Source organism: Benincasa hispida, chromosome 10 (assembly GCF_027475165.1).
Source record: "Benincasa hispida cultivar pf3 chromosome 10, pf3_genome.v1.1, whole genome shotgun sequence".
Taxonomy (NCBI): domain Eukaryota; kingdom Viridiplantae; phylum Streptophyta; class Magnoliopsida; order Cucurbitales; family Cucurbitaceae; genus Benincasa; species Benincasa hispida.
Genome location: NC_143487.1, coordinates 12,710,474 through 12,782,562, shown reverse-complemented (window position 1 = coordinate 12,782,562; position 72,089 = coordinate 12,710,474). Strand labels below are relative to the sequence as shown.

Here is a 72,089-nt window from a genome sequence, read left to right as displayed (position 1 = left end):
GGAGATGATTTGAATTTTTGGATTTTAAATGGATCCTGGAATTTAATTTAAGTGATAAGTGTTAGTAGTTGGAATTTTAAAAGGAATTAAATGAGATTTGGTTTTGATCATTTGTTTTGGAGAGAGAAAAAGGACGGGTTGCGCAGAAAAAAAAAGGCATCGAATGGTTTCGAAACCTTACTTGCCAAAACGCTTCAAATCTTGTTAGGTCATGACCTTAAACACCTTGGAATGCAATCAAAATCCAAATGATCCAGCGAGCAAAGGAGATTGACGGCACACAGACAGGCGGTGGCTAGAACGTGAGTTATCTCAGTAAGCATGAAAAGTAAAGAAAAAAAAAAAATCCTTCCCCCTTCGCATTTTTCTTCTCGGTCAGTCGAGGGCCGCCACCGCTGGATCTCTCCCTCCCTCTTCATTTGCTCACCTAGCTGTCGCCCAACTACCGTTAGCCTTCGCCGTTCACGTCAGATTCCAGTCGTACGCATGATAAAGGTCGTCGTCGCTCCAATCCGTGGACGTCGCGCCACCTATCGCCGTTCTTGCAAGTCGTTGTGGAGTGTCCCACCGCGTCAGGCCATCGTCCATGCTGTCTAGCCACCGTCAGTCTGTGCGCCGTCAGCCTCCTTTGCTCGCCGGATCATTTGGATTTTGATTGAATTCCAAGGTGTTTAAGATCGCCTAACAAGATTTGAAGCATTTTGGCACGTTCTAGGTAAGTAGTAAGGTTTCGAAACCATTCTGTCAATAATTGCTGAAATTTGGAGATTCTGATTCTTACTTTTAAGGGTAATTTTGGCAAGATTTGGATAAGTTATTTGGAGATTGTGAGAACAAATTTTGTGTGTTCTGGAATTTGTCCCAAAAGTGAAATTTAATGTTGTATTTTGCATTGGGGACCTTGATCCAAGATTTCCAAGCCAAGAAGGGGATTATTTTGTCTGTATTTGAGCTTAATGCTTTCGTGCTAGGTGCCCTAGTTCAGAATTTCCATGTTATTTATTGAATTATTGGTAGCGTCAATTGGACTTTGTGTTACTCATTTAATGCATAAAATTGATGTGGATTATGAGCATATTGCATTATGTACTATATCACGGACCTCCTATGAGATTTTATAAATTAAGCATGATGCATGTTAGACCAGAGTGACATATCGCCTCTCCTTGAGGATTTCGAGAGGGTTTCAAATTTTACAAAATTCTTGTAGGAGTTCTAAATGCTTGCTCATGATTCACCCCACTCTAATTTATAAAGCTTTCATCATGTAATCTCAAAGCTTACATGAAGGTCACTCCTTCATGAATTGAGTGGAATTGGATGAATAAGGTGCTTGCACCCATAGTGGAGATTTCTATTTTGTGTTTTCAAAATTGATTTCTAAAATCAATTTACAAATAAACTAATTTATTTGTTTATTAGTTTTATAAAAAAAATTAATTCAATTAATTAATTTTAAATAAAACTAATTAATTAATTTTGTTAATTTAATATCTAATTAAATTAATAAAATACCAATTTCAATACAATGAATTTAATTTCATAATTTAAACATTAATTGATTCTCCAAATTTGTTTAATTTTATAAAAATTAAACATTTCAATTGTATTGAATACAATTAATAGAAACCCTAATTGAATTTGAACATTTCAAATTCTAAACCCTAATTTCAAATTTCTACTCAATTTACTAATCCAAAATATGAGTTAGTAGAGGGACCTTATGGACCTACAAATCTACAGCAAAAACCAGCTTTAAAGATCTTCTGGACTGCTCGAACCACCTTGAATCGGGCCTCCAATGTGAAAAATGGGCTAAACCGGGAAAAACCCATCGATAAGATTCAGACAATGAATACCGTCAAGCATACCACCCAGTATCGAGTATGCTAGTGTGCATCAAGTATGGCATCAAGCATCATCGAACATCGAGTAAACACTATCGACCATCAAGTAAGGCATCATGCATCGAGCAACGAGTATTTTATGAAATATCATCAAGTAAACACATCGAGTACTATCGAGTATGGCATTGTGCATCGAGTATTTCATGAAATATCATTGAGTAAATGCATCGAGCACCATCGAGTATGGAATCATGCATAGAGTATTTCATGAAATACCATCGAGTATGTCATCAAGTATTCCTTTGAGCATTGAGTGTATGACAATAATTTGAATTTTCAGTTCCTGCTGCTCGACCTTCTTCATTTCTTTCTTCAATTACATCCTAATTATAACTCTAATGACTCAAAACGAATTACAGATACTTAAACACACATTAAGGCCCATCAAACAAGAGCCAATTACAAGAGTTACAACATAATTGAAAAGATTTAAATGTCAAAACTCATAAAAAACCATATCAGTTCACTGATAACTTGTAGAAATACAAGTTATTTATATCGCCTTACTTAGAATATGTGGCAATAGGAAGGAAAAGTTATGTCGAACGTAGTAAAATTGGCTTAGAAACGTGAAGATTGTAAAAGTATCGCAAACACACCCGCTGACCGCATTGCGAGGGCAAAAAGAATGTCCAAACCTTTGTTTTGCAGGTAGCAGGTATCACTGCATGCAACGATTGCTCATGGACAAAAAGATCAACGTATTCTCGGGGATTTTTGAAATCGTACAACTTTTTTCTGATGTATAGCCTGACAAATGGAACATGGAACAAAGCGGACATTCCCACCAACCGCGACAAGAAAAACTAACTTTTCAGAGCGAGACGACTGAGGCAAGAGGTGCTAAAATCTATAAATAACAACACTCAGCATAAGGAGAAGACGCGGAAAAGAGACAAAAAAGAAGAGGGAAAATAGCAAAAAGAAGTTCTGTGCAAGGAACACTCTTCTCCCAAGAACTCTCCTAAGAAGGAAGTTCTCCACCTCATTCATCCACTCATCCAACGCACTAGCAAGTAAACAGCTCCGATCGGGATCCGTGCCAAGACATTTACACGCAGCTCTCGACTATTCTTACTTTTTGTTCATCATTGTTGTTCATTTTTTGTCTATCATTCATATCTTTGTAACAAACGCTTTATCTTTACAAATTAATATCACTACCATGTTCATCTTCATCTCTCTGTTCACCATTAAGCATTCATGCTTCATTTCTTTGACCATGAGTCACAAAACTTCTAGGATGTAGGGGAATGATTGAATGAGTGAGTCAATCCATGTTGAAGATGTCAGCTAAGTTTATTTAACGTATGCTCAATGACATCTTTACCTGCGAGAGCAGAAGTGAAGATGTTAATCCACCTCTCGAAAGAAGGTTGATAGAATACGTAACTAAATCAAGAAGTATTTCTAGAGATGGAAACAACCTTACGTTTGGAAACGTCCATCCTTGATCATCATTGAAATATGGTGACACAGGCGATCACCGAGAAGTGTAAGCCAAGGGAAGACGGAACCTTAGTTGCACCCTTAACAGGATTGACAAACTTGCAATAATCTTTTCCCCTAACCCGTTTCACTATGCATTTCTATCCACAAGACTTGCCATCACATTCACTCACGCAACCTTGCATAATTTCAACTTTATTTGTTATCTATTTGTTCATTTACCATCGCATTTTACTCTCTAGCACTTCACAATCATAATTTGTTTACGATCGCATATATCACCTCATTGTTGCACAAACATCGCAAATCCCCATGTTCGACCTCGAATCATTCTGAGAAACTCGCGGTGGAATTATACTTGGTTTCATCGCAAGAAAACTTCTGACACACATAAAACTATCTGAACGCATCAATTGGTATTTTACAACAAACTCTGTAACATCGCATATATCATCTGTTAGCGTGATTAAGACATCACATATCACTTTTGCATTGGCATATCCATTAAAGAGCATTCACCATTTTCATACAGTTTATGAAAAACACCCATCAAACTCAAATTAACAATAATTGAGTGCTTAAATCATGCTCTGATACCAATTGAAGGAGTAAATTAACATACAACGAAGAAAATCAGAATCAATAAGCACTCTAATCACACTTAATTTGAGTTTAAAACATACTTTAGAATAACTAATACATAAGAGGGTTTGTTGAACACAATACCTTTGATGAAACTTCTTCACAACCAACTGAGCTCTATAAAAAGATGCTTCAATCTACCAGTAGACCACCACGAAGATCTTCTCTACTATTCTCTTGCAAGGAATGTGTGATGGAAATACTAAATTGAGCTGGTTTTGATTAAGAATGAAGAGGGTTTCGAGAGGGTTTCGAATTTTGTAGAATTCTTGTAGGAGTTCTAAATGCTTGCTCATGATTCAGCCCAACACTCTAATTTATAAAGCTTTCATCATGCAATCTCAAAGCTTGCATGAAGGCCAACTCCTTCTTCGTGAATTGAGTGGAATTGGATGAATAAAGTGCTTGCACCCATAGTGGAGATTTCCAACTTTTGGAAATTTCTATTTTGTGTTTTCAAAATTGATTTTTAAAATCAATTTACAAATAAACTAATTTATTTGTTTATTAGTTTTATAAAAATTAATTCAATTAATTAATTTAAATAAAACTAGTTAATTAAACCTTTTAATCAATTTTGTTAATTTAATATCTAATATTAAATTAATAAAATACCAATTTCACTACAATGAATTTAATTTCATATAAGTAATATTTAAATTATAATTTAAACATTAATTATTCTCCAAATTTGTTTAATTTTAATAAAATTAAATATTTCACTTGTATTGAATACAATTAATAGAAACCCTAATTGAATTTGAACATTTCAAATTCTAAACCATAATTTCAAATCTCATCAAGATTACTCAATTTACTAATCCAAATTACGAGCTAGTAGAGGGACCTTATGGACCTACAGATCATGAGCTCCAACGATTTGCAATTAATTGGTTATACTCCTTAAAATAAATTAAACACTATTCGTTAACTACCAAGACATTCCACTATAACTCGATAGTTGCACTCTTCTCATTGTAAATATATTTTCGTCCATTTTAACCATAATCGATAAGTCAATTCTTTACAGGTCGTTCGTATTTACAGCTGGGTCAAAGATTACCATTTTACCCCTATAAATACATCTTGCTTCTTAAGCTCCCACTGATCCTCCATTGAAAAATTGATTTATAATCCAACTTATAAATCATAACTCTCTCTTCCATGAGAGGACGGGCTCCGTTGTTTAAGACAAGGCATCAACGCTTAAGATAGTAACCCATTTGCTAACCCTAAATTGGGTAGAAGCGAATTCCATATTGCAAAGCTATGTCCCCAGCTATCTATCTGATCCTATCCCCAAAATGGGAGACTTATTGAGCAGTGTTGTTGGACTACTCTCACTTATGCAAATCAAAGGATAATTTCGAATAAACAGGAGTTCACAGTTAGTTTAGGATTAAGATCGAGTTACCCTAGGTCATGAGTTTGAGATACCCTACGTCACTAAGTTTGAGATAGTCAATTTTAACAGTAAATGGTTGTTATAAAGAAAAATGACTATTTTGAGGTCCAGTCTTATGTAAACTCATTACACAGGATGTCTCCACTCACATGTCTCCACATGAATGATTTTTAGATCACATCATTTATATCAGTATACAAAATGGGCCACATCCAATAGTGTCACCAGAATGAGGTACCCAATCTCATCCGTATACTTATAGACCATTTTGGCTACATACTAAAACTTGATCATCTTTTATGTCGCCACATAAAGTTAAAGTATTTATGTTATAGCCATGGATTTGTTTATTGGATTTTCATAAAAGAATGCAATATCAATAATAATTAAATAAAATACTCAACAACATTTTTATTGATAAATAGAATATGTTAACAACATTTACGAATTGCGAGTTTAGGAAATTCCCAAAATCTTCCACTTGGACTAACACTCTAATGAGAAAAACATATAAATATATAACGTTTACAATGTTGAGAAATAAAGAGAATAATACAATAAATTAGGGAATCTAAAATACCCTCTAACATTCTCCTACTTACTTTAGATTATGATGCTCGTAATCCTAGTCCAACCAAGTGGCCCTTGAATACTTTAGCTGAGAGGGCCTTTGTAAAAGGATCAGCAAGGTTGTCTTCTGAGGCTATCTGCATGACTATCACGTCTCCTCAGTGTACGATCCCTCTGATGAGATGGTGTTTTCTTTTGATATGTTTTCCATGTTTGTGACTCCTTGTTTCCTTGGAATTAGCAACTGCACCACTCTTGTCACAATACAGAGTAATGGGCAGGTGCATATTTGGAACTACTTCCAAATCTGTTAGGAACTTGCGCAACCGCAGTGCTTCTTTGGTTGCTTCGTATGCAGCTATGTATTCTGTTTCCATCATGGAGTTAGCTATACAACTTTATTTAATGCTTCTCCATATTATACCTCCTTCGTTAAGAGTGAAAACTAATCTTGAAGTAGATTTTCTAGAATCTACGTCAGTCTGAAAATCCGAATTAATGTATCCTGTAAGGATCCAATCCTTAGGTCCATACACAAGCATATAGTTCCTCGTTCTCCTGAGATACTTGAGGATGTTTTTTACAATTGTCCAATGGCTGTGTCTTGGGTTAGATTGGAATCTGCTGACAATTCCAACTGCAAAGCATATGTCAAGACGTGTACACAACATAGCATACATCAGACTCCCAACTGCCAATGCATATGGAATTCTTTTCATTTCCTCAATTTCTTGAGGTATCTTAGGATACTGTTCCTTTGACAGATGAATTCCATGTCTAAAAGGTAACATACCCTTTTTGAAATTTTGTATATTATATCTCAATAACATTTTGTCAATATAAGATGCCTGAGATAGGTTAGGGTTCTGTTCTTTCAATTTCGAAAAATCTGAATCCCAAGAACATATTGAGCATTTCCCAAATATTTCATTTGGAACTGGACCACAAAATGAGTAGTCTTATTATATAACACCGTTCTTAATAGAGATTTCCATTTCATCGGGACGACCATAGGTAATACAACCTAAATCCTGAGTGAGTTGTGAACTCCTGCCTATGAAGGCGGTCCTTTGATTTGTATGGATGAAAGTAGTTAGATCGTTGACTCAACATGCCTACCATTTTGGGGATTCATCTGATTGAGTAGTTGGGAACAAAGCTATACAAGAAGGAATTCACTCATTCCCCAATGTTGGGAAAGTAGATAAATTGCTCCCTTAAGGGCTACTTCTGGGGCTTGAACATTGTGGTGCCACACCTTCTCCAAGCCCGAGAGGGGTTAGTCATAGTGAGACTATATTTATTGTTCATTACAGGAATCAATGAGACTTAAGGAGTTAGATGTAACTACAGGGGCACACCAATATTTTGGCCCAACTGTACTTATGAACAATTTTTGAAGGGTCATCGTACAGTGGATTGGTTATATCCAATGGACACGGAAATATATCTATAGTGTGAAAAGTGCAGTTGTCGGACTTTAGTGGAGTGACCGACAGTTAACAGATGGTGGATAATTTAATTAAAGAGTTTAATTAATTATTTACGAACCATTGGCGCTTCAAGCTACAGGTCCATGAGGTCCCTTCGATAACTCATTGGATTTTATGAGAATCAAGTTTTAGATTAATTTGAATTCTTCAAATTAATTTAGGGAATTAATTATATATAATATAATTAATTCTATGTAATTATATATGTATTTGATACATTATAATATAAAGAATTTATGAGAGGAATTAAATGTTTGAATATGATTCAAATGTTAATTATATGAATTAGATTCATATAATTAGAATTTAATGTAAATATGATTTATATTAAATACCATAAGAGATAGAAAATAAACTATATGTTATATGTTATATATGATATAACATATGATTGCATAATATATAGTAAGTTGGTTATTATATATTTTTGTTATACTTTTAATTGTGAATTAAAATTATTTATTAATTATTTTATTATTAAATAATTTTCTAATTATTTGATTTCCACATTTTTCTCTCCACCATTGAGAAGGGGTGGAGGTCTCTCTTTGATATACCTGCAAAAAGACAGAGATAATAAACACAGAACATTGTTCTCTGTAAAATTATTTTTGGCTTCCCAAGGTTTTTCCTCTAAAAAATTTCTTCATTCTCCCTCAATCCCACAACACTCTAGAGCCCACACCTCCTAGATTCTCACCAAAGAATACCAAGGACTCCTTCTTGGTAGTGTTCGACTAATTCTATTGAAGAAGGTCTTCAAGGGTAAGGTTTCCTAAACCTTCTGGTTTATTTTTGGGCCTGTTGTATAATTTATTTTTCCCTAATGCATGTGCTGTAAAAACATTTTTAAAAAACGATTGGGAATTGGGAAGATTCACTTCTGTTGCAGTCCCCTTCACAGGGGTTCTTTCAGTTACATCAAGTGGTTACTATTTTCTAGTCAAGTATTATGCAAACTCATTAGATAGGACACTCCCACTCGCACGTCACCTATACGAATGCGTTGGATAATTACGTTTGTATCAAATACAAAGTGGGTCGTATCCATAGACCAGGATAAGGTACCCACCGTTATCCCTATACTATAGACTCTTTAGGCTGTATCTTGAACCTTGATCCCTGTATGTCTCCAAATACAGTTCAAGACTCATAAGGCAACCTTGGATGTTAGTTTATTGGGACTAGGGTTATTAAGAAAAATAGACAAGAATACAAACAATAATATTTATTGAATTAACATCTATAACTCTTTATTGATGACGGTCAATTAATAACATTTACTATCTACAAGTTTTAGGGCATAAAACCCAACACGATTAACATTTGGTTCCAACAACCACCGCCAGTTTAAACCCCAATTTTTTACATTTTTGTATTGATTTTTGTTGATCCACTTTATATGTAGCTTCTGGAAATTATTTTTAATACTAGTGAAAGTACTATATTTCTCTTGTTTACATTAAAAATTTACCTTCATAAGTATTTATGGACGCTACATTAAGTCTCACTCTATTTTTAAAAGTTGTTGATATGGCACACATTAAGTGGAGGTAGTATGAAAAATTGTTAATTTTCATTTTAAAAAAATTGTGTTGTTACTTGTGTGTCAACGTGCGAGGCCCAATAACAAAAAAGGAAATTAGGGGTTTTATAAAAAAACACTACCTAACCTAATTTCCTCCACATTACTCAATAAACAAATATATATATAATTCATGAATTTCATTGAATCGAAAGTTACAAATTCTCTTAAGCCATCATCAAAAGATCATTGTTACTTCTTTTTTAGTATAAATTGGAGATGGGGGATTTGAACGGACCTTTAATATTAATATTGTTGTTTTCAAAGCTTAGTAGAGAAATATTGTTGTTTTGGGAATTCGAGGTTAGAGGTCGAATGTTGAGAACTCGACTAATGTGGAGGTCGAACGTTGAGAACTCGACGAACAAAGAAAAACTTGGAAACAATACATAAGTAGAAACTTCAACCCTCGACAAGGAAAATCTTGCGAATCTCGCTTAGGTTGTCGAAGGTTGAAGTTTCGACACACATCCACCCTCGAGATTGCAGGTTTATTATTTTTCTTTTTCCCTCATAAAGGAAACAAAGTAATGAGATGGTATACTATATGTATCTGTGTACTCAAGCTTCTTCTAACAACTTATGTATTTTGTTATCATTTCAAATTAGACGGAAGCTTGTGGGATTGACGTGAAGGGGTGGAGATGGCTATATTTCTGGGAGCGAACTCCAGGCGAATATGAAGCGCATGGATACAAGTTATGCCTTGGAATGAAAGACAATTCCGAATTAGCTTTGTCTACGAACAAAAAAGTAGATTCATAATCAAAAAAGTGTTTGTGATTGTTCCAGAAGAAATGAAAGCTAGTAATCATTAATGAAAAAATAACAAGAGAGAACGAGATATTGAGAGAGAGTGAGAGTGAGATCTTAGGAGAGAACGATACTGAGAGCGCGAGATCTTAGGAGAGAGCAAGAGTGAGAGAGCAAGATCTTAGGAGAGAGCAAGATCTTAAGAGAGAGCGAGAGTCTTCACTTTATTTGAACTTTCCATAGAAATATATATATAAAAAAAAAAAAGAGAAAAAAGAGCTAATAATCATGCTATAATTGAATAATCATTAGACTATAATTGAATATATTAAATTATTATACTATAATTGAATAATCATTAGACAATAAATTGAATATATTAGATTATTATACTATAATTGAATAATCATTAGACAACAAATTGAATATATTAGATTATTATACTATAATTGAATAACCATTAGATAATAAATTGAATGAATTCAATTTATAGTATAACAATCTAATAAATTGAATAAATTGAATATATGAGATTATTATACTATAATTGAATAATCATTAGATAATAAATTGAATATATTAGATTGTTATACTATAAATTAAATATATATTAGATTATTATAATGTAAAACTTTATTGATTACAAAAATAAATAAATAAATAAATATACAGTAGATTATTATAAAAAAATTGAATATACAATAAATTATAATTAAAAAATTGAATATACAATAAAATGAATATATAATAAAAAAAAATTATTTATTATTCAATCCCTAACTATCTGGAGCCCGTTTGAGTAACGAAGGACACTTCCTTCGATTATGTCCTAACTGGTTACAAAATCCACATCGTTGTCGAGTAGTTGGTTCTGTCCAATCCATCTCGTTGTGATAACGTGAACTTTTCGGGTGTCAGTTTCAAATTCAAAAGTTCAAAAAAGCGATTGAAGATATCAAAGGAATAAAACAGAGCTGTCTAAGTTTTTTTGACAACATTAGTTTAAAGCAGTGGACTTGCACATGATGGAGGATTCAGATATGGGTGGATGACGATAAATCTATCAGAGTGCATAAATGGAGTCCTCAAAGGAGCTCGAATGTTGCCTATAAATGCTCTTGCTCAGATAACATTCTTCAAATGCGTGAACTATTTCGAGAAAAGAAGAGCAGAAGTAAGGGATGCATTGGAGTGTCAAGATAAACCCAGGACCTGTTGATCCCGATGTTTTGTACGACCAGTCCATTCATCGATCATATGTTGTATGACGACATCGTACTACTGGAGAAATATCTTGCAGACGTCGAGAGGCAGGATTTATTCCGTTGGACTGGCATCTGATCACAACCTTGGACGAGAGATGGAGGCCCGAGACGCATACATTCCATATGTCTATTAGAGAGAGCAGTATCACTCTACAAGACATAGAAGTGTTGTTGGGGTTACCTGTTGACGGTGAGCCGGTCACCAGAGTGATGTACGATGACTAGTTAGAAGTTTTTCAACTGTACCTCGGTGCGACCCCACCTGCCGACAGGATTAAAGGATCGAGGTTATGTTTAATATGGTTAGGAACACAATTTTATGAGCTCACATATGATGCAGACGAGAAAACCGTCATAAGATATGCGCGAGCATATATACTACAAATGATGGGTGGAAGTCTGTTTTCAGATAAATCAAGTCATTTTGTTCACTTGATGTTCCTGCCACTGTTAACTAACCTCTATGATGCGGGGCGGTATTCGTGGGGTGGAGCATGCTTGGCATGGTTGTATAGACAACTATGCAAAGAACAAGACCTAAATTTCGAGAGATAGCTGGGCCTCTCATACTTTTGCAACTATGGGCTTGGGTGCGATTTCCAACAATGGCTCCACAACTACATCATGTTAATGATACTTAATTAGTTGGACGAGCCTACGGTTCTCGGTATGTTGTTTTAATTCAATTCAATTTTTATATCACTGATCTAGTTAATTTAAATTCTAAATTATCAATTTAAAAATTTAGGTGGAAAGACAAAATTTGTGTGACTAGGACAACCACACATGTAGTCAACCAGTATAGATACATGTTTGATCTGTTTCAACTTGAACAGGTACATTACACTAAACCTAATTGATTATTTTATTCACATTTTTATTGTATTTGTCTTTAATATTCTCTAATATAATATTTTGTGTTTCAGGTTATATGGGATCCGTACAAAATTATTGTGCATACTTTGCCTAATTTTTGTACTAATGGTCAAACATATGGCGGACGATGAGTCCTCTCATATGTTTTCACATTGGTGAATGACATCTTTCTGAAAGGGTGATGAGACAATTCGGTTTTCAGCAGGATATCCCATCGCCTTGTAATACTGAACCCGTACTGCATGATATTGAGCTAAGGACTGGAGATTGGTCCGAAAAAGTTACACATTTGGTAGTGCGATGGCATTATCGTGCAAGGTTTATTGCAGTGAGGGTTTCTCTTGAACAGTTTGACACAGATGTCACTCTAGAATATATTCATTGGTATAATAATATCACAATGTGCTACGTCACTTGTCCGGGAGCAGCTGTGGGTTATCTGGTAAATGAATGAATATTATCTAATTTTTTTAATTTAAATTAATTTTAAATATTGTCTAATTATTTTATAATTCACAGAGATCGAACAACAGTAGACTCCGTGAGGTTACGAATGATCCGAACTAGGTTCTTGCTATATGTACTGACAACCAAAGCTATATGGAGGAAATTCATTATATGTACGATATACCTATTGTTCCTCCACCAGCTCTTAGACGTAGAGGACCTGTTCGGGAAGAGGATGACTTTGATGAGGTTGCATATAATGTGGAAGAGTTGCCCTCTATGACGCAGACGCAGAGTCAAACTGATTATGTTAGTCCGATGATGATGATGCCAACATTTGGTTCAAGACAATATGACTCAGAGGCTGGTCCTTCGTCTTCATACGTGCATGGACATGGTCGGGATCGTGGAGAGCATAATGAATATTTATATTATGAAGCGCCTGCAGAGGTACCAGAGCAACATCAAGAAGAACCCGAGCAACCTCAAGTTCGAAGTCGACGACGACAACCAGCTCGAAATCGACGACGTCCGCCTTGTGGGACACATTGATTTTTGTAATTATTTTTATATAAATGAGATATTTAATTTATATTTTTTTATTTTTATGAGTTATTATTTTTTTAATTTATTCTTTTTAGAGTTTAAATAAAATAATAAATATTTTTAGAATTTTTTTTATAAAATGGAAAATTAAAAAAAAAGGGTTAGAAAGAAGAAGGTGGAATGTGTAATAATTAAAAAGGAAAAAAAAAAGGAAATTTGTACGGTATTCTCGCTCTTTATCAAACTCTCGCTCTTGCTCTCGCTCTCGCTCTCGCTCTCTCAAACTCTCGCTGCTCTCGCTGTCTCTCATAATCTCGCTCTCGAATTTGATTGGGAAGTTCAGTGGCAAAAAGAAGGGGATTCATTAGCTCGTTATTTAGTCAGACTTGCTGAGATGACAAAATCCGTTTGAAAACAACAACATTTTCCTAAAAAAAAAAAAAGGAAGGTCGAGGGTTCAAAATTCGACCTATCTAGGTCGAATTTTCAACCCTGACTTATTTAAAACAACAATATTTTATAAATAGTTTGAAAACAACAATATTTTCCTAAATAGTTTCTAAAAGTACAATATCCTTTTAATTTTCCCGGATTTGAACCACAAACCTCTTAATGCTAAGCATATACAGATCAGTTGAGCTAAGCTCTTGTTAACGATCATATATATTACTGTAGAACTTTGAACTTTCTCATTCACATTTTTTTTTCTTTTCATTGTTATGATAAACTCATTTATCAAATTCCTTTTTCAATTTCAAAAGTACTGACTTATATTTTAGATTTCTTAGCTCAATCTTTATAAAAATAGGAACTTTTGTACCTTTAATAGTGTCAGTGATGTCATTTCTTCTTAAAATATCAATCAATCCAAAAACTTAAGGTGATAGTTTATAGTAAATTTAATTTATCATATCAATACTTCAATACTCTTTCTTACTTCTTTTCCCTAGAAGGATAAGAATAAATTAATATTAGGCTGCTAAATATAGGTTTCGATAAAAATTATGAATCACTTTTGTCAAAACTAGTAGAAAATACAAGGCTCTCAGGAAGATGATGAAATCAGAAGAAAAAAGATGATTTTCATCAAGAAACTGCAAATTGTTGCACTAATGAACCAATCCATTTAATTGGATCTTGAAAAAGGCAGGTTGATATGTTTTAATTTTTTTTATGAAACAGTTACATAGTACTTAAAAAAAGATGTAACATTTTGTAAAGAACTACGGACCTTCACATATCTTCATAATGGTTTGATATTATTCACTTTGGGCATAAATTCTCATTCACTACAAGAAATTTGACTTTTTCTGACGAAAGTTTTTTTTTATGACAATTTTAACAGTGTTGGGAAAAATATGTTCTCCCAATGCCCTTTTTTGGACCGTCGATATAAAAAATGTTGGCAAAAAAATTTGATGACCTTTTTCGATGCTATGATTGCAACGTTGGGAGATAATACTTATCCGGATGGTACAGATGAGACGTCGAGATTAAAACAAAAATTGAAAAAAAAAATTAATTAAAGGATCTCCCGACGAAAGTTAAAACTACTGTCAGGAGAACTAGTTTTTCCAACACTATTTAAAGCGTCGAGAGATGGTGAATTAAAACCCTATCTTTTCCCTCTTCTTCTTCCCCTTTTTCTTCTCCCTCTTCTTCTTCACCTTTTTCTTCTCCCTCTTCTTTTTTTTCTCCTTTGTACCATGTCATCCCCCTTTTCTTCTCCCTCTTGTTTTCTCTCTTTTTTCTCTTTGCACCACACCATCCCTCACTTCACCCACGACAACACCCACAACACCACGCCATCCACCCATGGCACCATGTCATCAGTCGTCCGATGCTGCTATCGAGCCCATGACTGGTGGATTGCTGCACTTTCATTGTTGCACAATTCAGGTAAGTCTTTGTTTCTTTTTTTTTTTTTTTCTGGAAGAGATTTACAATAAAAAGGCCCATAACTTTCCTTTTGAATTTGACATACATTTGGCATGAGAATTCTTCATCCGTTTAACTGTTGTCCTCTAGGTTAGTTCTTGATTTTCTGGATTATTCTCTTGTGGTGCACCATTCGAACCTATAGATTCTCTTATGGTGCTCCATGTAGACCTTGATTTTATAGGTTAGTCCTTTTAGTTTCTGAAGTTCAAGTAAAGAATTTGAATTTTGGTTCAACCTATATTGGGGTTCATTGAACGGTCTTGATTTACATTTTTGCTTAGTTTTGACATGCCTTAGATCCTAAAAGATCTACGACCTTTGAGCGGAAGCGGATCTCCCAAATCCCAATTATTCAAAATTGAAAAAATTTTACAGAGAAAAAGAAAAAATTATGCATTTAAATTTAAACAAACATATAGCATGCTAAAAATAAATTAGGGTTATAATAAACCTCACTTTTGAAGACAATCTTCACGAATTCCTCCTCTGTGAAATTTACGAACCAAAATAAAATTGGCCAATTGGGCACCACCGCAAGGAAACCTTGGTATCTAAGAAGCACAGACACAGATATGGATACATGATACAGATAGGATACGATACAGCGATATGCTAATTTCTAAAAAACTAAAACATAGATAGGTTGAAGATACGTATTATATATACTAACTTAAAATATGTATTATAGAAATTAATTAGTACACAAGAAGAAGGAGTTACCAACCAGTTTTCCCACTTCCACAATTAGGAGAGAGAAAAGAGAAGAGAGTTACAACTCCCTTCCTTAATTAATTTAGAATAATTAAATATTAATAAATATGTTTAATTGCCAACATGAGCATAGCTCAACTGACATAGTGCTTGTACTATTAACCTCAAGGTCAGACATCGACATATGAAAACAAGTACTTAGGTGTGTATGTAAACAAATCAGGATTCTGGATTTAACCCAAGTAATTAACTTTCTTACAACTCTTGGAAGACTTTGAATCCACCCTATAACATACATTACAAATATTAATTTAGCACCCTTAGTCCAAAAATAATAAATCTAAAGTTTTAAACTCATCCTTGGGGTCTAAATCCAATTAACCAAATTAAATCAAATGACCACAAATTTAACTTACCGAAGTCGCGGCTTGGTTCGAGGCCAGTTCCAAAGTTCTATTTATTTGTCCAAACTGAACTTAAATCAAAACCAAAGTATAATAACTAAATTTTCAACAATTACCCTTAATCAAAAAGGGAACCAAACCAACGACTCACCCAAAACTTACCAAAATTGACGGAACTCATAATCTTGTCGGTAGCACCCAAAAGACTTTAAAATGCCTCCAAACTTTGTTTCTAAAATCCAAAATCACAATTAATCCAGTAATTAGGCCCATAATTGGTTGGTTATTCAAAACTTGAACCAAAAATCCTCAAATTCCCAACAAAACTCACCCAAACTAGTAGATCCAGCGAGTGGCGACGACATCCTGGTTGACGGTGGTGTCAGAGTGGAGTCGCACAACCTAGGCAGCAGCAACTCGCAACTAGAGGCGGCAAGCTACAGATTCGTGGGTCAGAGAGAGAGAGGCGGGCGTTTGAAGCTCGTCGTCGAGTGGCGCATCGTTGGTGGGAGTCGGATCCAACCGACTGAGAAAAGGCGATGCCGGGTCGCAAACGGAGAGGCGACGCTTCAGATCTGGATTTTCCGGCGGAGTCGACACGAAGGTAGAGGGCAAGTGGCTGGATCTGGGACTGAGACAGCTAGGACGTGCACCTCAGATCTATGACTCGGTGTCGACTTTAGCGGCTGGGAGGAAGCGCCGGTGCGACGAGCAGTGCGAAGAAGGGCGAGCGGCGCGAAAGGCAAGCGGTGCGGAGGCTGGGTCGATGGTGTGACTGGGAGAGTTTCGACTCAGATCTGGCGACTGACGAGGCTGGGTGACTGAGGTGGCGGTGGAGCGATGGAGGTTGGGGAGGGGGGTCTCGGTGGCTGTTAGAAGAAAGGGGGAGAGAAGGGAAAGAAAATGAGAAAGAAAAAAAAGAAAAAAAAAAGAAACAAAAGGGAAGGATTAAATAAAATAAAAATAAAATAATATATTTTATTTTATTTATTTTATTCTTCTCCTAATCCCCATTATTTTCTTAAATTCCCTCATTTTCTAATTTGGAATTAATTCCTGCCATCAATTTCCAACATAAATTTCCAACTTCAATAATCAAATTCCAGTAATTACTCTTAAATGTCCAAAATTCCAAAAATTTTCCCAATTAATATAAATTAATGAAATTACACTACAACAAAATTTTGAGGTGTTACATTTTTCCCCACTTACAGAAATTTCGTCCTCAAAAGTTACTACTGGAACAGCTCTGGGTACTAAGTTCTCATCTCATCCTCTCGCTCCCAGGTGGCTTCCTTGAACTGACGACTCTGCCATAACACTTTTACAAAAGTTATCTCCCTATGGTGCAATGTCTTTACCTTGATGGCAAGAATTTCTACAGGCTTCTTCTCGTAGCTCAAGTTGTCATTCAACTGAAAAGGCTCAAAATTCACTATATAGAACGGATCTGTCACATACTTTCTCAGCATCGAAGCATGGAAGACATTATGAAATGAAGACAGTGCTGGAGGTAATGCTAATCGATAAGCTACGGGGCCAATTTGCTCTAAGACCTCGAAAGGCCTAATGAACCTCGGACTCAACTTCCCTTTCCTGCCAAACCTCAGAATACCTTTCATAGGTGTCACCTTTAAGAACAGTTTATCATCAGTCACAAATCCCAAGTCCTTACGTCTCAAATCAGCATAGCTCTTCTGTCTGCTTTGAGTTGTTTGCATACGAGCCCTGATCTTCTACATTGCCCTCTTCGTGGTTTGTACTAGCTCATGTCCTAGCAACTTCCTCTTGCCAACCTCATCCCAGCATACTGAAGACCTGCACTTCCATATAGGGCCTCAATGGCGAAGTGCTAGTGGCAGTCTGATAGCTATTATTATATGCGAATTCCATTAAATGTAAGTGAGAGTCCCAACTCCCTGAAAACTCTAGTGCTCAAGCGCACGAACATATCTCCCAATATCTGGTTCAGACATTCTATTCGGCCATCAGTCTATGGGTGAAAATTTTACCAAAATCCAATCGAGTACCCAATGCTAAATGGAGACTCATAAAAAAAACTAGATGCAAAACGAGGGTCATCGTTTGACATAGCTAAAACTAGTACCAAAAGTGGTGTAACAACCCCTTCCATAAATAACTATGAAACTTGAGATGTTGAAAATCAGCAACATTTCTACACGTCCGAGTTGAGAACTGTGAAAACGGTCATGAAGTTAAGAAAGTCTTATATACTAAAAACATATATTTGAGCCTACCATGTCACAGGGAAAACTTCATACGAGCAGTGAAGAAACTGGTCATGCTATATAATGTGTCATCTGAAGATATGTACCAGTACAAATCTAGTCAAATGAAAACTGCTTCTACTCTAGAAGCGCCGACTGTGATGTCTTTCTTAGGATCTACATGTCTGAGAATAACTATGTCTAATTAAGTCTCACATTCAGCAAAAACTCATCATGAGGCTCTATACTGCCATGGGCTATAAAACTTACTTTAGCCAATCCTCATATTATTCCTCAGTCTTAAAACAATCATATATCATTGCTTAGACCCTGCTGCAGATGAGTCTAAAATTCCCTCTGAAAACGAGGTTTTAAAGTCCCTGGATGCTAAAGCATTAGTCAATTGATAAAAAAAAAAAAAAAATTCTATAACCTCGTAATAGCCGAAATTGTCCCCTGAAGTTCGTTTTTTTTTTAACGATAAAACCTTCTTGACTCATAAGTCGTAGCTTGAATTACTCATACTCCCCAGAGCTAGTTAACTCATTGTCAATGTAAGGGAAAACATATTATCTGGTACTGCTCCAAACCCACCTATAGCAACTTCTTGCTATCAACTCAACTTTATTACCAGTCTATCCCTTATGTCAACGGTGATATTGGAAGATCTAACTTACTTCCTTTTCTGCATATACCACTTTTGCCTATCTTGAGCTGGATTAATTTACTTTTTCAATCAAGTTAATGGTCTTGCTAGTTCATGTTTCCAACTTGCACATAAAGTCAAAATCCCTTAAATCCTACTAATGCCCTCAATGATTTATCTCTTAACTAATGAAGCCTCAACATACCATATCAATAGTTCTTGATCATTTACTGTTACTAGTGACTCCATTTAGTTTATCCCTTCTCGACCTTCTATTTCGACAACAGATTCTTGTGTTAAAACAAAGTTCCATACCAAATCATCTATGTAAGCTAGCTCTTTCCATCTAATACATATTGTCTCAAAGTTTCACATGATCATTAGATATTTTTTCTTTTACACCAAAACAAATACCTTGTAACCCCTCTTATAAGCCTTCAAACCATACTTAACTAGGAGTTTTGAACACATTAAATTTCTTTCTCTTTCCAAAAGAGTAAACTTTCTTGGATACTTTTCTCTCATTCACACTTATCTCTGATAAAACCACTAAATTCAAGACAACTTTTTTTTTTTTTTTCACTTTCCATGTGGAACATGATCTCTTTACTAAATTATATTTTACTTAACTCCTCCATAAATCTTATCTCTCTCACTAAGAATTTCCATCTTGTAGAATTCTTCTTTGCAAATTTGTATATTTTTAAACTCCAAAAGACTTTTGTTTCTTCAAATTTTCCTAACTTAGATCTCCTCATCACAATAAGGCTCTGGTTTTTGTCTAGGTATACTAGAATAATCCTTCAACCTAAACAAATAACACCTTACTTTATCCCCTTTAAGTCCAAGGTCATGTCCAACTATTTTAGCTTCCTTTAATGAGATCAACTTAGCTAAATATTCCAAAATATCATCACATATACATTATCTACTCCATAAAGTCGTAGTATTATCCAAGTGATTATGACTTATGAATCCTTTCTAAATTTCTTCTCAAAATGCTGGGTTTTTAATATCTTAAAACCTTTAATAAATCCATCGTCTCTTCTTCTTGTCCTTCATATCCATAAAACAATTTTTAACCTTATTTTCGAGAAGGTGCCATGTGAAGGAATTTATTTATACTGTCTCCAATTGCACCACAAAACATAACACTAGTCCTTAATGAATTCTTGTCAAGACAATTTTATTCCTAGGCTTAAACATATACATACCTTTATTTCTAAACTGTCATAACTCTACTTAGTTTCATCAAACTTTAAGATCTCTGAACTGAGGTATATGTATTTATTCGTTTCTAACATAATTTCCATGAGATAAACTAGTGCCAAGTGACCTCATAATTTATTTTATTTTATTTTTCTCCTTTTGTAGTGTCATACCTGATAGTCCTCTTATAATAACTTCTAACAAGTCACTGACCTAGCATTAGAACATGGTGCACTTAAGCTAAACAAATATTTTAATGCATAACTATCATAAAACTTGTAATTGATAGGACATACCTGGCGATAACGAGGAATCCGTTCATGGGCCACAGGGACAATCTAGACTTACATAGTAAGTCAGTCTACAGAACCCAAAACATGGGCTCTGATACCAACTGTAACAAACCGACCCCTTTGGACTTAGGTTAGGTCGTTACTAAAATAAATACATGCATAGGATTTGAAACGACGCTCAGTAATTTTGAAATAAATGCTAAATAGACAAGAGAAGTTCAAAAGAAATTTATTAAATGCAATTTTTAAAACAATAATAGGGCACCCATAATTCATAAAGACTATTAAAATATAAAAGTAACAATCCTTCATAATAAGTTTCAAACAGTAAAACTAGAAATTGAGGGTAAAATAAGGATTCTAAATTTCATGATGCGGAAGCGTAAAAACTAGTCCCAGTGGCTCGATCATGAATTCCGCTGTGCCATCACTGGTGCATCTCTATCCTTACTTGAAACATCAACATAAGAAAGAATGAGTATGAAATACTCAATAAGTAGCCTCACCATTGGGGTCAAGCTAGGCATCTATGTCCTCTAGATACCCGCATATGGCACATAAATACATGTAATAAACAAGAGACTGAGTCCTATTCTATTGTAATTAAGTATGCCCATAAAACTGGTGAATCCCGAAGGAAACACAAAACTGGTAAATCCCGAAGGAAACACAAAATTAGTGAATTCCGAAGGAACCACAAACTGGTGAATCCCGAAGGAACCACAAAACTGGTGAATCCCGAAGGAAACACAAACTGGTGAATCTCGAAGGAAACACAAATTGGTGAATCCCGAAGGAAACACAAATTGGTGAATCCTGAAGGAAACACAAATTGGTGAATCCCGAAGGAAACACAAACTGGTGAGCATCTAACTAATCAATGAAGATATTCACATAGTCTTAACGTGCTAAGATTCAACATTGTACAGTTCTAAAACATACATAAAAATCCTTGATTCTATGGCTTCATCACATACACATAATTCTTAATAACATATTATACATCATCCATGTATAACTTACATCATAAATCCACAACATGCAAGTATGCCTCAACACCAGCAGATCAGACATCGACATATGAAAACACATACTATCACATACTAACGATCAAGTACTTAGGTGTGTATGTAAACAAATCAGAATTCGTGCCAGAACATACTTTGATTCAGGTCATACTGTCAATCAACATGCTAACATTTACCATAACATACACTTATCATGCTAGCATACAACTAAAGCCTGGCCCGTGGGCAGTTCCAGTGGTAAGATTACTTACCTCAAATTTGGTCCCAAATTAACCCAAGTAATTAACCTTCTTACAACTCTTGGAAGACTTTGAATCCACCCTATAACATACATTACAAATATTAATTTAACACCCCCAGTCCAAAAATAATAAATCCAAAGTTTTAAACTCATCTTTGGGGTCTAAATCCAATTAACCAAATTAAATCAAATGACCACAAATTTAACTTACCGAAGTCGCGGCTTGGTTCGAGGCCAGTTCCAAAGTTCTATTTATTTGTCCAAACTGAACCTAAATCAAAACCAAAGTATAATAACTAAATTTTCAACGATTACCCTTAATAAAAAAGGGAACCAAACCAACTACTCACCCAAAACTTACCAAAATTGATGGAACTCATAATCTTGTCGGTAGCACCCAAAAGACTTTAAAATGCCTCCAAATTTTATATCTAAAATCCAAAATCACAATTAATCCAGTAATTAGGCCCATAATTGGTTGGTTATTCAAAACCTGAACCACAGATCCTCAAATTCCCAACAAAAATCACCCAAACTAGTAGATCCAGCGAGTGGCGACGACATCCTGCTTGACGGTGGTGTCGGAGTGGAGTCGCACAACCTAGGCAGTAGCGAATCGCAACCAGAGGCGGCAAGCTACAGATTCGTGGGTCAGAGAGAGAAAGGCGGGCGTTTGAAGCTCGCCGTCGAGCGGTGCATCGCTGGTGGGAGTCGGATCCAGTCGACTGAGAAAGGGCGGTGCCGGGTCGCGAACGACGAGGCGGCGCTTCAGATCTGGATTTTCCGGCGGAGTCGATACGAAGGTAGAGGAAAAGTGGCTGGATTTGGGACTAAGACAGCTAGAACGTGCACCTCAAATCTATGACTCGGTGTCGACTTCAACGGCTGGGAGGAAGCGCCAGCGCGACGAGCAGTGCGAATGAGGGCGAGCGGCGCGAGAGGCAAGCGGTGCAGAGGCTGGGTCGGCGGTGTGGCTGGGAGAGTTTCGACTCAGATCTGGTGGCTGACGAGGCTGGGTGACTGAGGCGGCGGTGGAGCAATGGAGGTCGGGGAGGGGGGTCTCGGTGGCTGCTAGAAGAAAGGGGGGGAGAAAGAAAAGAGAGAAAAAAAAAAAGAAGGAAAATGGAAGGATTAAATAAAATAATATATTTTATTATATTTATTTTATTCTTCTCCTAATCCCCATTATTTTCTTAAATTTCCTCATTTTCCAATTTGGAATTAATTCCTGTCATCAATTTCCAACTTCAATAATCAAATTCTAGTAATTACTCTTAAATGTCCAAAATTCCAAAAAAAAATTCAATTAATATAAATTAATGAAATTACACTACAACAAAATTTTGAGGTGTTACACCTATAGTTTTAATATTGTATCATATACAATATAATCTATCGTTTCTTTTCTCTCACTAATGACATTTAATATAAATCACATTTATATTAAATTTAATAATATGAATCCAATTCACATAATTAATATCTTAATCATATTCAAATATTTATTTCCTCTCAAATAAACTTTATATTATAATGTATCAAATATATTATAACAATTATATCATATATAATTAATTCCCTCAATTAATTTGAACAATTCAAATTAATCTAAAAACTGATTCTCATTAAATCTCGTTGAACTACAGAGGGGACCTCATGGACCTGTAGCTTGAAGCTCCACGGTACGTGAATAATTAATTAAATTCTTTAATTAAATTAAATTATTCATCATTCATTAACTTTCAAGCACTCCACTACAGACAGATAGCTGCACTCTTCACACTATAGATATATTTTTGTGTCTATTGGATATAACCAATCAACAGTACAATGACCATTCACAAATTGCTCGTAAGTACAGCTATGCCAAAATTACCGTTTTGCCCCTATAGTTACATCTAACTCCTTAAGTACTACTGATCCCCGATTGTTGAGTCAACGATCTAACCACTCTCACCCATACAAATCAAAGGATCGCCTTCATAGGCAGGAGTTCACAACTTATCCAGGATTCAAGTCATGTTACCTATGGTCATTCTGGTGAAATGTAAGACTTTATCATGAATGGCGTTATTTAATGGACTAAATATTTTGTGGTTCAGTCTTATACAAACGCCTTTATATAGAATATCCTCACTCACATATCCTCACTTAAATGGTCAGGATCAAATTATTTGTAGCACTTTACAACAATTGTAACACCTATAAAGCGGGTCATACTCGTAGTGTCACCCGAATAAAGTATCCAGCCTTATCCATCTACTACAGATCGTTATCACTTAAAACATTGATCCACCTATATGTCTCTACGTACATGTTTAAGCTACAAGATAATCTTAGATGTTAGTTTATTGGTTTGTGGTTAATGCAACTAATTTTGAAATAAAACAACAAATATTTTATTACATAAATAAAACGTTTATACATTACAATTATAAATTATAGGACCCTACGAGATTTAGGACATCAACCCCAACAAATCCCAAAGGAAGAAAATATACTTTGCTTGAGCGTAGAAACTAGGGGGTATTCTGGATTTCAATATGTTTTCGATTTGGATGGCAAAATCAATTCTGATGATAGGTTTGACAAATATCAACTCAACAATTACTTCTTATTCGGGTTTTCCCCATAAAGATTGTTACTGATATTTACTTTTACTTCTTAAAAAAAAAATTCCTTACTCTTTTCATGTTTGCATGGTGTATGAGAAGGAGGGAGTTAAATTGATAGTTGATAATATCTCATACGATTTTGTAAAAGGAGCAACTATTGATTATGTTGAGGTTGATTCGTTCTGCTTTCATTGTAAGTGAAACGTATCTCTCATTGTTGCTTACTCACCGTTTTTGTTTAGATATGTTTATTATTTTCATACCAGTATGTGAACCATAACAAATTATAGTTCTATGACATCTATTCAAGTAATGGAGTGATGATAAAGAAAATTGAAACCCTGAAAAACCAATTTCCACTAATGCCATCCTTAGAATATCTATCATTTGACTATTCACCATGTCATTATGTAATCTCTCTCCCTTCATGAACACGGTTAGGTATCTAGAGTATTATTTACGTTGGAATCTCTCTCCCTATATTTTGTTAAATAGGATAACTATTTTGAATGATAAAATTGTTGAAAACATTTTCAAATATAGCAAAATGTTATACTAGTTTGAGTTCATTTGAATTTGTTGATGTTCTTATGTTGAGTTTTAAGTTTTATATTGAGCTTGAGATAGATGTATGCCAAATTGAGTTTGTGGATTTGGGAGGAGAGGAGGGAAGATTGCTAGAGTTTATTTGAATTTGTTAATGTTATTATGTTGGATTTAAAGTTGGTGTAGGGGTAAATCTAGAGTTTTGTTAAAGAACTTGGAGATTAATTTCTCCATGGTGAACTTTTAATATTTTTCAACTTTTTCTTGTTTTCTTATAATGTAGCATTTTTCATTCCTTAGAGGAAATAAGCTTAAACTTTGATTAATTATGTGGATTGTGAAAAATAAAGACCGTATAGTTTTTGGATTGTGTTCTGCTTTTATTGTCATTAGATGGAAGCCCCAACTTTCTTTGCTCATGATTTGAAGGAGGAATTTTTGAATGGATTCGGTTTTAAATCCAAAGGTTGTGAAATAGCCATTGTCATCAGTAATAAAACAATATGCTTATTTAGTTGTATCAATTTTATTTATCACAGTATGAATTAATTTGTTCTATAATGATTTTTATGCATGAACAAATTAATTACCTCTACAAATCTTAACAAGAAAAGAGAAATTATTATCCAGTTTGAGATTGATATATGATATATTATATTTAAGTTTAAGTTGTTAATGCATAATTTGTTTAAGTTTAAGTTGAGTTTGAAGTTCTATATTGAGTTTGAGATTGATATATAGTATATTGAGTTTGAGATTAAAATGTGTAAATATAGGCTGGTTATTTCAATTTGTTAATGTTCTTAAGTTGAGTTTTAAGTTTTATATTAATTTTGAGATTGGTATATGGTATATTGAGCATTGAAAATATTTAAATTTGTATTTTATAGGTACCTCGAGATTTATGTTGAAGATGCATCTCCGAACGAGCTAAGTTAGGTTGTAGATTTCTATTGTATATGTACTTTGTGGTTTTATGTTTTGTGGATATTATGTAATGTTGTTTCAAGATGAAGAATTTGTGAATATTAATAGTGGTTGTTTATTTGACAAAATTTGTAAGACTCAAACATGTTTTGTGAATATTATTTAATGTTTTATAGAACTAATTAATTTGATCATTTTTAGATTATTTGAGATTTATAACATTCAAACATGTTTGATATTGTAAAAGAAAACATTTAGTATTTAATAAATAAGGTAAAAAGTATATTCTCGACGTCAAAAAATATGTAACCGTCGGTAAATCTATGAATTTCTTAACTTTTTTCCCAACGCTAGAATAGGTAGTCGTTTGCAGAAAACCTACTTTCACGACCCTAAAATAGGGTACCGTTAGGAAAAGTAATCTTTCCTAACGGTAAAAAGGTCTATTTGGCATTGGAAGAAGTCAACTTTTGCCGACGCTAAAAAGAACCGTCAGAAAGACCTTTTCCCGATGGTTAAGAACCATTCCAAGCGTCAGGAGAAATACTTTATGCCGACGGTTTCGTTTAGCGTCGGCAAAAATCTTTCATCCTTGTTTCGTTGCGAAACCTTTGTTTCTTGACAAAAAGGTTTTTTTCGTCAGCGGAAGGTTTTCCTAACGATCATGCCGAGGTTGAAAACCCGTCAGAAAAAACCTTTCCCGACGATTTTTTTTGTCGGAAAAAAACAAATTTCTTGTAGTTATGGTTTTGTCTTTTGGAACTGCCCAAAAGGTCTTATACCAATAAAGATAATTGTCCACACTTATATATTCATGATCATTCCCTTCCCTAATTAATGTAAGATTTTGTTTGCACTCTAATTTGAGAGACAAGAGATGAGAAATAAACTTTATAATAATTGAAAATTTAAGGATAAAATTAAAGAGTATAGGTCCCCTGGGTAACCATTTAGTTTTTTGTTTTTATTTTTTGAAAATTAAGCTTATAAATATTACTTTCACCCCTAAATTTTTTTCATTTGTTATCTACTTTTTATCTGTGATAAAAGTGCAAATCATTATAAAAAATGAAGAGGAAATAGACTTAATTTTCAAAAAACAGTAACAAAAACCTAAATGATTACCAAACGGGATAATAGTTATTGGTATGTTTTTCTTTCTCTTGAGATTGAAAATTCTAATTCAATTCTCTATACCAGGGTTATTATATTAAAAAAAATAAAAATTAAATAGAAAAATTATTTCAAATGGTAAAAGTATTGAAAATATTAACAAAATATAGCAAAATTTCGAAACTAACAATATCACTAAGAGACATTTATAGTAGTCTAGCAGACCGCATCTTTTATTGATAGTTCTAAAATTTTGTTATGTTTTTGTAAATATTTTGATTATTTTTTTTATATTTAAAAACAACCCAATTAAATATGGATAAAGAGAGATCATTTTATTTTTTAAAAAAAAATTATTACCATTGAAACACCCCAACCAATGGAGGTAGGATAATTACCTTCCCTTCTTTGAAAAAAAAAAAAAAGAGAGAGAGAAAATAAAAAGTAAAATTTACCAAAACTTAAAATCATCATTATTATTATTATTATTATCATTATTTAAATTAGGCCTTGACTATTCATTTAGATTGCCAGATTGGCTTTACAAGATTTTTGCCTCTCCTTGAATAGGTAAAATTAGACCATTCTTTTTTGAAAAATTAATAATAATAATAATAACACTTCAATAAACACGTATGCGACTTTGTGAGAAACATACGAAAACAAACAACGAATTTGTACAACTCATATAAAAACACACCAAAGTAATATATTAACACAGCAATTCGTATATTTCTAAAATCATACCGTCTTTGAGAACCTTCCAAGGTCTCGATTTACTATATTTTAGTGAGGACTTAATTTAGATTGATGTAGTTATGTTATACGTGAAAGATCCACTTCTTTGAAAGCAAAACACGAAACAACTTCGGTATTAAATCACTGTAAGTCAGTTACTCTCTAAAGTCAATACAATATCCTATCTTTAACGTCTACTCATCGAACAGCTAAGCATATAATGAAGAAGGAAGAACCGGTTTAGATTTGAAAATTAATTTCAGATCCACACAATCGGATTAAATAATAAAATGTTTTGATAAATTGGTTTTGAAAATGTTTCTATAATGTTAATAAAACATTAACATTTTGATAAAGAATAAAGAGAAAAGTAGTGAAAAAGTTTTTTTTTTTTTTTAAGCACGAGCACAATTACCTGAATCAGTCTGCCCAGGCGACGGTGATGCAAGCGTGTAGGGAAAGTTTCTACTTCTATAACACAACCAAAATTTGAAGCTCCTATGCAAGCCTTTGTATATGGCAAATCAAAATCTTCTAATGTGGGACGACAACATGCTACTTTTTCCCTCAAAATGCTTTTTGCTTTTATTATGGGCCAAAAGTCCAAGTCATTCCAACAATTCTTGCTCGACTTAGTTGAAGCTCTCCATCTCCAATTAGATGATCAAAAAATTTCAAATCAACACCACACTATAAATTCACGAGTATTTAACCTTTTACCCACCTCTTACCTAAAAAAAAACAGGAAAAAAAATTACTCTTACCCCATCTACCACAACAATGACTACTTTACTGAGATTTAAATTTTGCTTTCTCTCTAAGAATTAGTGGTTAATTAGTCCCTTTTTTTTTCTTCTTTTTCTTTTCTTTTGGGGGGTGGGTGACTTATTTGGGTAAAATATTTGCTTATAATTTTCACCAAAACTTCCTGTTATTTTACTCTAATTATTTACCTGTTAACATAACCCACCAAGAAGATTATCAATTAATGTCATGCATGATTAATTGACTAAAAATTCCATTTCTATTGCAACCAAGCCAACTATGCCATAAATGGAAATTGCAAGAAAGAGTAAAGATTCTAAATTGATTAGAATTTCAGTAAAACTTCAATATTTATTCAATTTTGTTCTCATGATTTAGAATTGACATTAATATTTACTTTTTATTATTTGGGCTTTAAGTTTTAATTTGGTTTCTAAATGATTTTGTTCAATCTTTCATTCTTAAGTTATGTTTTACCCATTGAAAACTCCCCTATTTTTTCTTTTTCCCTCAATTCTAAACTCTTATATTTGCTCCATTAACACAATTTTCCAAATCTGGAAAATTGTTGGGTAAAAAACAAATGTCAAGATAATAACAACAGAACCGCATTTGTAAAATTTGAAAAAGAAAAAGCAAAATCCTATAATATGAGGACCAAATTGCAATTAAACCAAATCATAACCGCCTATTTGGATCTTAAATATTGTTTCATTGTATAGGAAAATCTAAATGTCTAAATTTTAAATATCTAAGATAATTAATATCTATTTGAATATACAAGATAATTAATATCTAAAGTTAAATATATGCATCTATTTGATTAAATAATTACTTAATTAAATATAAGAGAACAATTATTATATCCAAAATAAGGTTGGTATTATTTAATACATTGCTAAAATAATTTATTGTTTAATCAAAATAAAAAAAAAAGTATAATTTTTATATTAAACATTGGCTAGATTTAATTAAATTATTTAATTTAATTGCTAAAAATAATCAAATAAATATAAATTAATTATAATATTAATAATTAATAATAAAATTTTATATTAAAAGGTTAAGATAAGATGAAATTATTAAGAGTAATTGTTTTAAATGATAAAACTGTTAAAAATATTTTTAAATATAGCAAAATGTCACTGTATGTCAATGATAGAATACTAACAAACATTTATCAATGTCAGTGATCTGAAATTGATAGATATCTATCACTGTTTATCATTGATAGACAGTGACATTTTGCTATATTTGTAAATAAATTTGTTCATTTTCTTATATTTGAGAACAACTTAAATATTAATGTCAAGTTGAAATTTATTAAGTCTAAATAATATAACTATATTTCAAATTTAATTAAAATTAATGATAATGATTAATTATATTAATTTAGTAATTAATTAGGTTATATTTTATATAGTTCATAATGGATATAAAAATCCTACTTATATGAAGGGTATTAGAAAACTATGTCACATGAGTTGAACAAATAAACATATTAAATGCTTGTCTGAAAACTCATGACAAAACCTAGGAAAGAAACCGATGTTAAGGGACAAAACTGAAATTTTATCAAAATAAAAGGACTAAATTGAAATTTTTATGAAAATAAAAAGGACTAAATTTATAACACACTAATAAAGCTGAAATAAACCAAACACATACTACTTTCAAACTATAAATACACAATTTCATGCTCACAACCAAAAGAAAGAGAGAGAGGAAAAATGGGTGTTTCTCTTACATCACAGCATGATTTTATGAGATTCTTTTTTCTAACATTTCTTGTATCTCTCATCTCTAAACATGCACTTGCAATAACCAGGCATTATCAATTTAATGTAATAATGTTTATTTCTCATGCAGATTAAAATTGAAGGCCTTGAATTTATGCATTTTATTATATTATAATGTTTATTTTCTAATTTTTTGATGTATATTAATGCAGATCCAAATGCAAAGTGTAACAAGATTATGCCATTCCAAAAACATTGCGACAGTGAATGGGAAGTTCCCTGGGCCTTCTATTATAGTTACCGAAGGAGACGAGCTCGTCGTCAAAGTTGTTAACCGTATCCAAAACAATGTTACCATTCACTGGTGAGAAGATTATGTTACGAAAAATATGAAAAACAAAAAAACTTGAGTACAATCAATTGCACACCAATAAAAATATGTCATTTAACAATTTTTTTTACTAACAAAAATGGGATACATGAACTGCATCTAATCACTATCCCAAAGATATTAACTCTTAGGTGATCTTTTTTTGCTTCTATATTTTGTTTATTTGTTTAATAATAATATGCAAAGAATGAGATAGAATTAATGATTAGAGTGAGCTTATCTCAATGCTAATTAGCATGATCTTCCATTCAAGAGGTAGGAGATTTGATTATCCATTTTTATAATTATGCATGACCTTCTATTGAGCATTGTGACACAAATTTCAGAATTTTTTTATTGTTAGATAGTCTCTCGTGCATCTGATAATGCAAAACTGTTGATTGTATGGTAGTGGTCTTAACTTTATTTGTTTAAAAAAAAAAAAAAACTTTAGAATTTTGAAGAGAAACCGAAACCTATCTAAAATTGTGTGGCATTAATCTAAGAATGAAAATTTAAATCACTACCCATCCCAACTTCCTTTAGAAATTTTAAAGGATTCTAAAAAGGTTTATAAAAGACTTAAAGTAATATTACAACTTCGGAAAGAATAATAATATTTTTAAAAACAAAAGAAAAAAGTTCAATTTTGTTCCTTCCGTTTACCTAATTTTAGGGGTCACGTTAGAATTCATCAATTTAAGTTAGATTATTACTTTTTATTCTTTATAAAGAAATTTGGATGGATCATCAGGTTCATCTATCTTTGTGCAGTTCATGTAAATTGGTCATTTGATAAGCTCTTATTTTTTGTTACTTGATTGAAGTAAGTTGAAAAAAAATGAGTGCAAGATGCAGCAAAAAATGTACCCAAATATTGGTATCTTTCAACGTTCACATTTTCACTCTTTTAGAAGTTAATTAGACGTTAACAAAAAATAATTACAGGCATGGAATTAGACAATTCAGAACAGGTTGGGCAGATGGACCAGCATATATAACACAATGTCCAATTCAACCTGGCCAAAGTTACAACTATAAGTTCACCATTATTGGGCAAAGAGGAACTCTATGGTGGCATGGTCACATTTCTTGGCTTAGAGCAACAGTTTATGGTCCTCTTATCATTCTTCCCAATAACCTTCCCCTTGCTTATCCATTTCCTAACCCATTCAAGGAAGTTCATCCCTTAATGTTTGGTAAGGTTGAATTATACAAATTACCATATCCTTCAACTTTGTACTATGCCCTTATTGTTAGTTTCTTATGGAAATTCTTACTACTTTGTTTCAATTCTATAGGTAGAAAAGGCTTTCAAATCTTAAAAACAAAAATTTAAAAATAATGGATTCAGTTATAATAGAGTTGTATTTTCAAATTTATGGATAGAAAGAATTTTAAAATCTAAAAACATAAATTTGAAAACAAGGGGTTCAGTGATAATAGAATCGTATTTTGTGTTTTCAAATATGTTTTTAGTAGAAAATTTAGAGATTGGATTTTAATTTAAATAATTATCTTACATGTCGTTGATATTATATTTATAAACCATAAAACTAATTGTAGTTCCACACTACATATTTGGTTGCCTGTAAACTATTTTCAATTAATTTATGAATATGTTTTATATTAAAAGAAACGTATGAAAATTATATAATATAAAGTAATTATTTTAAATAATAAAATTGTTGAAAATATTTTCAAGTATAATAAAATATCACTGTCTATCAGTGATGGACCGCGATAGACCACAATGGACATTTATAAGTGGACGATAGACCGTATAAAGACATCTATCAAATATTAATAGATGTTTATCGTTGTCTATAGTGGTCTATCACTGATAAGTAATGACATTTTCCTATATTTATAAATAAGTTGATTCATTTTTTCTTTATTTGAAAACGTCTCTAATTTAAATATATTACATAGTAAATAGTCTGAATTGAATTTATAACCTAAAATATTGTATTTCTAGATTTTATTTTTATTTAATATAACTTTACATTTTAAAATTTAAAATTCAAAATTTAGATATATTAAAAATATAAAAATATTGTTTTCATAATTTATATTATTTAGGTGACATAATCCAAAAACAAAAAACAAAATTCACGTGGTCTATTAAACACATATTTGCTAAACTATATATATTTGTGATTTGTTTTTTTTTTTAAGGAGAGTGGTGGAATGATGATACACAGGCAGTGATTACTCGAGCTCTTCAAAATGGTGGGAACCCTAATATCTCAGATGCCTTCACTATAAATGGCCTTCCTGGGCCATTCTATAATTGCTCTGCTCATGGTATGCAACTTTACAACAACTTACCTTACATTGTTTTGATAATTTCGGTCTCATTTGGTAATTATTTTATTTTTTTGTTTTTGTTTTTTAAAATTAAGCCTATGAACACTACTTCCACTTCCGAATTCCTTCATTTCTTATCTACTTTTCACCTATAGTTTAAAAAGCTAAGTCAAATTTTGAGAACTGAAAAAGGTAGTGTTCAAAAAGTTGTTTTTGTTTTTTAAATTTGATTAATATTTCAGCCATTGTATTTAAGAAATATACAAATTATTGTAAAAAATGTGGATGAAATGAGTTTAATTTTCAAAAAACAAATAGTTACTAAACATAATCTTCAAAATTAAAGTTTAGTTTTAGCTTGGTCTTTATAGATTTAAAAGTTTTGGTCAAATCATATTCACAAATAATGAGATGGTATATATTAGGTTTTAGATATTTTAGTATATATTAGGTTTTCGATATTTTAGTCTCTATATTTTGGGTTTTATTACATTTTAGGGTCTATTTAGAGGGATGAGAAGGAAAAAAAATGTTTTTCAAAAAATCATTTTTATTTAATCTCTTGTTCAAAATACATTTTAAGAATGTTTCAAAATCTATTTTTAGTATTTTGAATGGTTGTCAAATAGTTCATTGTACTTTCAATTATTCAATTGCAATACACGTATTTTCAATAAATTTCAAATTTAGTTATTGTATTTCCAATAAATATTTAATTTATTTAGTTAAATTAATTTTTTTTTATCAAAATTGGTTAAACAATAATAATAATTTTAATCAAAGGAAAGACACTATCCATATCCATATAAATTTATCTCTACAATTGTATATATTTGGGGATCCAATTTCTACCACTATTATAAGTTTTAGGATCCAATTTTAATACTTGTATAAGTTTGAGTACTTAATTTCTATAATTGAAAATTTGGGTGATGGTTGCAGATACTTACAAGCTGAAAGTAGAAGCAGGAAAGACATATCTTTTACGAATAATCAACGCTGCACTCAATGACGATTTGTTCTTCACGATCGCTAATCACACTCTAACAGTCGTAGAAGCCGACGCTAATTATGTCAAGCCATTCCAAACCAATATCATTCTTATAGCCCCTGGGCAAACCACAAACGTTCTTCTTCATACAAAACCCAACCCCCAAAACAACGACACGTTCTACATGCTCGCTCGCCCTTTCTCCACCGCGCAACCAGCCACATTCGACAATTCCACCGTTGGCGGAATTTTAGAGTATCACCACCAACAACAACAATCCACAACAGGTTTTGTTTACAAGCCAACGCTTCCGGCTATAAACGACACAGCATTTGCTGCAAACTTCACCAACAAAATCCGCAGCTTGACTAGCTTTAGTTTCCCCAAGAAAGTTGACAAGCGATTCTTTTTCACAGTGGGCCTTGGGACAAGCCCATGTAAGCGTGGCCCAAATCGGGCCTGTCAAGGGCCCAATGGGTCGAGGTTTGCGGCCTCTATAAACAACGTTTCTTTTTCTTTGCCTAATACGGCCCTTTTGCAGGCCCATTATTTGGGCCGGGCCAATGGGATTTATACGGACGACTTCCCTAACGGCCCAGAATATTTTTTCAACTTCACGGGCCCACCGTTGAACAACACGATGGTGAGAAATGGAACGAGGGCGGTATGGTTGGATTTTAATACAAGTGTGGAATTGATATTGCAGGGTACTAGTCTCGTTAATGCTGAGAATCATCCTTTTCATTTGCATGGGCACGATGTTTTTGTGGTTGGTCAAGGTTTTGGCAACTTTGACCCAAAAAAGGATCCTCAAAACTTCAATCTTGTTGACCCAATGCGAAGGAATACGTTCGGTGTTCCTTCAGGAGGATGGGTGGTTATTCGCTTTCTTGCTAATAATCCAGGTAGATAAAACCAAACCTTTTTAAGTTTTGTATCTGTCTCATTCTTTAACTTTTAAAAGTATCTAATATTAGAATGAACAGGCGTATGGCTAATGCATTGCCACTTGGAGGTGCACGTAGGCTGGGGCTTGGAGATGGTGTGGGTCGTCTCAGATGGGAAGTTCCCCGATCAGAAGTTGCGCCCTCCACCATCCGATCTTCCCAAGTGTTAGAACTTTTTAATTTTTACTTGAACCTTTGAAACCACGATTTACAACCCTGTTCCTTCTAATAAACATTGTTCTATGTCTATGCATCTGCAATGTTTATATTGTGTAAATACAACTTATTTACTAGACATGTCATATTTAATAAATTCTTGAAATTATTGCTTTTTCTAGCCCATAAATCATAATTAGATAAGGTGCATAGGTTTTGAAATCCTACAATTTACTCCAAAATAGTATTTGAATGTATGAACCTGGAGAAAAAAAGATCAAATGAATCTTAGAATTCAAAGTTCATGAAATTTAATACTGAATAGAGATGGTAATTTTTACACTCAACGATTATGTCTATAATTCAACTTTTTTTAATATATTATTGAACTAAATAGGGATAATACATTATATACTATGAGAAATTAGTGTCCAACTCTAACCATAGCTCAACAGGCTAAAGCATGTGCCAAGAACCAACCAATATGTGTTCGTTTTGGTGGTCAATTCACTAATATCGCCAAATCAGATATACATAAAGTATTGATAGAGACCAACAATGAGACTTTTCCAAAATACCTGAATTAACAAAGGCAAAGAACTAGACATCATTGTATATTATATATAATGATGTGTATTTCCCCCAAACAGCTAAGAAATGCTTTCTTCAAACCATGGGCCGATGGTTAAAGCCTAGGAATCTTTGTTTTCTACAAAATAATGATAAATGTTCTTGAGATAAGACAAGGTTCTAATAAATCTCGAAGGTAAATTATGCAATTCATAACAGACAAATTGGTAGCCTAGTTGGTGTCCCATTGCCGGTGAAGATTCTCATGATTCTCCTGGCCTTAACGTGCAAATTCGCCTAAATAAATGCATCAAAGTTTTAGAAATGGAAGAAATATCATAAGCTTCAACCAATCATTATGGGTTCTCGGATATTCTTCCTATATTCATTTCTACAATTCCTATCGGTATTCGCCATACTTCCATCACTAAAGGCAGCCCCCCTATTCAGAGAATACATAGGAGCTGAAGGCATAAATATTAGATTTTCAGACGTACCTATTCATTCTGATGTTGAATTCCACTTCATTCTCTCCTTTGCCATCGATTACACGGGTTCATCTTCTCCTTCTGCAACAAATGGCAAATTCAGAGTCTTTTGGGACGAAGAAAACCTCTCACCTTCTTCTGTTTCTTCCATCAAAGCCAAGCATTCGAACGTCAAGTTCGCACTCAGCCTTGGGGGTGATACAGTAGGTAAAGAATTTGCATTCTTTAAACCCAAATCCATTACATCTTGGGTTAACAATGCTTTTAAGTCCATATCTCGTATAGTGAAGAAGTATGATCTAGATGGGGTTGACATCGATTATGAACACTTCAAAGCACACCCTGATATATTTACCGAGTGCATAGGGCAACTCCTCCTCCGTCTAAAACAACATAATCTCATTTCATTCGCATCCATTGCACCGTTTGAGGATGACACTGTCCAGTCACATTACATGGCTTTGTGGAGGAAGTATGGAGATCTAATAGACTATGTCAACTTCCAATTCTATGCCTATGGAAAAGGGACAACAGTTTCTCAGTTTTTGAATCATTTTGAGACTCAAAGCTCTAATTATGAAGGTGGTAAAGTTCTAGCAAGCTTTGCAACAGATGGAAGTGGAGGTTTAACACCAGAAAAAGGGTTCTTTAAGGCATGCAGCACCCTTCAAAGTAGGGGCAATCTTCATGGTATATTTGTTTGGTCAGCAGATGACTCGAAGAAGAACGATTTTCATAATGAAATACAGGCACAAAACCTTTTGGCGAATGCAAAATGATCCATCTCTTGATCAAATTGCTTAGCTTTTATTATTGACTCAAAAGAAAAGACAGACAGCTGAGTTTTACCTGATTACCATCGTTATAAATAAGCATCAAAGAGAATACTAATGACATCAAATCATGTACCTTTGATATTATCTTTGAATATATATGCCTGTCACACAGTTCTTCTTCCCTATAAACATCAGAGATCAATAGGCTTACTCATTCAAACAGATTGGCAAAATAATCAAGAACACAAGAAGATTTCATTAATCAAATAGTCCTAATTTCAAATTTTCTCAAGAATGAACACAAATTTAGCTTCCCAAACAGTGGATAATGCTTTGGTATAAAAGAATCAAAATAGAAGGATGATATGAACCATCAAACAATTTCCGTTGATCGCAATTAGTAAACAGAAGCTTTGGATTTAACAGACTTTTCATAAAACTGTGAGCCTATGGAATCTTTCAATACAAATACTTCTTCTGATGAATAATCATCCAGAAGAATAGTTAAGAGTTCATCCTTTCTTCTCTCATAAATTTCCTTTTCTTCTCTTCGTACCCTGTTTCTCTTCCGACACATCATCACCCCCTTCTTCTCCTAACTCTCGATTCTTCCTCTTTTTCCTATCTTTCCTTTTCAACTCTTTGCTATTTGAAACTGGCATTTCATCGTTCACCATAGCTCCTCCACTGTTATTTTGAAAATCATCAACATCTTCTTCCCTTTTCTTCTTCTTCTTCTTCTTCTTCTTCTTGGTCGACAGATCAACAATATCTGTTCCATCATCATTATCCTTATTTATCCCCTTTTCCTCCTCGATGTCTCTTCTTCTCTGAACTTCAGTCTTTACTTGATCCTTCTCATCACCCAAACTCTTCTTGTCCTCATGTTTCTTTTCAACTTTTTCCCTTGCTACGTTGTTCTCAACGAACTCCCCAGAAGCTTCAATGTTGCCATTATTATCACTATTTTGCGATTTATTATGACTTAGCCTGGCTCCAGAATCACGTTCATCGTCTTCAATGTTACCATGCTTATCCTCGTTCTTTTTCTTGTGCTTTTTTCTCTTTTTCTCAACTGCTACTACTCCCTTATCTCTATCACTTGATTCCACATCCATCTCAACTTTTCGGTTAGGTTTATCTTCAATTTCAATCTTCAATTCGCCACCCTTTCTCTTTCCATCTTCACCTAAAACATCCTCGAGTTTACCATTCCCACCGTTTTCCATTGTTGTTTTCCATATCCGCTCATCCTCAGATTGAACTCTAGCACTCGGCTTATTCCTACTCTCTGGCCGCTTCTTCCTCTCAGAGACTGAAGATTTTTTCTTCTCGCCGTCTTCAACCCGATAAGAATTATCTAAGGCAGCCTCTAACTCGTTTGAGACCTCGGATCCGTGATGCAGGTGCTTCCGAACGGAACGCGAAGACTTCAGCTCCTTGTGGAGCTGCTTTAACTCGTTGAAAGAGGCGGAGGCGCGCCTCAGGTAGGCACATAGCGCTTGTGAAGCGCCATTGTCGACGGAGAGGAAGGAGGAGAGGGTGGACGCCGCTTTGGAGATAGAGATCGGCTTCGAAGAAACGACACTTCCGGTGACGGTCTTCATCGCCCCCCACTGTCGTTGTTAGGGTTTAAGAGAAAAGGAGAAAATTTGCCAACAAATAAAATTACACAAATTTGAAGGGGGGGAAATAGTTTTATGACAACAATTTAATTTATAGGACCTTTTTTTATCGACGAAAAGACTTTATTACCCTTTATTAAACTGAACCCTAATTCCCAACTCCCTAAATTTTTGGAGAAATTGAAAATTTTGCATTGCACCCTTCTAATTTTCAATTCGAAAAATGGCTCTTTTTAAAAAGTATTGTTTTTGGGACTATTTGTAGCTGAAAAGTCACGAATACCCCTATTAGGGCCTACTCAAAAAAAAAAAAAAAAAAAAGTTGTCAAATTCTATCACAATGGAATTAATATTCCAAAACAAAACTTTTGTCCACATTTTTTGTTGATACAATTATTTGATAAGTTTTTTTAATAAAAAAAAAAAAAAAAAAGTGATTAAAACTAGAAATGAGAAATGGATAAGAATTTCATTTAAAAAATTATTTCAGATAATGTTTTATTTCGTTTTCATGAAAAGACTAAAAACAAATAAGATATTACCGAAATCATAAATTCTACTCGAAATTTTGGGCTCATAAATATCTAGTTCAAGTTTCATTGGGTGCATTATTTTTCAATGAATCCCAAACGCAAGTTTATAGGATTAGCATATTTATCTAGAAAAATTTGTGTTCATAATTTATTACGTTTATGAAATGATAGTTGATGTTTTATCAATAAAAATATACTTGAATTGACAATCATGAGTGAATTCTGATCTTAGCCAACTTTACCAATCAAGTAATTTAGGTTTTATATATAAAAAAGTTATTCTCATATTTTCTTGTGGTTGGGTTTTCCTCAATTCTATTGTGTTTTATGTGATAAATAGGCGAAAAAAATATTGCTAGATTTAAGGGGAGTATTTTTAGGAATGTTAAATTTGTCTATGTTTTGTACATTTTGTCTAACTTGCATCGAGTATTGGATTCGAAATAATTGTGGGTTTTGTGTGAATTAAATTGCAAATACTAAGGTAGCAACATTAGACATTGACTTTGTTTAGATTTTGACCACGTTTTTTTTTTTAAAGGAACCATAGAACAACCAACCAGAGACGAAGTGAGGAAAAACATTAAAAAAATAAAAAATAAAAAATAAACACTCTCTCAAGAGCCATCATCGACAATAAGCTCATTTGACATCAACGGTCCTTCGAGTTCATAGGTTTTTCAAATCTCCTCTAGAACTTTTTCCATCTGAATCAACAACACTTTTGTCTACGATTCCCACTAAACCACTTCAATAGATTTTTTTTTTTTTTTTTTTTGTACAATAAGGGTGGAGGGATTTGACAAACCTCCCGTCAATTTTGACCATTTGTATGTGTGGTGGAGATTGCGGAAAAAACAAGAAATTTGTAAAAAGCAATGAAGAATAAAAGTTATCTTACAAACTGCCAAAATAAACATAATTCAACTAACATACAACTTTTACGAATAAATCACCTATTTACCCAAAAGCTTAAACTGAGTGAAGGTAAATTTAAGATTATATCATATAACATTCTCACTTGTAGACTTGAAATATGTAAAAGACCTAACAAATAAAAATCAATATTAATAGGGAGAAAATAACATCGTAGAAATTGGAACACTTGACCTCTTGAACCACCTCCTCTAATATTATGTTAAATCACCAATTAACACAAAAGCTAAAGTTTATGGATAAAAATAAATTTAATATTATATTAACTAACCTCCACTATCAACTTAAAGTTTAGGGGTTCAATTTCTCACTCCCACCTCTCATGTTGTCAAATATATATATTACAAACTACTAAAATAACTAGTAAATGTTGATATGTAAAGTTCATGTATCCATATCTCATATTGTATAAAAAAAAACAAAAGAAAAAGATTTTTATTAATTATTTTGTATTTTGGAGGGGCAAAATAACATTAAAAAAATACACACACAAAAAAAAATGCCAACATATGACAATTAAAAACTAAAATAATAATAATAATAACCCACGACAGAACAAAATTTTAAAAAACAAGCAGAGCTAAGAGACTATTTCACCAACCACCATTACATTACAACATTCTTATTACATTGGGAAAGATTAAATAAACACTAAAAAAAATAATAATAATAAAGCTTTGAATCCTAAAAAAATTTCACAAGCTTGGAACGCTCCACAATGCTGCAGAACTAGGAAGGTGATTTTGATCAAAACAAATGAACCATAAAAGAATTATTTGAAGACAGCCATTTCTTTGTGAATGCAAGCCAGAACCAACAAACAAACTTATGATCAGAAAACACTGAGTTCAAGTTCTTTTATATCAAAATCTGATGCTTTATTAGCATCTTTTTCGGCATCGGTAGCCTGGAAAAGAGGTGCTTCAAGCTCGGGAGGATTCTGAAAAATAATCAGATATGTTAGGAAATAAAGCATCTCTATGAACATGGATAAGAGATCCAAGATTCATCAGCAGAAAGTAAGAGGTCTTTTGAGATTGAGTTTCTAGTTTACCATGCAACGAACGAGCGCCCAATTGACGCCTCGGAAGAAAGGATGTCGTTTGATTTCACTAGCTCCTTCTCGAGAACCTAATCGGTTTTTGGGGTCTCTATGCAATAACCTAAAGATTAACTGCTTTGCATTGAGACTAGCCTGAAACACAGCATTTGAAAGTTTTCATATCTTAGATTTGTATATACATAAGAACATAAAAGATTTTTAAACTAAATGTATTAATTGTGAGTAAATAACAAAATTTTCTTCGTAAAAGGAGATTATTTATTTACCGATATACTTCTAGGAAATTTAAGATCCTTGTGGAGAATGTTGGCAAATGTCTTTTGCCTTGTCTTCCCTCTAAAGGGTGTGTATCCATAAAGCATTTCATATAGAAGGATACCTGAATTATGAAAAATAAAGAAACATGATTAAGAAAATAAAAACAAAAATATAATCCTCAAATATTTTCAATCAGAAAAGACAATAATGAAAATTACCCAAAGCCCACCAGTCCACTGCACTAGTATGGCCAGCCCCAGTAATGATTTCCTACAAAAGAAAAAAAAAAAAAAGGTATAGTATTTGTTGTTTCGAGTCGAAGTTTGTGAATTAAATAGTTATCATCTTATCTTATTAATGGAAAAGCGTCTGCAAGTACAAACCGGTGCTATGTACTCTTCAGTTCCGACGAAGGAGTTCGATGCTCGCATAGGTTCAGCCATAAAGATCGGAGCCTGTTGAGCTCTTGATTGCTTTTTCTTCTCATTTGCTGTTGGAAGCAAAAGCTGAAGAGTTGCAGAATTCACATCAAGAGAAGTCCTATAACTTGTAAATGAAAACTTTATATCCTTCAAAGATTATTGATAATGTTAGATGCTTGATAACTTATGTCTAAAACATTTGGGATACCTGAGGTTTACAAGAAGTCAAACATGACAAGTCAAAATCCGTCAAGGCAACGTGTCCGTTGCTTTGGAGTAGAACATTCTCAGGCTTTAGATCCCGGTAAATTATCCCTGAAAGGACATAGATTAATTCAGAGCAAGAAACTTGAAGGTTCACTTTATCGCCTTCTCGATCACAAACATGACGTTACCTTGACAATGGAGATACTCCAATGCAACAACAACTTCAGCAGCATAAAACCTATCGAAGATGCAACGTAATTTTTTTGTCAGCAAATTTCTAAGGCCTCGTTTTTTGTTTTTTGTTTTTGAAAAATAACGTGCTTGTTTTCTCACTTTTTTTTTACAATAATTTTCATCTTTACATTTAAATTCTTAGCCAAATATAAATAGTGAGGAAATAAATATAAATTTAAATCCCAACTTTTGGTTCATAAATGAAATGTTATAGAATGCCAAGCTTTGGTTAATTTACCTGACAGCATCTTCCTTTATGACCTTTGTGGGTTGTCTGTCCAAAAGCAGAAAGAGTTCTCCACCAGGACAGTAATCAGTTATAAGACAAACATGTGTTTTTGTCTGCAAAGTAGCTCAAATTTTAGAATCTAATTTAGTAGACCATAAATAACACATGAGAAGGTAAATAAAGAAGTCAGTCAACAGTCTGTTTAGTTTGTCAACAGTCTGTTTAGTTTTAACAGCTAAAAGAAGCTGTTCTATCCACTGTTGATGTTTTCGAACATTTCGGTAAATAAGAAAAGCCAATATATATTAATTTTTCTGCATATATATAACTTCCTAACCTGAAACGAAGCGTATAGTGCAGGAAGAAAAGGATGATCCAACATGTCAAGTATTTCTCTCTCGGCGCAAGCTCTATGCACCTGCCCAGCAAAACAGAAAAATGTTCCTAAACAAAGTAGAAGAAATCCATAGCTAAAATTCTAAATACTTTGCTTATCAAGTGAAGCATTAAAAGAGAACATTTTCCTCAACATCACCCCGACCACTTCCAAATCCTAGATTTCTTTCAAGTTCTTCTATAACATATTATGACACTTCCGAATGCACACTGTGTAAAGTGAAATGTAACGGAACTTCTAATATGAACCAAGGGAAAACATTGATGAATAAATCAAAATATTTCAAAACCTTGTTGCGGTTGAGCATGACACCCTTATCCATTGCCTTCATTGCAAAATATTGATCAGTCCCACACAGTTCTACCAAGTGCACGCTGCAGCCAACATTGTAAACAAATAAAATAGTGATTTGTGCTTGCTATTGATACACGGCTTTGTTCGATATTATAGACTAAACCACTCGGACAAAATAACAGCGATCCATTCTGAACACAACCGATAAAAATGGGAAAGAAACAACACAAACCTGCCAGTATCACCAGATCCCAAAGGCTTCACTGGCCTGAAATGTTTCAGTCCTATCTGTTCTCCACCGTCTAAAATCTGTAGCAGAAGAGAATAACAAAACTGACGATAGTGCAAATTCAACAGATTATGCAATGAGCCGCATTAAAAACACCGCAAACAGATTGCCACCGGCTATTCATCTTTCTTGGTTCCTTATATATATTTTATGTAAAAAACTAGAGCATCAAGTATAAGCATATTGAATTTATGTGTAAAAATCTAGGACTGGGAGGACATACGAATCTGGTTGCAAGAGGGCTCGGCTCCAAGGACTTTTTGAAAGTATTTAAGGTTTGAAGGTAAAATAATTCAGGCAAAGAGAACAAAGTAAAATGAATATACCTTCTGGATGGCTTTCCAAGAAGGACTATCCTTTCTGTGAGGTTTTGGTTGAACCATCTTAGAATGATTTGCCCATAAATCTTCTGGTGTCTGTAGGTTGCAGAGATTTCTTCGTGAGAAAAAGAAACTTCAAATTGTTGCAAGAGATGGATAAAGGATTCATCATACCAAATTGGCATCAGGAAGTTCTCTGGCTGCCATATCAACATTTTCTGCAGTTTCTTTTATCTGGCAGTGGACATTGAGCAACAACATAAAATGGCTCTTTAGTTCAATGAAATACATGCCATTCTTCAACATAGAGTATTTTCATGTGCAAAACTATATATAAAATGCCGAGAATCATAAACCAAGATGAGGTTCATATTAGAAACAACCGACCAATTTTTCGCCCTCCTTTGCAGTATTTTCCGATATGCAATTGCTTAGCGGTTCCACATGTTGACTACCGTCAAGTTGTACTCCAATAAAATACTGGACTTCACCCTGTTTGCAAAAGCAATAACTTATCTATTTCAGCTCAAAACTACAGCCATTTTATTCATAAAATAGCCTCTTGAAATCCATACGATACGAGATATATATCAAAAGTTAACGAGTCAGCATCATTTAGAATCTCATCTTAAGAGAAGGGTACCTTCTGGTCACGCATAGGTTGTAGATGAAACAGGTTCCAAAACTTCTTGCCTGAATTGAGATTCAATAAGACAAAGAAAAGTCATACATGACCTTCAAACAAACATCACAGTAATTATCGAATTCACAGAAAGAATAAGCATACCGCTTTTTGTGTAGTTAATAAGCTGCACTGTAACTTCTGTTTGGTTGTCGATTGCATCTCTTATTTTCTTGACAGTTGCTCGATCGGTTTCAGGACCTTGCAGAAATCTACAACATCCAGAATAATAACAGATATTGTAAGGCTCATTCAACTATAATTTGCATAGCTATATGATTCAAATCATTTGAGAAGCAATCTAAAGTGAAGAAGAAGTTTGAGCATGCCTGCAGTTTCTTCCCAAGATTTCTTCTCTACTGTACTCGGTTAGCTCCAGGAAGCTATCGGATGCAAATATCTGAATATGGATAATAAACAATTAACTTCCATAATACTTTTCATTCCTCATATGTTACTTAAAACCAACATGTTAAGAGTTGAAGTAAGAATCTTACAATGGGATTGTCAGGCAATCTAGGATCAGTAATGACAAAGTTTTTCTCTATACGTTCAAGAGTAGTAGCTAAATCAATACCCTTCCTCATTTCCCTTTGCCTTACTTTGTCGTCGACACTATCTGGTCTAACATCGTCATCGGTCTCGTTATCATCATCGGAACCCTCTTCAATGTCGAAGCTTTCAACATTTGATTGACTTTTCCTCATAATCCTTAATCATAAGAAGAGATCATCTGAGAAACTTTCAAGTCTAGATTTGTATTTAATGAGAGATATCTGTGCAGGCCAATTAAACTCACTAACATACCATTTTAATTATGAACAAGTTATCTTTAATAAGGTAAAAGACTTGAATTCAGAATCAGTTTTGGATGATTAATTCCCCATAAAGTAATTTATTTAATATTACTATTACTTAAATTATCTTTGATTTAGTAAAAGTTTAAAATTATGTAGACAATTTTTGAGGTGTGATAAATAAAATGAATGGTATGAAACTTATTATTAGTTAGTTTGTAAACCATTAAACCAAATCTGTCTGTTACTAGATTTTTATAAAATCCCCCCCGTTATTATTTACTTATGATAATTATTTTAATTAAAAACAAAAACTTAAATCTCAAACATTTCCTTCAATTATTTCTAAACCAACTAAAGAAATCAAATATATGTGTATTTATTATTATTATTATTATTATTGTTATTGTTATCATTAAATCTAAGGTAATGATAGATGACTTAATAACTATTATAAAAATGAATGACTTGATAAAAAATAATAATAATAAAAGGCCCGCAAAAACTATTGATTTTCGTATTACACGACTCTTTTTCAATATATATATATATTTAAAAAAATTAAAGGAAATTCATGAGATAAAATAAAGCCCAACAAGACCAAGGCCCACAGATATCAAGACTGTCCAGGGTTTCCATCCCATAATGACTGTCCAGGGTTTCATCAACATCAACTTTCTTCAAAATTCTTGAAATGAACAAATAATATGTTTTATTAAAATTTAGGATGGATATCAATTTATACTCCTAAACTTTGGAAGGTGTATCATTTTAAACCCTAAACTTATAATTATATCAATTTAAACTTTGAACTCTGGAAATTGTATCAATTTAAATGTCAAACTAATAATTGTATCAATTTAAACCCTGAACTTTCTTAATTGCATCAATTTAAACCCTTCATTATGTTTTATTAAAATACACTTATAAAAATTCGGGGTTTAAATTGATATATTTATGAAAGTTCAGGGTTTAAATGGATACAATTATTAGTTTGAGATTTAAATTGATACATAGTTTAAATTGATACAACCTTATTCAAGGTTTAAATTGATACAATTATTAGTTTAAAGTTTAAATTGATATAAACCCCAAAGTTCAAGGGTTAGAAACTGATACTTACCCTAAAATATATAACAAATTACTTCAAATATAAAATTTAGGAAATTTTAGTCTATACACACAATGTATACTTACACATAAAGATAAAATAACAGTTAACAATTTACTAATTTAAGTATCTACTATTCCGTTTGATATAGTTGTAGTTTTTTATTTTTTGTTTTTAAAACTTGGGTTTGTTTCTTCCCAAATTTCTTTACTACAGATTTCACTCCTCTTATGGAAAAAAAAAACATTTAATGTCAAAAAAAAAATAGTAAAAAAAATCATTATTCTTATTTATTTATTTATTTTTAAAAAATCCCAATAGTTGCTAGATGGTACTTATAAATTTAATTAATAAGCACTTATAATCTGGCCTCAAGTACACAAACTCATTTGATCATTTCAATTTCAAATAGTACAAGTATGGTGTTCACGATACGGTTTGGGTTCCAATCGAACCGAATCGTGAATTTTAAAAAATGTATTTTCTGAAACCAAACTGAACCGCATGTTTGATTTGGTTTCATGGTTTTTTTGTTTTTTTAAATTTTTTTGCTTTTTCATATTTTTGAAATTATATATATATAGTTTTTTAATATATTTATTTAAAAATCGGTTTGGTTCGATTTTAAATTGGTTTTCAGATTTAAATCATATCGAACCGCAATAATTCAATTTGAAAATATATCAAACCGAATCGAACCACATTAATTCGGTTTCGGTTCAATTTTAGTAGTTTCAATGATCACTCCTAAGTACAAGTAATGATGGACTACACCATTAACATATTATTAATGCCTTTGCTTTTTATTTATATTTTTATTGGCTAAAATAACATTTAGACCCCTGAATTTTACATTTTATTCTATTTTAGCTCCTTGAACGTTAAAAAAATGTTCAAATTTAATTCCTATACTTTTAATAAATCTTAAAATTAGTCATTTGAAATTAAATTTTATCAAAACTGACCCAATAATAATAATAATAATTTTGCTACAATACATGACACTTGTTTGTAAGTTGTCAAAAATGATAGAGGAACTATAGTAGAGATTTTTTAAAAAAGAAAAAAAAGAGTAAACAATAAGAGGAGAGGGACTATTTTAAGATTTATTTGAAGTGCAAGACTAATTTTGAATATTGGTTCGAACCACAAATTTATTGTCATTAACACATTAATATGTTAGTTGAGTTATGCTCACTTATTGTCGGATACCTTTTATTAATTAAGTATTATATATTTTTTTTAAAAAATAGTACAACTTTTATTATTAAAAAAATAGTTATTTTCAAATAAAAGAAAATGAGTTAACTTATTTATAAATTTAGTAAAATGTCACTGTGTATCAGTGATAGATCGCGTCTATCAATGTTTATCAACATCTATGAGTGTTAGTAATAGATGTTTATTGCAATCTATAGTTACATTAATAAACAATGTCATTTTGCTATATTTGAAAATATTTTCAAACAATTTTACCATTTAAAATAATTACACTTAGAAAATGGTAATTATAAGTTTTTCTAAAATAATGGTGATTATGGGATTATAAGTTATATGACCTACCAAATGAATAGAAAACATATATTATTTTATGGAAAAACAAAAATAAAAATAAATGTATAAACCGTACCCCATAAATGAACGACGGCTAGACTTTTTGGGTTTTTTCTCCGGCAGCTCATTGATACGCTGCATCGACCTTCTACTTCCTCCCTGTGATTTTCGACCAGCTGCAGGTGCTGCACTCTCCGACTTTCGCCTAACCATAGTGGTTTCATATCTGTCGTCATCGTTGTCGCCGCCACCACCACCGCCTGATTTTCTAAACAACCGGCGGTTCATAGATTCACTTAGAGCCCGAGGCCTTTTCACCGCTTGCACAAGCTCCGTTACCGAACTGGTAGCCATCTCCTTTTGACGGGCTGTAACATAATTACCCAAATGTAAATCCAACTTCGAATATTTTGTTAGGGCGATCGTAATGCACTTTTAGGACAATCATTAAGTTTATAGTAACAATTTTAAAATATGACAAATAAAGTAATACCTATCTATTAGTGACGCTATTATTAATAGACTCCTATTAATAATATAATATATCAATAATAGATTTTGAAAGCTAAATTTAAATTTTGTTGTAATTACAATTTTTTGCATTTTACTATATCTACAAATACTAGGGACTTGATTATTGTATTTGCAAGTCTCTCTATTTTTTAGTTCAAACAAATTAAACCTATTTGGTATCAATTTGGTTTTTTGTTTTTGTTTTTGAAAATTAAGCCCATAAACACATGTTACACCTCTAAATTTCTTAATTTATAAACTACCTTTGACCAATTTTCAAAAACCAAGCCAAATTTTAAAAACTAAGGCTCCGACTGGTAACCATTACGTTTTTTGTTTTCGATTTTTGAAAATTAAGCTTATTTCTCCCCAATTTTTTACAATGATTTGCATATATCTTAACTACAATGATTGGCTTCTTATCCAAATTCCAAAAATAAAATCGAATTTTTAAAAGATATTTTTTTAGTTTTCAAATTTTTGCTTGGTTTTTAAAGTCATTGGTAAAAAGTAAATAACAAAATAAAAAAATTGGAGGTGGAAGTAGTGTCTATATAGGCTTTATCTTCAAAAGCAAAAATAAAAAATTAAATAGTTACCAAACAACACATTAAAACAAATAGTTTCTAAAAAGTAATTTTGCATTTAAAATTTAACTACGAATTCAACTCTTTTACTTAAAAATAAACAAATCGATGTAAGAAATTAAGAAAAATAAGATAAATATTAAACAATCAAAAATAAAAAAATGAAATAGTTATTTAACACGAAAATTGAATGAAACTATAAAAGAAAATAGTATTATTATCTAAGATGATGAATGACTATAGTCTTAACCACTAGTAGAAATTTTAAGGAGTTGCTTTAAGAGGAGTATTTACATTTATTTAATAATAAGATAAATGGTTACAAATATTTTAGAACTACTAAAATAACTCCATGAATTCAATAATAAGTAGGGTAGGGCATTCAAACTTCCAATATTTTACAAAATTACATATATTATCTCAGTTGTGCTACGTTCGATAATATAGAATTATTTTACTATATAATTCGACAAATATTCTTTTGTTTTATTTTTTGAGTACTTTGATAAGTATTTTTCATTAAACATTTCATCCTAATATTAACAAAAAATTTAGGACAGTTTCACTGTATTTAAAAAATAAAAAATAAATAAAAAATAAAAAATAAAAAAAACTAAATCTACCATCAATTAGGAGTATTCAAATGATCCGAGAACTCAAACTATCCAATCCAAGATGTAAAGGTTAAGTTGAATTGGATTAAACTTTTTCTATTTTTGTTGGGTTGAATTGGGTAGGGCATGTCTAGAAAGAATTTGAGTTCACCCAACTCAACCCGAATTATATATATATATATGTTTCTCTTTGTTTAAAGTTTAATTATTTTGTATTGGCTAGTTTGTGGATTTTTAACATTTTTCTTTTAAATTTATTATGATATTTGTCTTTGTTTAAAGTTTGTAATAAATATTATAGATATTTGGTATTTAATATTTGATTTCTATGAGATTTTAGTAATTAGGTAGATAAATTTAAATATTTTTAATTAAGAATAAAAAAAATAAATTATAATCCAACAACCCAACCTAACCCAGGTTGGATTGGATTGGAGATTTTATTTGAGTTTTTTGGGTTGCCAACCCAACCAACCCGAATTTTGGGTTGGTTCAACAAACACCTTCAACCCAACCCATCTACACCCCTACCGTCAAATTTTTTTTTTTTTTTTTTTTAAACAATTGGGTGAAAATATCAATAAAAATAACAGCCAAATATTACTGAAAATGAGCGTGACACATTCTGTCCATATTGAAGTTCCAAAGACATTCATGTAAAAATATCACACCGGAATTGGAAGGTTCCGCCATTGGTTCATATTCTCTCTCAATTGGGATAGAATCAAAAGATTTAAAAGCCATAATTAATGAGGGAATAAGTAGCTAATTCAAAAGGCAAAAAAAAAAAAAAAAAAAAAAAAAAGTTGTCAAAATTTTATTATCATTATTATTAATTTTGAGATATATTTACGAAATGAGCTACCTATAAACATCAAATTAAATAAGATGGGTTGGAAGAATTAAAATAATGGGGACCCAAAAGAAATAATGAAGGGAAGAGAGGAGAAAAAGAAGAGCAATAAGAATGGCATACCATCATAACGAATCAAGGATTCTGGCAACCCATTGGGACGGACCATCTTATCTTTGAATCCCTCTGTGTGTTTGCTCACCTCCACTTGCATTCTGCCACATCACCATATACATGAAAATGATGACGTTTTCAAATATAGAAAAATAAATCAAAATATTTACAAATATAGCAAAATGATATATCACTATTTGTGTCTATCTGTGTACGATAGATAGTCGCAGATAAATTGTGATATTTTGTTATTATTTGTAAATATTTTCAACAGATCATTTAAAATAATTTCCCTAAAAAAAAATAGAAATTTTCAAATTACAAATGTAGTCCTTTTAACTTTTAAGTTTTCTCGGATAGATTTGATATTTTCTATATAAAAAAATGTTAGTTTAAAGAACTTAGTGTTATTTTTCAAATTTGGCTAGGAACTTGAATATTTCTTCAAGAAAAATGAAAAGAAAATGATGGTAAAAAAATGGAGAGAAAACAAGTATTAATTTTTTTTATAAAAAAAAAAAAAAAACTAAAACCCTCCATTTGATAACTTTTTATTTTTTGTTTTTAAAAATAAAGCCTATAAACTCTACTTTCACCTTTAAATTCCTACATTACATTGTCTATTTTCTATCAATGTTTTAAAAAACCAATCTCAGTTTTAAAAACTAAAAAAACAGTTTTTAAAAACTCATTTTTGTTTTTAAACTTCATCTAAGAATCCAAACGTTTCTTTAACAAAAATAAAACCCACGAAAAAAAATTGAGAGAAAATCATCATAAATTTAAAAAATGAAAAAATAAAGTTAAAATAATTATCGAACATGACCTAAAAAAACACCATCAACATCAAATGAGGTTTTCTAACTGAAGAAAATGTAAAAAAAGATAAGCATCTCATTATCTGCACATAAATTCACTTACCCAACATTCTGTTCCATTATCAATCACAGTCCAGAAAAGATCAGAGGGTGAAGATTTAACATGAGAGGAGAGAAAAAAGAGAGGCCCACATTCCATCAAAATCAAGCATTGAATCAGTAACCAAGATGGACAAAGACAGGCACCCCAAATGGACAATATACAAATTAAATGAAAAAGTTGGTTGATAATTAATTATTAGAGGGACTTGGGAAAATACCTACTTCTAGTTCATCATGTGATATGTTTCTTTTATTATTATTATTTTTTATTTTTATTTCTTTTAAAGTTTTAACACAGATCACACTCTTTCATCAAAAGCTACCTTGGATTTTGGCTATTGCCCATATGCCAAAATCTTCCCCTTCATCAGACATAGATCATATCCTACTCACTAGTGCTTCCTTATTTCATGGCTTTGGAATTATTTTTTCCATAATTGAGTTCATTTCTCACTCTCTAAAACTCTAAAGTACACTCTCGTGAATTCATGTCCATATCTTGTCCCAACCTTTTATAGCTATATCACTTCAAAACCCTATGAAAATTACCAATTAGTCCTCAATTGAAACAATGCGTAAATTTTTGTCTCTCTATTTGGATATGCCCTTTGTCTAAAAAAGTATTAGAACTTATTTGGAATGACGCTCTAAGTACTTACAAATTTAGTCCCTCATCTTTGAGCTTTGTGCTTGTTTGGTCCCTAACCCTTTCAAAATTACAAATTTAGAAATACAATTTTTTTTTAAAATTCACTAACTTTGTAAACACACAATTGAAAGTTTAAGGTTCCATTAGACATAAATTTTAAATTCAAATTTGTGGAAGACCTATTAGGCATAAAATTGACATGATCAATAGATACAAATTCTAAAGTTCAAAAATTAAACTTATAAGTTAACCAAAAGTGCTTCTAAGCGTAAAAAGGATGATTTTAAGTGATTAAATGATTGGACAAACATTCCAAACATACTCTTAAACTAACTCATTCCGACAAGGTAATGATTTTTCATATTTAATTTACATTAGTCGCTTTAAATAGAATTATTACACCCACTTCTTCAGACTACTAATAAAATATTTTATATCATAATGAGTTTGATAAAAGGCCAAGAGGGAATGAGTTCAATTCATGGTGGCTACCTAACTATGATTTAAAAACCTACAAGTTTCTTTGACACCCAAATGTTGTAGAGTCAGATAAGTTATCCCGTGAGATTACTCGAGGTGCCCGTAAGCTAATCTAGACACTCGATGAATGTACGAAATCAAAGATGAGACAGGGAGAAAATGCAGTGAATTGAAGGGCAAAGACAGAAGGAAAAAGGAAAAGGTAAAATGATAAGAGGAGCATATATAAAGAGGGAGATGTGAAACTGACCCAATAAATTTAAGAACTTTGCCATCATCATCTTTGATTGGTGAAATAGTAAGAAGGTTCCAAAAAGGGGTCCCGTCTTTCTTGTAATTCAACAACCTCCCACAGTAACTTGTCCCAGCTTGTAAAGCTTCTCGTATCTTAGCCACATCTTCAGGGTCTGTATCTGCACCCTGTAAAAATCGACTGCAAATCCCAGCTCCCATTTAATTTCATTTAATTTAATCCTCACATTTCAAAACTAAAATCTTAATACATTCAAACTTCTAAGGCTTGTTTTTTTTTTGTTTAATTTAAGCAGTTTCTTCTATCACCGACACATTCTTGAAGAACAAAATACCTAAGGAAATATTTAAGATATATACTCATCTGATTTCAAGTCCAAGTAAGAATGATTCCTCTTTAAAGGAAAGGAAATGATTTAAAAGTTACCCAACAAAATAACCCTTTTATAATTTTAGCATCTACTTCTCTTTGATAACCGTTCCATCTTTTTTATTTTTGAAAACTAAATTTATAAAGGAATTACTGAGTTTTGATATCCACTTTTACTGCAAGTTTGAAACTTAAAAAAAAAAATAGTTTTAAAAAACATGTTTGACTTTCATTTTTAGAATTTAACTAGAAAGTGGAATATTTCTTTCATACATGAGTAAAAAACATAATTGGAAAACGGATAGAAACAAGCATAATTTTTTTTAAAAAAAAATAAATAAATAAACAGATTGGTATCAAATGAGACCATAACTCCCGTTTAGTAACTATTTTGTTTTTTGTTTTTTATTTTCGAAATTCAAATCTATTTTCACTTCATTTCTTAAAATGATTGTCATCTTTACTTAGCCAAATTTTAAAAACAAAAAACTACCGACCCGTTTGGTAATCATTTATTTTTTTCTTTTTTGAAAATTAAATCTATTTCATTGACATTTCTTATGATGATTTGCATATTTATTAAGTACCTTGAATTCTTAGTCAAATTCTAAAACAAAAACAATCTTTTGAAAGCTACTTATTTTACTTCTCAAAATTTGGCTTGGTTTTTTAAACCATGGGTGAAAAGTAGATAACAAATGAAGAAATTTGAAGATAGAAATGGTGTTCATAGGTTTAATTTTAAAAAACAAAGATAAAAAACAAAATAGTTATTAAATAAAGCTTACATTTTTTATTTTTAAAATATAGCTTGATTTTTTTAAGTTATCAATAAAAAGTAGGTAACAGAAAGGAAAAATTTAGAGATAAAGTCTTTAAGCTTAATTTTAAAAAACAAGAAACTGACAATTTTCACAAACGAAATGGTTAGGAAAGAGGCTTAGTATTTCAAATCCTCCCACTGTCAATTCTTTACTTCAATTAGAACGAGTAGAAATTGGTTGATTCTTCTGCAATTAAATAATTATTCACCTCATTCTACAAGCACAATGATGAATTCAATAGAGATTTTCCTATAAACATGTATTAGTTTCAAAACCAGCAATCTGAAACCGAACAAAAATCTCAGAAACAGCAAAAATTGTGGGAATTGAAAATGGGTTAAAGAGAAAACTCACCAATTTCTTCCAATAACTTCCTTGGAAGTATAGCCAGTCATCTTGAAAAATCCAGCACTAGCATACATAATCGGATAATCAGGTTTCGTAGCATCAGAAACCACAAATGTTTGTTGAAATGTCGACAGAGCGTCTTTCAAATCTTCAGACACTCTCGGAATCCCCCTTTCTCTTCCCCCTTCTTCCGACATGTCGCCCGAACTCCGCACCGTGTTATTCGAAGTCCTCCTCGAGGTTTCCTGTTTCGTATTCGGTTCATCGCCGCCGGAAGTTCGTACTCCAACGCCTTGTGGCTTCCCAGTTTCCGTATCGGTTTTCAGTACCAATCCCCACTCGGCAGCGCGTAGGGCGGCGGAACCCACTTCGTCCGCCGATTTCGCCTTCCCCGACGGCGATTTGTCGCTGAAAATCGACGAGATGGTTTTCTGAGCGAGTGGGGATGAGGGTTGTGGTGAAGGGTTTGAGTCTTTGAAAGCCATCCATGACGTAATTTCCTCGCCGGTTTTACTCGCCGGTTTAGCGGCGAGTTTGGTTGAGTCCGATTCTGCACTGCTACGTGGCTCGACCCAATTGGGCCACGTTGGGTTCGGCCGAGAAATGGAATTGATCGATCGGGACGAGTAAGTGGACGAGGGATTGAAAACCTCTAAGGATCCTCGAGAGTCCCGAGGAAATGGCGCGAGTGGCGAGGCCTTCGGCGCTGGTTTATCCAACGGTTCCATTGGGACTCTGCATGAACATTACAATATCAAAATGTGCAATTACATATATATATATATATATCTATCGTAATTTTTCTTACCTTCAAACTTTATCCACTTTACTTTGAAACATTAATTAATTATACTAGGTTGGCCAAAAATATAAATCACTTTTAAGAAAAATAAATAAATATCCCCTGTAAAACTCAATTATCATTTTTAAATTCTTAATTGGAAAATTTTTTAATTGCCTAATTATTAATATATAATTACAAAAGTGCAGTGAAATTGACAGATATTGATGATTCATAAAGATAAATCAAGATTTCTTGAGGCCCAATTTTGATATTATTGTTCTTACGTGGTGAGTCCATGTGGACTAGTCATGAAACGGTAGGGCAGAGATGAGACGACGACGTCTTGTTGATTTGATAGATAATAATAAAAAATTATGTAAATTAAATGATACTTGGAGGGTACTAACGTCATTTCAAGTCATTTGCCTAAACTGTCTTTGTGGTAGTTGCCGGACGGAACACCTTAACCGACCTAGAGCTCCTCGTATCTTGGAGGGTATTATTGTAAAAATGAATAAAGAAATGTCACATTTGATTTGGGGTGGTTTGAAATTGATTACAAGAGAATTATAATAATTAATTTACAGATTGAACTCATCGGATATGTGTTTGGGAGGTTATCTAAATTATGTTTTCAAAAAAGCTTCTAAATTTCTTATTCAAATGGTGCAAATTTTAGAATAAAAATTTTCTGTTTTGAGTGTATTAAATTTTGAATTTGAAAATTTCAAATGCATATTTATATTAGAAAATATTAAAAAAAACAATAATAAATATAGAATTTGTTTTTGTTAAAATTAAAGTATGTAGTATATAATATATTATATATTATATAATATTACAAAATAATATTTTAAACAAACATTTTTACATGAAACAAGTTCATAAACTAATTAGTAATAGTTTGTAGTCAACCTAATATTTAGTGTGTAATTGTAGTTAGTTTTGTGGTCTATAAATATATTATCAAACACATTTTGAAAAAATTTTAAATTTGAATTTAATTTATGAATCTACTACCAAACACATATCTAAAAACATGAAATACAATAATGTTTTCATTGAATCTAACTGCTTACCAAACAGACCCTAAGGAGTTGTTTGGTTTGGGATTTTATAGATGTCTGGCAATAGGAAGATCGGGAATATGATGTATGAGAATAAAAAAATGACTTGTATTTGGTTGTGCATGAGAAATCTATACAAACTTCATGAACAAAAATTATGTTATATTTAATTTATGAAATTAAGTAAGAGGATTTCATATAATTGTAATAGGTCAATTAATTAAAAAAATAAATATCATTTAATATATTGATAAAAGTTAATTAATTGATAATTAATAATAGTTTTAATTATAAAAATTACAATTAAACAAGCAATATATTAAATCAACGTCATATTAATTATAATCTAATTCTTAATAATTTTTATAATTAATTAAGTTTGATAATAGTAATTTTTATTTAATTACATGATATAAGAAAATATATTTTAATAAACAATATATTATAAAAAGTAAAAAATAGATAAAAAAAATATATGATATGTAAATAAAGAATATTAGTAAAATAAATACTAAAAAGTTTTATATGTTTAATTAAAAATGTCAAATTGCAATTAATCTCAATAAATAATTTTTTGATTATTAAAAAAAATAATTAATCATTGTTATTGAAAATAATTTTTTGTATTTGCTAAATTTAACTAATTATAGTTTACTAATTAAATATATTTAAAATATCATTAACTAATTAATTAATTGTTTATGTAGAAAAAAAATTAAAGGCATTCATTTAATAAATTTTATTATAAAAATAAGTTAGTAAATATTTTAATAAATTATTATTGATTTATTAAAATAAATATTTGTTTTAATTTTGTTAAATTAATATTAATTAAGTAAGTAATTAACTATGTTCAAAATGAAATTATATATAAAATTAAAAAGAGACGGAGAAAGGAAAGAAATCCACGGTTTTGGAAATGGAATAAAAAACCTTTGTATGTGAAAAATGAGAACACTTGGGAATAATTTATTCCAAGGCAAAGTGTTGAAAAGCATGAAACAAACCTGAATTTTGTATGCATCTAAATCAATTTTCATGCAGAAAACCTTTCAACAAAACGATCATAAATACGTTTGTATATTGATTTTTTAAGTATAAAAAACGTCTTTAAAGTACCATAAATCAATTCAAACAAACTCTAAATCATAGGTTATATTATTTTTAAATCATATATTAATTCGCACGATTTTTATTATAATTCATACAAAAAGATCTCAAATTAAGAGGATTTAATTTACTTCAAACTAAAACTTTTTTTTTTTAAGGACAAAGCTTTCTTCTTCTTCTTCTTCTTTTTTAGGAATCATAGTTGTCAGAGTAGTTTTTTTAAACATACATCAAAGCTCAAACTAAACTTTAATAACTAAAGTCATAATGTAAAGATCTCAAACTAAACTTTAATAATTAATAGTCATAATGTTAAGCATAATAATTATTACTTTGAATATGAAAAGGTGTATTAATAATTCTATGAAAACATAATAAATCCAGAAATTTCAGTTTCTATGGTATGATCTTTTAGAATTAAAAAATGAATAAACGTACAAAAAGACAAGAAAAAGAAATGTCAGAAATATCATTTGCCAATTACAGCTAACCCACACAGCTCTGTGGTTCTGAATTTTTGCCCTCAGTTCCTTGTGTTTGCTCTCATGGTTGGACAGATAAAACTAGAATCTATATTGATATGACATAGGAAAATTGAATTTGACAGCTAGAAAATTGATGGATAATTGACAAAAATGCCAAATATAAAATCTAGAATCTCACAATAATTCTAACATACGCGAATTACTTTATTCATAGACAACTGATTTTGAATTGAAATTTCCTATTATCTAATAGGATAATTGCAGCAAATATTACTTTTAAGTCTAGTAGTTAAGTGCATAATAACATTTTATTGTAAATATAGCAAAATCGATTAGTGATAGATTTTGTAATCGATAAATTTTCTTATTAGTAATTTGTAATTGCCTCTATCTAAATTTTGTTTTATCTACAAATTATTTTGTATTGTATTGTATCTCCTAATACTTTGGGCATGGTTGCTATATTTGTAAGTGCCCCTATCTAATATAGTATTAAAGTCCATGAAGCCCAAACGACTATTCAATTAAAACATTTAGTGAACCTAAAGAGTGTCACGATAATTAAAAAATAAACTAATTTTGAGTGGAAGCCCTAAGTTTTTTTGATCGTAGCCCTTCAAATTTACATATAATCAATGGCTTACCTCGGAGAAAAGCTGCCTGATCGAAAGTGGAAAATTGCGAGAGAGGGAATGGAGATAAAAGAAGCAAAGAAGAGCGGCGATGGCAGAAAGGAGAAAGGGGACTTGTTTAAAAGCGCTTTTGGAATAAAAAATTGAAATGAGAAAAGAAAAATGAGTGCAAAAGGTTAAGGTTCTCCCATTCCTCAAGGACCCCAAAATTTCACAAGATTGTTGTTCCAAGAAAATTTTTAGTCATATACTTTTACATATCACTTTAATTTTTAAATAGTAATATTATTGAAAATATTTTCAAATATAGTACAATGTCACAGTATATCAATGATAGATATAGATAAATCAATGTCTATCAATGTAGATATCTATCAATACTTATTAGTAATAGATAATAGTAATCTATCAATGTCTATCACGGATAAGCAGTGATATTTTGTAATCTTTATAAATATTTGATTCATTTTACTATTTTTTAAAATAATTCTAAAAATTATTATTATTATTATTATTATTATTTATCAATTTCGATAAAAATAATAATAATAATAACGTAGAAGAATTAAATTCAAGATGTATTGAAAATATAGTGATTAAAGTTAGACATTTAAATGAATAGTATTAAAGTTGAATAAATTTCAAAGTAAGAACCAAACATTTAAACTTTTTTTTTTTTTTTTAATTTCACGAGTTTTACAATATTCTTAAATGCTTATTTCCTAACCAATAACGTATGGTGGTAGACCGTAATATTGTAGGGGAAAAAAACTTATATACATCTTGAACTGCACTTATCATTTACGTTGTTACACGGTTTTTCGTGCACGAGGAAAGGGCAAGTAGTTTCTAGGGTTCCTTTTTAGGGGAGGAGGGTTGGATTTGTTTTAATTTGGTTTGATTTTAAGGGATGATGGGACTGAAAATGAAGACAAAGATGAATGGTTGGTGGATGAGATTTTTGAGTGTTGTGAAATGAGGCACATTGTGAGTTGTTGGCTCTGCCGACCGCTTCATCTCAGTACCACTGGCCCTTTGTATCTCCTTGTCTCGCTGCCGGCCGAGTCACTTATTATTATATTCTTAAAACTTTGAATTTTGTATTAATTAAACCTCTAAATTAATAATTATTTTATCTATTTAAATTATAAATTATACAAATATTCCTAAATTTTTTATTTGTATTAAAAATACTTCTAAATTTTCAAAAGTTTCGAAAACACCCTTAAACTTTCAATAACAATTTAAAAATATCATTGTCGTTAGTTTGGGATGGAAAAGTATTTGGTTTCAAAAATATCTTTGAACTTTAAAAAAAGTTTCAAATATACTCTTATTGTCAGTATATGAACACAAGTTGTCAGTACTCGTTTCAAATATCATTGAACTTTTAAAAGTTTCATTAATATTTTTGCGGGATGCCGGCCGTTTGGTTGGAGGGAAAAGAGGATGGGAATGGGAATGAGTTTACGAAGCCCATGTTTGGTTGGTGGGATTTGTTTGTTTATCTTGAAAAAGGCAATTCCTAGGTATCTTTTTCCCACACAAATGAAGGAATTGCATACCCATTGAGAAGTGTGGGTTTTCATTTCTTCTTCCGCTTCCTACCACGATTTTCCTTCCTTCCAGCCGTGAAATCGTATATCATTTTGTTACTCAGCGATCGTGTAGCATTTAATAAGCGATCGTGTAGCATTTGGTAGGCGATCGTATAGCATTGGGTAGGCGATCGTATAACATTTTGTTACTCAGCGATCGTCTAGCAGAGCTCAACGATCATCTAGCAGAGCTCAGCGATCGTGTAGCCGAGCTCAGCGATCGTGTAGCATTTGGTAAACGATGTATAACATTGGGTAGGCGATCGTATAGCATTTTGTTACTCAGCAATCGTGTAACCGAGCTCAGCAATCGTGTAGCATTTGGTAAGCGATCGTATAGCATTTGGTAGGCGATCATATAGCATTGGGTAGGCGATCGTATAACGTTTTATTACTCAGCGATCGTGTAGATAATTTAAGCGATCGTATTGTTACGAAATCAACAATTAAAGAACACAAAAAAGAGGAACGAGAAGATCGACACACAGATATACGTGGTTCACTAACTATGTTAGCTATGTCCACGAGTAGAAGGAGAATAGTATTGTTAGAAAGAATGTTTTCAGAAAATTACATCATAACGATGCCTCTAGGGTTAGAGAGTTTATATAGCGCACTACTCTAAACCCTACTTGGTTGTTCGAAGCACCAACAAACAGATAAGGCATTTCAACAAATGCTTGATAGGAACAAGACCCTCAAACTATCTCCACAATGGTATGATATTGTCCACTTTGGGCATAAACCCTCATGGACTTGTTTTCACAATCTCAATTGTTTTTTTAATTTCCACATACTATTCTTAGACATTGTTTTCCCATGCACAACCAAACATAGTTATCCTTGATTTCCAGTAATTTTATTCCTAGACATATAATTTCCAGACATCCTTAATTCCTGAGCATTAAGAAAACCTCAATCTAAACAACCTCTAAGTGATTTTAAAATAGTTAAGATTACTTTTGTGTTTTTAAAATAACTCTAAAACTTGTTTTTAATCATTCAAAAAATCAATATAGATTATATGAAATTTGCAATCAAAAGTAAGAATTAACTAATTTATATTTTTTAATGACTAAAATGTGTTATGTAGTGATTTTGAATATGAAAAAATGATTTTAATAATTTTAAAGTAACTCCTAAACATGCATTTAACCTTGCCCAAAAAAAAAAAAAAGTGCATATCCTATTGTTAGTATAGTGATTACTTTGTTTGAAGCTTTATTGAGTTCGAAAAGAACCAAGTTTAAAACAAATTAAATGGATATCATCTTTTTTCATACCGATACTCTTATTTTGCTTTCATATGTTTAATTCTTACACCAAATTTTTCACAATAAAATATAAACCATAACTTTAAATTAAATCATAAAATCTCACAAAGCTCCACAAGTAAAAATCTCCCCTTTAAAACTTTCCAAAAGACTATAAATAGTCAAATACAAAAAGAAAATATTTTGCTATTAACGTACGTTCAACTACTAATGAATAACCTAACGAATCTAACTATAAAGGTAGATCAACGCTAAGAGGATTTTTAATTTTTAATTTTTAATTTTTATTTTTATTTTTATTTGTAATCTTTAAGCAAGGGTACTAATATAACTTTTGAAAGTTTAGAGGTATTTATGCAACGGGTACTAACGGTTTCTATTTATATATAAACAATAAGGGTATTTTCGAACTTTCCTTTTAGTTTAAGGGTATTTTTTAAACTTATTAAAGTTTAAGAGTATTTTTTAAACAAAAAATTAATAGTTTTTATTCAAAAGTAACGGTATTTTAAACCTTTTTTTAAAGTTAAGTATAATTTTGAAACTTTTGAAAATTCAAGGATATTTTTTATACAAATTACAAAGTCCAATGAATTTTGTATAATTTAGCCTTTAAACATTCAGCTTTTATGGTCAATTTATACATTATGTTAGCAAAAAAAAAAAAAAAAAAAAAAGCAAAGCTCAACTGGCATCAAATATATACTATTAACCTCAATGTCAGAGGTTAAGGAGAAGTTGAGTTGCTAATTTTCCTAGTTGGATAGGTTATATTATTATAAGTAACTTTTTGTTTCAGTTAGTGTTGACAATGGGCTGAGGGAGGGAGGGCTTCCCCACCCCTGTCCCAGATGGGGGAATTTACCCCCATCCCTGATCCCGTCCCCGTCATTTGAAGGCAGGCCCTGTTGGGGAAACAGGCCCCCACGGGGCTCCGTTCCCTGTTTTCCCATGGAGACCTTTTAAAAAAACACACACACACACAAATTCTAAAAGTCTCTTTGGTTTGCGCTTAGACACTTTAGTTGGGTTTATATAGAGCTAAATTAAAAACTAGGTTAAATATAAAGTGTTAAATACCTAATATATATATATATATAAATCTAATCAGGGCGTGGTCGGGGTCGGGGACCTTAAAGAGGTCCCCGATTTGACCCTATCCCAGTGAAATTGGAGATTTTCCGCCTTGATCAACCTTAGTTTCAGTTGCCCCTCGAGTCAGAGTTCTTTTATTAGGTTTCTTTTTAATAAAAAATGGATAATTATGATATGAGACTTATAATTTTATGAAATATATATATATATTTGATATAGTGGTCCTCTTTGACACTTTCGACTTATTTGAAGTGATTTTTTAAATGCTTGCAAATTTTTTTTTAAGTATATAGAAAGTTGTTCCAAATATATTATTTATAATTTTGTATTTAATAAACGTTTTTAATTTATGTTTCTATGCCTAGATTTATGGTTGAATAAGAGATATCAAACATTTTAGAGTGTCAAAAGTTGAAAATTTCTGGTTATATACACAAAATTTAAACTACTCAATTTATGATTAAGGTGTGTTTGGAATACATTTTCAAGTGTTTGATTTAAAAAATAAGTCATTTTAGGATAAATTGGAGTATTTAGCAATCACTAAAAATAGTTTTTCAAATGTATTTTAATCAATTTTTATCAAAAATGTTTAAATAAAATTTTTTTTTTTTAATTACTTTTTTCTTAAATCAATTCAAACGGGTCATTAATTAACATATAATCCTAGTTTATAATTAGAGCGGATGAATGAGAAATTTTTTAAAAACCAAAATCTCAAGCTGCAAGTTTAGATTCAAAACTTTTGATATTGTATAGTTTCTGAAATTTTAAGAGTGCCAATGTAAATTAAAAACTTATTATAAATATGTAAAGTAAATACCTATCCTTAGAATCAAAGAACCAAGTAGCATTTGTCCATTATTCCATGTGTTGTCCATATATTTTCAGATTGTACAATATTAATGTTCATGTAATTCATCTTTCTCTTGCCAAATTGACTATAAATAGTGACATTTTGTGGATTTTGTAAAAGGGGTATATTGGTGAGAAATCCAAATAATTTGGGGCCAATTTATTCTTTTCATATCCTATTTTTTATTTTCTAATTTTAGTTATTTATTTTATATATTTAAATATTTATAGTATATTATATTTTTCGATATCCCTGTTCCCATTGGGTCTCGTTTTCTACTTAATTTTACAACACATTATCAGCACGAGCTTCTATCGATTCCCCGTTGAAGTTAGGTCTTAAAGGTAGGTTTTAAAGATATGTTGTTTTTCTCCTATTTATAATAATTAATAAATTAAATGTTATTTTGAATATATTAAATTTCTAATATAAATACAACGTTTTGTGATAGTGTTACCATGACAAACTTTACGAAATTAGAATTCGCAACCCTTGACAATAACGACAATATTTATTTGTCATGGGTGCTTGATGCCGAAATCCACCTGAATGTTATGAACCTTGGAAAAACAATTAAAGAAATAAATACGACATTCAATCAGAACAAAGCAAAAGCTATGATTTTCTTTCGTCATCATCTCCACGTGAGATTGAAAATGAAGTATCTTACAATAAAAAAAAACTCTGCATCTTATGAAAAAATTTGAAAGAGAGGTATGATCATAAAAAAAAACAGTTATTCTTCCTAAACCTCGTTATGAATGAATACACATGAGCTACAAGATTTTAAATCAGTAAGTGATTACAATTTCACATTATTTAAAGTCAGTTCAAAATTATTATTATGCGGAGAGAAAATTACTTATGTTGATATGTTAGAGAAGATATTTTCTACATTTCAAGTCACGAATATGCTCCTACAATAGCAATATCGAGAGAAAAATTTTAAATAGTATTTTGAACAAATTTCATGTCTTCTCGTGACCAAACAAAACAATGAGTTATTAATGAAAAACGCGAATCTCAACCAACTGGAATAACACCATTCCTTCATGTGAATGATGTGAATTTTAATAATCGTGGTCGAGGTTGGGTTGGAGTCGTGATTGCGACAGAGGAAGAAATAACTATTATTTTCATGGTGGTCGTTTTAATCATCCAATTTTTTTTAAAAAAAAACTACTTGAAATGATGATCATAAAAGAAAGACTTTACAAGATAAGAATCCAAAAGGTGATAAATAAAAATGCTACCGATGTGGTATGACTGGGCATTGATCACGTATTTATCGTACAAAGTCACATATTTGTCTTTCATTAATACACTTAGTTGATTTATATAAAGCTTCCCCTAAAGGAAAAATGAGAAAATGTGGAAGTAAATTTTGCATACCGGGATATTGATATATTTTACTCATCCCATATGATAAATTTGGATGTGGTGGACTTCTTTGAATTCTCCTGAACAGAAAATTAGCAATAGTGATGGCGTAGCAAGTGCTTCTTTTGATTTTGAGAATATTTAGTATTAATGCTATCTGTTTTTTTTTTTTTCCTATCTTCATACTTTTATTCTTAGTTATGTTAACTTTTGTATATTTCAAGTGTTTTTTTCTTATTGTAATTATTTTCTTTTAATGAAGAAACATTGATCATTTTCATATATTGGGTGATTAAAAAATGAGCAAACAAGATCTATGTCTGGTAGACTGTGCAACAACACACACAATATTTACAAGTAAAAAATATTTTTTTTCAAATTGACAATATTGCAAAAGTCCATACGATATCATGTTCTACAAATTTAATAGAATGGTTTGGAAAAGCAAATATTATCATCTTGAGACTAATAGAAAAACTAAGATAGAATATCTTTATATTATACTTATTGTCTAATATGAAAAATGTATACTAGAAAAGTTGCTTACTTTATCATTTGAATTATATTATACTCATACACGAATAATTAAAATATAAACAACAATGAACCTGAAGTTCATCAATCTAGACATATTTTCAAATTGTCACGACCAATTGGGTAATCTAGAATCTATAATGATGAGAATAATTATTAAGAATTCACATGGACATCCATTGTAAAACCAGAAGATTCTTCAATTTAATGAATTATCATGTGATGCTTGCTCTCAAAGCAAATTAATAATTAGACCATCACCAATTAAAATGGGGACTGAATCACCTACATTTCTAGAACGAATTCATGGTGGTATATGTGGATCTATTAACCCATCAAATGGACCATTTAGATATTTTATGATATTAATAGATACATCCAGTAGATAGTCACACGTGTACTTACTATCAAGTCGATGAAGGAACTCTTATTCAAGAGAACCATGGAGCGAAAGCAAGATCTTTCCAAGTCCATTGTGAAAGAATTAAATGCATTCACAAACATACATAACGGTTATGCATCTTAGAACAAATTACAAGATGCTTTAGTAATCAAATACAAGAGAGTATGAGAGACATACCTTTGAAGAACACTTCTTCTGTGAATCTCTCGCTCTCATGATAAAATGGATAGCAACCTCTCGCTATCATTTAGATTGCCTAGCCAATCGTCTAGTAATCATGAACAGTCTTCTCCTTGAACAAGCACCCGTCAACACCACCACTCGGCAACCTTGGTATTCTTGGAGTGAGAATCAAGAAGGTATGGGTTTTGCGTGAATTTGGTAGAGGGATGAAGGAAGGAAACGATCGTAGTACACGATCAAGCAAGTGGGAGAAGGTTTTATCTATCGTATAGACTGAGAGTGCTTGATTGTTTAGTAAATCTCACTAGTACACAATCGTTTAGCAAAACACGCTGGATCATTTACACGATCGTTTAGTAATTACGCTCTATCGCTTGATCGCTTACACGATCGTTTAGTAAAAGTCGCTTTACACGATCGTTTAGTCTCTCGCTTGAAAGCTATCATGTAGTCTCTCGTGAGCAAAACGATTAGTAATGCAACTCTTGAACCGATCTCTCAACAAAATGAAAACACTTTTCATTTTATCTTTTAGTTATCCAAAACTGAAAATAACCTCCCACCTTCACGGCTAATGGAGAAAATAACCAACATCAATTATCACATAATTGTTTTAATTATAAATAAATATAATAATTAACTCATCATATTATATTTATAACTTATAGTTTTAATATCACATCATATGTAATATTTAAACCATAGTTCTTTTCTCCTTTATTTAATATAAATCATATTTATATCAATTCCTCCAATTAATGTACCTCATACATCATATCAATTATATCACATATAATTGAACCAATTTAATTATATCATATATAATCAAATTCCCTCTTATTAATTTGAACACTTCAAACTAACCTAAAAACTGATTCTCAACTTGAATCCATTGAGCAACCAAAAGGACCTTATGAACTTGTAGCTTAAAACTCCAACGGTATGTGAATAGCTGAATAAACTCTTTAATCACGAAATCCACCATCCGTTAACTACCAGATACTCCATTAAATATCAACAGCTGCACTATTCTCACTATAGATATATTTCTGCATCCATTAGATATAACCAATCAACAGTACGATAACCCTTCACAGATCGCTAGCAAGTACAACTGGGTCAATTTACCGTTTTACCCCGTAGTTACATTTAACTCCTTAAGTAACCCTGATTCCTCTAATGAACAATACATCACAGTCCTACTATGAGTGAACACCTCTCGGGTCATGAGACACATCGTCCAAGCCCTAGAATCAGCCCTTAAGGGAGCAATCTATCTACTTACCCCTATTTCGGGGAAGGAGTGAATTCCATCTTGTATAGCTGAGTTCCCAACTCCCTAATTATACGAATCCTCAAAGTGGTAGGTTTGAGTCGGCAATCTGGCCAATCAGGCCCATGTAAATCAAAGGACCACCCTCATAGGCAGGAGTTCCCAACTCACTCAGGATTAAGTTCATGTTATCTATGGTCATCCTAGTGAAATGAAAGTCTCTGTCATGAACGGCGTTATATAACGAGACTAAACATTTCGTGGTCTGGTCTTATACAAACTCCTTTGTATAGGACACCCCTGTTCGCATGTCTCCACATGAATTATCAGGATCAGACCATCTGTAGCACTTTACAACATTTGTAACATCTACAAAGCGGGTCATATTCGTAGTATCACTAGGATAAGGTTTCCCTCCTTTATCCATATACTACAGACCATTTAAGTTATCACTTTAAGGCATGATCCACTTATATGTCTCCACATACATGCTTAAGTTACAACGATAACCAAGGATCTTAGTTTATTGGTTTGGGGTTAATTCAAATAAAAGACAACAGTGAAGAAAACATCTCATATTATTACATCACAAGCGTTTGTTCATATAGGTGTTTACAAACTATAAGATCCTATAAGATTTAGGGCATCAACCCCAACAGTCGAAATCTTACATTTGCAAGATTACTTGCTCAAATAATTAAGTTAATAGCACAATTTCCTGATTATACACTTAAGACCATTCGTTTTCATAATTATACACTTAAGACCATTCGTTTTCCTGATTATACACTTAAGACCATTCGTTTTCATAATGCAGGTGTATTTACATCCTAAGTTTTTGATAATTATTATATGTGAATTGGGATAAGTGTTGAACATCTTGTAGCTCATGTTCATACACAAAATGGTTTAGTAAAATTATTTATAAGTTTACAATTAACTGCTTGACCATTGCTTATGAGAGCTAAGCTTCCTACATCTGTCTGGAGTCATGCTATTTTGCATGCTGTGTCACTTGTATGTATTAGGCCAGTAGCTTATCATAAGTACTCGCCATTATAATTAGCTTATGGTTATGAGCAAAATATTTCCCATATGAGAAATTTATGGATGTGCAATATATATTCCAATTGCTCGACCACAATGTATTAAGATGGGTTCTCAAAGAAGGTTAGGAATATATGTGTTGAGGTTGATGCCCTAATTGAAGGTTTGTGAAAACCGTGCGAAAGCGAGACTGGATCCCAATTTAATTATTTTATAGAAACATATTAATTCAGATGACAAAAACAATACTCGTAATCAATTACAACATGCTTTAATTGTAGAAAAGAGACGAATTTAGGATTTGCATTACATACCCTTGAAGTCACAAAATCTTCTCGCTTCCTCTCTGATCTACTGCTCGAACAATCACGAACAAAATCTCTTCCATGAACGCACAAATGACCAGTTGGATACCACCAACAGTGTAACCTCTGTATTCTCTAAAGGGTGAGAATCAGCAAGAGGTGTGGGCTTTTTTTTCAATTTTGGAAGGGAGGAAGAGAGATTTTTTAAAAGATGTAAAAAAAAAAAAAACGCATAGAGAAAAAATCTTGGGATAGAACTCTTCTGTCAAAAATCGAATGAAGAAGACGATCCTCTACAATATACCCCCTTATCCCACATTTTTTAGAGAAAAAAGCATAGGGAAGTTATTTTCATAACTTCATCCCTTTAATTCAAATTTAAAATTAAATTAAAAACTAATATTTTTAAAAAAATTAAATTAATACAAATTTATATAATAACTAACTTACTATATAATATATATTATACTATATGTTATATCTAATATAACATATAATCTATAGTTTATATTATATAAAATATAATATAACCTATAGTTCGATATTTTCTCATTAAACCTAGTATTTGATATAAATCAAATTCATTTTAAATTTAACCAATAGTTTTTATATGAATCAAATTCATATGATTATTCCCCTCATAATAAACTTTATATATTATAATGCATCAAATACATGATATTATATCACATATAATTAATTAATTATATCATATATAATTAATGTCCTCGATTAGTTTGAATAATTCAAATTAACCCAAAATTAATTTAATTCTCAATAATCCTAGTTGAGCTACCGAGGGGACCTTATGGACTTATAGATTGAAGCTCCAATGATACTTGAACAATTAATTAAACTCTATTTACCCAACTTCCATTAACTACAGGTCACTCCACTAAAGACCGGCAGTTGCAATCTTCAAACTATAGATATATTCATGTGTCCATTGAATATAATTAATCAACGATGCGTTGACCTTCACAAATTGCTCGTAAGTACAGCTGGGCCAAAATTACCGTTTTTCCCCTGTAGTTACATCTAACTCCTGAAGTACCATTGATCCCTCTAATAAGCAATAAGTCATAGTCCAACTATGATCCAACCCCTCTCGTCCCAGGAGAGAGTGTGGCACCACATTGTTTAAGCCTTAGGACCAGCTCTCGAGGGAGCAATTTCTCTACTTTCTCTAACTATAGAGAAGAAGTAAATTTCTCCTTGTGTAGTTGTTTTTCTAGCTCCCCAATCAGATGAATCTCTAAAATGGTGAGCATATTGAGTTGACAATACTGGCCACTCTCATCCATACATATCAAAGGGTCACCTTTATAGGCAAGAGTTCACAACTCACTTGGGATTTAGGTCAAGTCACCTATGGTCATCTCGGTGAAATGTAAGTCTCTTCTATCAACGATGTCATACAGTGAGACTAGTTATTCATGGTCTGGTCTTATACAATTGCTTTTTATATAACATCCTCGCTCACATGTCTCCACATGAATGATCAGGATCAAATCATTTGTACCACTTTACAACAATCGTAACATCTACAAAGTGGGTCATATTTATATCGTCACAAGATAAGGTACCCAACCTTATCCATTTATTACAGACCGTTTAGGTTGTCTCTTAAACATTATCCACCTGTATATCTCCACATACATATTTAAGTTACAGAAGGCAACCATGGATCTTAGTTTATTGGTTTTGTGAGTTCATGCTACTAAATGTCAAATAAATTACTATTTATTTTATTAAATAAATAAAGTGTTTATACATTACAATTACAAACTACATGATCCATGGGATTTAGAGCATCAAGTCCAACAATCCCCCACTTGTCTTAAAGCTAGTGAGGTGTACATCATAAAAGTCAAACTATTACAAAAGTACACATAAAAGAAGAAACTAGGGCATATCATATACGCCCAATACAAAATCTCTCGCTTTCCTTAGACTAAATGTGCCATGTTTCGTAGACCCATACTTTGCAAGTGACCCTTAAACACCTTAGCTGTGAGGCACTTTGTAAATAGATCAGCAATGTTGTGCGTCGAAGCTATATGTATGACAATCATGCCCCTTTGATGCATAATATCTCGTATTATGTGATACTTCCCCTCTATGTGCTTCCTGCGCTTGTGACTTTTGGGTTCCCTGGAAATAGCCACAGTACCACTATTATCACAATAAAGGGTGATGGGCCTCGACATGTCTGGAACTACTTTCAGCTCACTCAAGAATTTTCTTGAGCCAGACAGCCTCCTTGGCAGCTTCATAAGCTATTACATACTCTACCTCCATAGTGAAGTCAGCAATGCATCCTTTCTTGGTACTTCTTCAGACTACAGACCCTCCGTTAAGAGTAACCATTGATCCTGAAGTGGATTTCCTATAATCCTTATCGATCTGAAAATTAGAGGTTGTGTATCCTGTAAGGATCAAATCTTTAGACCCATATACGAGCATGTAGTCCCTTGTTCTCCAAAGATACTTGAGGATTGTATTAACGGTAGCCCAGTGATCTAATCCTTAATTTTACTGATATCAGCAGATGTTAAGTCTAGTACATAACATTGCATACAACAAGCTATCAAAAACTGATGCGTAGGGGATTCATCTCATCTTCTCAAGTTCTTGAGGTGTCTTAGGACATTATTCCTTAGATAAAGAAAATCCATGTATGAAAGGTAACAAACCTCTCTTGGAGTTTTGTATCGAATATTTGACAAGCATCTTGTCAATGTAAGACGTTTAATACAAGGCCAACGTTTTGTTCTTTCGATCCCTAAAGATCTGAATACCCAAAACAAACTACACCTCTCCCAACTCTTTCGTTTGGAATTAGGTTTTCAGCCAATGTTTAATTTCAGTCAATAGACCTACATCATTCCCAACGAGTATGATATCATCTACGTACAATACTAGAAAAGCTACCAAACTGTTGATGATTTTTTTTGTAAACACAAGGATTATCAACATTTTGATCAAAACTATAAGACTTAATCACAATATCGAATCTTATATTCTAAGATCAAAAACCTTGTTTCAATCCATAAATAAATTGATTAAGCTTGCAAACCTTTTGTTCTTGACTTGGTTATGAATCCATCAGGTTACTACATATAGATAGTCTTCTCAAGATTGCCACTTAGAAAAGCAGTCCTAACGTCTATGTCTCAAATCTCATTGTCATAATATGAGGCAATGGATAGGAGTATCCAGATAGACTTCAACATGGTAACAAGTGAGAAGGTCTCCTCATAGTCGACTCCCTTAACTTAGGTATAACTCTTTACCACAAGCCTAGCCTTGAAGGTTTGCACCTTCCCATCACCATCTTGTTTCCCCTTGTAAATCCATTTACAACCTATAACCCCGTTAGATTAATCTATAAGACCCCAAATCGAAATAAAGTACATAGACTCTATTTCGAGATCCATAGTTTTGATCCATTCATCTCTGTCAACATCCTTCATTCCTTTCTTGTAAGACAATGGATCCTCAACGTGAGCATCATATATGATAGCTAAGGTTTCTATTAAACCCATATAACATATAGGCAAGTTTGCAACTCTTCCACTACATCGAGGCTCCCTCAATGATTGAGGTGGATGTGCACTATTAGATGAAAAAACATCAACAACTCTTGTCGATGTACTTGGCTCTTCAACAACTCTTGTTGAAGGTTCAATACTTTCAATGGAAATTTCAGTTAACACTATCCTATTACGAGGTTTATGCTCTCTAATGTGGTTTCCTTATAAAAATGTAGCATTTATCGACACAAGCACTTTATTAACTTTAGGATCGTAGAAGTAGCTACCTCTTGTTCCTTTGAGGTAACTTACAAATATGTACAATTTCGAACAAAGTTCCAACTTCTTAGGATTAGCCTCAA

The 72,089-nt window shown here is 32.1% G+C and overlaps 4 protein-coding genes and 1 pseudogene across 5 annotated transcripts; 3 read left to right on the top strand and 2 right to left on the bottom strand.

Moving 5' to 3' along the window:
- The first annotated feature begins 22,500 nt into the window (after nucleotides 1–22,500).
- Nucleotides 22,501–28,239, top strand: LOC150033110 (iron-sulfur assembly protein IscA-like 2, mitochondrial pseudogene; annotated as a pseudogene).
- A 1,786-nt stretch (nucleotides 28,240–30,025) lies between these two features.
- On the top strand, nucleotides 30,026–35,031 carry LOC120088792 (laccase-17-like). The gene is made up of 6 exons (XM_039046232.2): nucleotides 30,026–30,187; nucleotides 30,295–30,446; nucleotides 31,401–31,651; nucleotides 32,631–32,759; nucleotides 33,705–34,658; nucleotides 34,740–35,031. The coding sequence occupies exons 1-6, from the start codon at nucleotides 30,074–30,076 to the stop codon at nucleotides 34,868–34,870; spliced, it is 1,731 nt and encodes a 576-aa protein (XP_038902160.1). The 5' UTR covers nucleotides 30,026–30,073; the 3' UTR covers nucleotides 34,871–35,031.
- A 145-nt stretch (nucleotides 35,032–35,176) lies between these two features.
- On the top strand, nucleotides 35,177–36,797 carry LOC120089473 (chitinase 2-like). The gene has a single exon (XM_039046955.2). It carries the CDS (start codon nucleotides 35,785–35,787, stop codon nucleotides 36,691–36,693), a length of 909 nt encoding a protein of 302 aa, XP_038902883.1. The 5' UTR covers nucleotides 35,177–35,784; the 3' UTR covers nucleotides 36,694–36,797.
- Nucleotides 36,798–36,923: 126 nt separating this feature from the next.
- Nucleotides 36,924–38,426, bottom strand: LOC120089472 (uncharacterized). Its single transcript, XM_039046954.2, has one exon. The coding sequence runs from the start codon at nucleotides 38,295–38,297 to the stop codon at nucleotides 37,218–37,220; it is 1,080 nt and encodes a 359-aa protein (XP_038902882.1). The 5' UTR covers nucleotides 38,298–38,426; the 3' UTR covers nucleotides 36,924–37,217.
- A 1,919-nt stretch (nucleotides 38,427–40,345) lies between these two features.
- On the bottom strand, nucleotides 40,346–55,133 carry PHOT1 (phototropin 1). Of its 2 annotated transcripts, XM_090305725.1 has the most exons (23): nucleotides 54,974–55,133; nucleotides 54,172–54,900; nucleotides 52,622–52,804; nucleotides 50,332–50,423; nucleotides 47,718–48,009; nucleotides 44,677–44,890; nucleotides 44,509–44,579; nucleotides 44,285–44,391; nucleotides 44,141–44,190; nucleotides 43,885–43,989; nucleotides 43,672–43,731; nucleotides 43,504–43,593; nucleotides 43,121–43,197; nucleotides 42,884–42,968; nucleotides 42,535–42,615; nucleotides 42,207–42,310; nucleotides 41,923–41,972; nucleotides 41,736–41,842; nucleotides 41,489–41,611; nucleotides 41,324–41,375; nucleotides 41,114–41,226; nucleotides 40,839–40,979; nucleotides 40,346–40,724 (listed from the first exon to the last, which is right to left on the bottom strand). In XM_090305725.1, the coding sequence occupies exons 2-23, from the start codon at nucleotides 54,891–54,893 to the stop codon at nucleotides 40,617–40,619; spliced, it is 3,027 nt and encodes a 1,008-aa protein (XP_090161851.1). In that variant the 5' UTR covers nucleotides 54,894–54,900; nucleotides 54,974–55,133; the 3' UTR covers nucleotides 40,346–40,616. The 2 variants fall into 2 exon arrangements, with proteins under 2 accessions (XP_090161851.1, XP_038901431.1); XM_039045503.2 differs by lacking the exon at nucleotides 54,974–55,133 and having other exon boundaries at nucleotides 54,172–54,956.
- Nucleotides 55,134–72,089: the final 16,956 nt, after the last annotated feature.

Coding starts and splice junctions, on each gene's coding strand:
- PHOT1 (XM_090305725.1), bottom strand. CDS start 54,893: ATGGAACCGTTGGATAAACCAGCGCCGAAGGCCTCGCCACTCGCGCCA. Junction 52,805..54,171: donor GAAGTTATTGGAAGAAATTG/GTGAGTTTTCTC, acceptor TGGGATTTGCAG/TCGATTTTTACAGGGTGCAG. Junction 48,010..50,331: donor ATCCTTGATTCGTTATGATG/GTATGCCATTCT, acceptor ATTATGTTACAG/CCCGTCAAAAGGAGATGGCT.
- LOC120088792 (XM_039046232.2), top strand. CDS start 30,074: ATGGGTGTTTCTCTTACATCACAGCATGATTTTATGAGATTCTTTTTT. Junction 30,447..31,400: donor AACAATGTTACCATTCACTG/GTGAGAAGATTA, acceptor AAATAATTACAG/GCATGGAATTAGACAATTCA. Junction 31,652..32,630: donor AGTTCATCCCTTAATGTTTG/GTAAGGTTGAAT, acceptor TTTTTTTTTAAG/GAGAGTGGTGGAATGATGAT.
- LOC120089473 (XM_039046955.2), top strand. CDS start 35,785: ATGGGTTCTCGGATATTCTTCCTATATTCATTTCTACAATTCCTATCG.
- LOC120089472 (XM_039046954.2), bottom strand. CDS start 38,297: ATGAAGACCGTCACCGGAAGTGTCGTTTCTTCGAAGCCGATCTCTATC.